Raw genomic sequence first — 72089 nt, 5'->3', positions numbered from 1 at the left:
CCAAATTCAGCCCCCCATCTATTTTAATTGATAATTTTTTGTTGGAACACAGCCACGCCCAATTCTCTACACATGGTCTCTGGTCACTTTTGTGCTATGGTGACAAAGCTGCATAGGTGTGACTGAGACGCTGTGGCCCACAAAACCTAAATTATTTGCTATGTGGCCTTTTACAGGAAAAGTTTGCCAACTTCTGCTCTAGATGGTGGGGAGTTTCTTTACTTTGATGAATCTTACTTAGTCCCATTTAAAGCCAAGCCTGTGTATGTTCAATAAATGTTTGTGGGTCATGATGATACACTGCTACTGATGATAATAATATTGAAATGTAAACTCTATCATTCTTTGGACATGTAAAATTAATATGAAGAATTAGTATAGAATTTCAAAACTGGTCTGAAATGCTGTCTCATCTGTTCCAATGGACAGAGGAAATGAGACACAGCAGAGCAAATTCTGATAGTTATTACTGTAACACAAACCACTCCAAAACATAGTGGCTTAAAACAGCAACTGCTCATGATTTCTTGAGTCTATGGGTTGACTTAGCAGATCTGCTCTCTGGCTGGGCTCTGATGACATCAGCTAGCGTTGCTCAGGCATTTACAAGGAGCTGGTGACTTGGCTAGCAGCTGGCTGGTCTGGGATGGCCTCAGTTCCGTGACTTAGCTCTCTTCTAAACGCCCCTCCTATTCCTACAGCAGCATGGCCTGGGCCTACTTCCTCGGTGGTGGGAGCTCAGATGGTCTGTGAGATGCATTGGAAATGTTCTTTCGCAAGCCTTTGTTTTTATCAACGTGCTAACGTTCACTGATCAGAGTAAGTCCTGTGCCCGAGGCCAGAGTCTGTGTGGAGAAACAGAAGGAGTGTGGATACTGGGAATTATGAAAAAGTGGGGTCTTTGTATGATCAGTTACACTGATGACTTGTACTACACCAGAGTATTTTAGCAGCTGTCCTCCCTCTCCTAAGCTCTTTCAGTCCCACCAAATAATTATTACTAATGTTCTCTATTATATAAGTTGAGTGAAAACAATCTGTTTTAGATAAAGAATAGTAAACAGAGTTTAAGTTTGCTGATCATAATCACACACACGATGCTTCCAACAGATACATAAGATAATGTGGTAGAAAAAAAAATAATGTGGTAGACAAGAGCATGAGTATGGCAGTGGTCAGCTCAGGGTGGACCTGTTTTTTTCTTCAAGTCTCTCCCTACCTCCCCCTTACCATCACTGTACTAGTTCAAAAAATATCAAAATGTAACATATTTTAAAAGTGAACTCATTCTTTTAAGCTTTGAATAAGGTGTTTTAATTGGCACTGAAAAGAGAAAATAGTTGTTTATGTATGTATACACTGGTGTTTTTTTCCATAAAGAATTGGTATGATGCTGGGGGGGGGGCTGGTGCTTAGTAGGTTAAGTGTCTGCCTTCCACTCAGGTCATGTGATCTTGGGGTCCTGTGATGGATCCCCGTGTCGGGCTCCCTGCCTGGGGTGGAGGCATGCTTCTCCCACTGACCATACCCCCTGCTCATGCTCTGAGAGTAAGAGGCGCTCTCTCTCTCTCTCTCTCTCTCTCTCTCAAATAAATAAAATCTAAAACAAAAACAGGAATTAGTATGATGCTTTTAGAAGAAAGAAATGTAAACACTACTGATCAATGAAGAAGTCTGTCTTTTCCATGAAGGCTCAAATCTGATATAATGCTGAGGTTATTTTTGTGTTATACATATTCAAGACTTAATGAGATAAATGATAAAGACTAAATAACTTTAATATTCATATATTCGCTGACCTGGGTTGGAGAAGTGATTTACAGAAAGTGAAACAACAGAGAGCCGTGCGCAGTACATGCTTTTATTTATTCCAGTGCATCTTAACTGAGCAGTTGCTCAGTATCCAGACACACACATACATACAAGATGTCCTTGATCTTTCTCTTGGGTACTCACTATTTAATTGTTCTTTCCCTGTTTTTATTAGTGTTAGCAAAGAGCTCAATGGGAAAGCACAAAACTAAAAATTGCCATGGGACACAGCGCAGTAGGATTCCATTCACAGCAGAACCAAAACTTTGTTCTAGGAGAGGGAGAGGTGGGTGGTCAGGGTCTCAGTGCTAGCAGCGTGGGAACTAGTGCGATGCGTTGTTATACCTTGGAATTCACTGGCCCATTTTGGAATTCTAACTGACACCTCCTAAGTGTGTGACCTTGGACAAGTACCGGGACCTCATCAAGCTGCGGTGTCAGGAGCCTAGTGGCCTAGTGTGCTCTGTAAGTGACCAGTAAGCATTAGTTTCTAAAATGCACAGCACTAGGATTTATTGAGTACCTTCTACGTATCAGATACTGCTCCAGGTGTGAGGACACAAATGACAATGACTATAGCTGACAGATTTTGTTTGTTTGCTCTCAATTTTGCCAGTAAGCGAAATTCCTAATCTGAAACTTCTAGAGGCAGATATGGCTCAGAGTTCAAAATGCTTAAGATATGAAAACAGCAATGTAATGCCTATAGAGTACCTAACATCCCCAGAGGGTCCGGGCACCATCCCTAATCTAGCACATTAACTTTTCTGTCCTGCAATGTGTGCACAGGTACACTAAATGATATCGAGTCTATAAATACTTTCACGTCAGCTCAGGCCACATTGGCTCAGGCCACCCAATGGGTTTCTTTTGAATTTCATATTTGTGAATCGGGGCTTGCGTCCCACTTTAGCCTATGAAGTTGGTACTATTATTGCTTATTGCCACTTGTGGTTCATGAGGTGTGATGAGGTGAAATAACATATCCAGTTTCACCCAGCTGGAATGAGACAGACCAAGGTCATATGGCTCCAGAATCACCCTGTGAACCAAATGATTTCAGTGGCAAATAAGAGAGACCAGGAGAAAAAATTAAATTAAATTAAATTAAATTAAAAAAAAAAAAAGAAAGAGAGAGAGAGAGAGAGACCAGGAGAAGCTCAAGAAACTCTGAGTCTGCTGGAAGGGACGCACATGCAGTTGACAGAGCAGGTGGCGGGGTGGGGGGTGGGGGGCGCCCAGGGTCCTGGCACCACAGGAAGGTGCACATGGCCTACAGGGGTGCTGGGGCAGGGCTACCTCTCTTAAGTAACCAAGAGTCTAAAATTTAACTTAGAATCTGCATCCGGTTTCTTGTGGTATTAAGTTTGCAGGCTTAGGACCTTGACTTCTAAAAGCCACTCGACTTGTCCTCAACAAAACCTGGAATTCCACTACTGAGGAAAGCTGGCCAGAAAACCCAAGGCATCTGAGGGCAGCCAAGTTAAATATTGTATCTCTTTTTAAGAAGTTAATCCCCCTGGGTCTTTGACCTTTGTTCTTTGCTCCCAAAGGCAGCGACATGCGATGTTTATCTTGCCAAAAATAGTTAAAAGTCATCTAGGAGCTCTCTGGTGAGTGGGCCAACCGGCTTTGACCTTTCTGACTAGACCAACTCCTGTTACGTTAACCTCTGACTCCAGTCCTCTTAATGGCAATATTCGCCAGCACTGTAATTTCCCTCCCACTGTGTTCTCTCAGGCAAATATTTACTACTGAGGTTTCACAATTTATTTTTCAAACAAAGTGGCAGGGACCACCCCATGCCACCACATCCTCATTTCATATTAGAACCCATCATTGCCGAGATATAATTTTACCAGAACAAATGTGCTTTAGGGACTTTTGACATGAGATGAAGGCTTGACTTCCTATCAAAACCAAACCGGGCCCTTGTCAGCTTCGAGATGGATATAAACAAGAAATGCAAGCCTGTAATTGGTGATGGAAATCAGATAAGACCTCTTTAAATACAACCATTGATAGAAAAATGTGAACTCGAATTACCTTTGATTAAGTCACTTAAGAAAATAAAGCTGGGGCGGGTTTAAAAGAGTTTCGGAACACGCCTGTGAACGGGATCTTATGGTTTCCAGCCTCTCAAAGGCAAGCTGAAGAAAATTAAAGTCAGAGCCCAAAGCTTATGAAATGAAACAGAACTCGGAGTAGACCTCCCCGCAACCTTTAACATCTTGGAGATCTCAGCCAGGACAGAGGGCCAGGAGTGATTCCTTCTGGAGCCGCAGTGGCTCTTTTCTGTGCCATGGAAATCCAAGTGTCCATGTCCATTGTCCATGGAATCAGTGTTCTTGTCCACGTTCTCCACGAGCCATGAGAAACGTAGCCCCGTCGGTGACAAACACATGAACCAACAACCTCCCACCTTGCTGTGTGGTGGGAATGATTCGATCCATAATCTTAATAAAAATTATTCAATCATCATCTTTATCCCTGATGGGTGGAAGGCCAACGCTTGACCTACTGAGCACCCAGGCCCCCCAGCATCACATCAATTCTCGATGGAAGAAACACCAGTGTATACATACATAAACGCAGCCTTTCTGAAACTTGGGCCTTTTATACGCCTCTCTAGAAGAAACAAAATTCAAAAGGATGGAGCTTCTTCTGGGCCTGTTTTCTTTTGTTTTGTTTTGTTTTATGTTTTGCTTGCACTTTCACAACTTGGTTCAATTCACTACGCAGAAGTCCTTAAAATTCCATTTGTCATTTATCGAGGTGGAAGAAATAACAACTTCATATTGTGTATTTCATTCGGTTGAAAATATCCTAAGTTATTTTCTGATGCCAAAGAGAAGTTTGTGGCATTTCTTTAATAATTATCTCAAATGCTTAAGAAAGGAGGCGGATATAGATGTAAATACAACCGTATTTTAAATCATTAGAGTTTATCAGTTAACAAACATGTAGGCAAATACAGGAAGAAAATAAATATACCATATGAAAACATGTTTTAAGTCCTTTGGATTTTTTAGCATGTGAGTATTGCTTTTCTATCATTATGCTATAAAAGCCAAATCCTATTATCTCATTTGGGCTCTATCTTAGAAAAAATGGGAACGTTCTACAATACATATGTAACCTTTCAAAGTCTGCTTCAGGCTTCATAGACAATACCACATAAAATCTTACATATTTAAAAAAGAGAGAAGGAAAGAAAATGACAGTATCTTTTAACAGATGGCAATCTAACAAGTTGAAATTTTGATGCTCAGTATTATATTTAGAGTGTTTCTTTAAAAATAGTAAAAGCTCCATTACCTACCCTCACTATTTTTAGCCTCGACTTGTAGCCTAAATCATTCCATAGTTATTATTAAAAAAATAATAATATGGTATGCTTCAGTCTACCCACATATCATATTTACAGAGTAATTTTCTATCAGGATAAAATCACATTTCCACAAAGTAGTGATGTGAGGACAATTTTTGTGGGGGAGTGCACAGCATACCGCATTTGAATGTCCTCTGAAATACATAGAAAAGCATTATGTGGGCTCATTGTTTTCATACCTAAGTGTGAGCATTGGTGTAAGGAAACACATTTGCAAATAAAATTAGATTCTCTAAATAATAAAGTAGACTTGTTTAGACATATCAATATTTATCAGGAAGAGATAAATATTCTATTTCTCCCTCCTGTTTCCTCCTTCCTTCCTTCTCTCTCTTTCTTTCTTCTTTCTTTTTAATCAGAGGCATTATTAAGCCATTACATCACAACCTTCCACTTTTCTTGTGGCTGCTGTTAATACCCCTAAATAAGTACCAGGAGAAGGGATGGGAGGAGATAGCATCTAATTTGGCATTTATTTCTTTATTTAGCTTCTTAATGGAGCTAAAATGTAACTCTGCTATACTATGACCCATATTCCCACCTGTGTATCACCCCCGTGCTATAGGGACCAGTAAAGCGAACATAAAACCATTGTTGGGCTATCACTTTGCCACATTTTCCCTGCAAAGTAGGGTGAGTAATGAAGATGAGAAGGGCATTTCTTCTCCCTACGGAGTTAAAATAAGACATGGGAAAAAAATAAATGTGTTATATTAAAAATCAAAGAACTTGTGCATCTCTCATTAAAATAGATGTGTTTCTTTATTCAAATGGTGAATGAGTAAGCCCTTAGATTTTAAAATTAAACCTCTATTAACTTTTTTTTACATTTAATTCTTTTAAGATTTATTTATTTATTTATTCATGAGAGACACAGGCAGAAGGAGAAGCAGGCTCCATGCAGGGAGCCCAATGTGGGACTCAATCCCGGGATTCTGGGATCACACCTCCAGCCAAAGGCAGCCGCTCAACCACTGAACCACCCAGGCATCCCTACATTTTTTTTTTTAATTTAAATTCAATTTGCCAACTTATAGTATAACACCCAATGCTCATCCCATCAAGTGCCCTCCTCATTGCCTGTCACCCAGTTACCCCATCCCCCCCACCCACCTCCCTTTCTGCAACCCTTTGTTTGTTTCCCAGAGTTAGGAGTCTCTCATGGTTTGTCTCCTTCTCTAATTTTTCCCACTCTATTAACTTTTTAAGGGAAGTTTTTTTTTAATGGAAATAAGCTTTTTTTTTTTTTTTCCTTTTAAACAAGAACCCTGGCTGTGTTCCCAATGACCACAATATAATGACAGTTATCTGGAATATAAGCAGTGTCATGTGCTACTTTATCACACTTACATCTCTGCAAATCTATTCCGCATAAAAAAATAAAAATCTCTAGGAACTGTAATATTTCCAAACCATACAGTCAAAACAAGTTTTCTCTTGGTTGTTTTTTTTTTTATAAGAACTATTTACAATAGGAAGATATCTTTAGAATACTCTATTGAAATACAACTGTATGCACAACTGAACGCCAATTGGTCCCTTTGTGCAGATAAAACTAAGATTCCTTTTTTCCTCTCTCTTTCTCCAAATTGTTATTGTATTTGTGCTGAAGGACTGATTGTGGGAAAATTGCATTCTCTACCATAAAAAATAAAAAGAAAATATAATAAAACAGTAATTGGTCAATGACAATTGAAGCAACAATTTTACAGTGCAAGTCAGTCACGCATCGTGGCTGATCTTTGTACTCTTCTCAAGGTACAGTGCTTTCCATAAAACAAGTCCTACTTGATAAAGTTCTTATTTTATACCAGGTCCCTTTATCTTTGCGTATGCAATACTATAAATTATGCAGGCTATTAAAGTTACTTTTTGTCCTCTAATACTGCCACCAATAAAAGTCCAGTGACAATATATGTGACAGTAGATTATTTTAGAAACAGAAGAGTAAGATGTTCATTCCACAGGTTTCAATATTGAGAATATCAAGGCATGTGTGTGACCAATGTGTGTGACTGGGTCACAGTAGAAGGGAAGGCAGGAAGGACTTGCTGACAACTGCATGCCTAAACTTAGCCAATTCAGGCAGAGCGAGCGAATTTGAGCCGACATCCAGAGATTCTTGCCATTGAATTCAATATCTCTAATTATTCTTCCTACAAGTCTTTCAGACGTCATATGGAAATGGATTAGATCTCTTTTTATTTGCAAGACATCTCTATGAATTTTACCCTGGTATCTTCTTTACTGGCTTTTTTCCTTGAGAAAGAACAGAACACACTCGTGTTAAAATACGGGGTAGAAAACATGAACATATTAAAGGGGTTTGGGGAAATGTTCACCTCAAAAACTTCTCCTTTTTAGGCTGCCAGCATTAAAACAGACAAGTAATCAGAAAATATGTAATTAGTTGGCTTATTTACTTTGAGAAATTACCACAGAAGCAATTTATCTGATGGTTCAATTTTCCATGTGTTTTAGAATGAGAAACCTCGAAAGTAAGTTTATTTCATGAAGAAGAGCTCTGGGAATTCATTGTCATTTCCTCTTTCATCATTGTTTTGCACATGATAAGTATGTAATCAATTCTTATTTAATATATTCCTAAATAATAGCATTTTCATCCCCATCACTTTGTTTTATATATTTTTTAAGAAATACAATTACTTTCATTTTGTGCCTTTAAGCATTTACTCAGCAAATGTGTATTGATAGGAACTGTGTGAATACTGTGGTATTTAAAAAGGCAGGTTCTGTAGTGGCCTGGGTTCAAATCCTAGCTCTTTTGCTTACCAGCTGAGGGTCCTTGACAATTTATTTAACCTCTTTATGCTTCATTTTAATAGGAAAAGTATTTATTCCATGGAAATTAAATGAGATAATATATTCAAAGTACATAACACAGTAAAGACACAGAGTAAATACTCAGTACATTTATCATCAGGATTCAGGTTGACAACAATGTTGATGAGGTGATCATCTGCAGGGCATTGCAACAGGTTCATTGGAAGCTATAAGGAAAAGTTAGAGTCTTTAATTTCAAACATGTAAGTTCTGTTGCAATTATAGACCAACTGACAAAACAGTTTCTAAAGAATGAAAAACTAGAGAGTACATAGGAAGGTATGTTTTGAGGACCTGTGTGCATGACAAACTCTAAGCAAAGGTGAGCGGTAAAAGGCTTTTAAAAAATTGTTTTTATTTAAGGATTTTATTTATTTATTTATTCATGAGAGACACACAGAGAGAGGCAGAGACATAGGCAGAGGGAGAAACAGGCTCCCTGCAGGGAGCCTGATGCAGGACTTGATCCCAGGCCCCTAGGATCATGACCTGAGCCAAAGGCAGATGCTCAACCACTGAGCCACCCAGGTACCTGCAATAAAAGGCTTTAAAGCATACTTCATTTATGTTTTAGAATTATAATTCAAGTGGCTGTGTAGAAAATGTACTCAATGGGAAAGAAAGAAGAGGCTAGTTGTACGTTAGAAACATATTAGAACAATCAGAGAGAGTGAGGATCCAGTATACATGGAAGACATTAAAAGATAAGACAGAAGGGAAGTGAACCGGGGAGTCTGAGGAGTAATTTAGAGACAATTCTTAGATTTTTTTTGGTTATATAATATCACTCTTTACTGAAATAGAAGCAGCACAGATATTAGGACAAAATATGAATTTCAGTTTGTACTTAGGGGTAGATGTTCAATGTCTGTGAAAGAGACAGAAGACAGGCATGAGGGAGAAAAAGCCAGACCCAAAGAATTAGATGATAATTCTTTACATGAACTATCTCACTTAACCCCTCAATAATCCCCTAAGTCTCCCATTTTCAGATGATAAGATCCAAGGTGTCTATGACTCTAAGCTGTGGCCTTAACCATTTGGTGATAAACTTGAGGCACTTAGAAAACTAAGTCTGAAGTTCAAGAAAAAAGTTGGAGCTAGTAATATCAGTGCCTGGCTAAATGTGTAAAATGACTCAAAAGTTTGTGGTAAGAAGAGGGAAAGAACTAGGAGCAGAAGCTTGAGGAATAGTAGTATTCAGCAAGTGGGGGAAAGCCTTAGCTCCTGATGGAATGAGACAGAAGGAATGATCAGGAGAAGAGCCAGGAACTGGTGTTGGGAAGACAGAGGCAAGAAGGAAGGAGAGAGGTGGATCATGGAAGCATATGAGAAGGGAGAGAAAACAAGCAAGTTTGAGCAAGTAGTTTATCTGTAGAGCAAAGGGTCATGAAGCCCAGGTACAATAGATGAGGACAAGGAAAAGCCGAGGAAATGAAGTCTACGAGTGTAGACAGCTTTGACATGAGGTTTGGCAGAAGGAGAGGAATTGTGACAGTGGTTTGAGGGAGTCCCTGAGTATAGCACAGGAAAAATTAATTAATAATTAATTATACATGCCAAGAACCCTCCTACTGATTGAGACCTTTTATATCACTTAATCCCCATGGCAACCCATAAAATGAGTATTACCATCTCCACTCTACAAACGAGTAAACTGAAATTCAGTGATTGCATTAAATAATTTAACCAAGATCATTGGATGGGAAAAGTTGGGAATGAGGGAAGCCTATGGAGGAAGTGACTTTGCTTTTGTTTCTCAAAAATTAGGATTCTCAGCAAGTGCAGATGAGGGGAGAGGATGCTTCACAGGGAAACAAGAATGTGAGGAAAGTCAGAGGTGGTGGAGGAAGGGGGTTCATCCTGGCACCCCTGGTGCGGGGGGCATACTGAGACAGGTGGCACACCAGGTTGAGAAGCAAAATGGTGGCAATGAATGTCACCATAGGAACACCAGGGAAAATTTGTTTTGAGTATAAAGAGAACAATGGGGTTATGCTTTAGAAAATAATTTCAAATCTTCTATATTTGAAAAATGAGTAAAAAAATCAAGCCAGTACAAATTTTAAATCTTTGATCTAAAATAATCTTTGAAACAAGAAAGGATGTAAATTGCAATGATAGAATATTGAAACAATAATTATGGCAGTAACATTGTATTAGGTCAAACCATATAAAATGATGGTTTTATTATATGTTCTCATTCATTTGGGGAATATAAATAATAGTGAAAGGGAATAGAGGGGAAGGGAGAAGAAATGGGTAGGAAATATCAGAAAGGGAGACAGAACATGGAAGACTCCTAACTCTGGGAAACGAACTAGGGGTGGTGGAAGGGGAGGAGGATGGGGGGTGGGGGTGACTGGGTGGCGGGCACTGAGGGGGACACTTGACGGGGTGAGCACTGGGTGTTATTCTGTATGTTGGCAAATTGTACACCAATAAAAAATAAATTTATTATTAAAAAAATGATGGTTTCGTTATATCAAAATTGTCAGCTACTGATGTCAGTTTCAGATGGTTCAACCTAAGATTTCTTACTAGTTATAATCAGAGAAAATTTCATAGTTTTTAATGCTTTTATCATTAAACAAGGAAGAATGAAAATGCCTACCATTAAATTCAGGAAACTAAAAAGTTGGCAAAGATAAACCTAAGTATGACAAGAAAAAACAAAAGTAGCGAATGTTTAAAAAAAAAGAAAAGGGAGAATTTGTTAATAAAGCCAAGAATCAATTCTCTGTCTATAAAATAGACCTCTGGCACGACCAATATAAGAAAGAAGAAAAGAAATACAAACACGGATACACATAGGTTTGAGAGTTGGGATAACCCTCCCAACTCTCTCCCAACAACCACCAAACCAGATGGGTGGTTTCTGATGTCAGACAACCAGGATGCAACTGCATGCTGCATGCTCCACTTGATTTTGAGCAAAACTATCTCAATGTGAGGGGATCTGCTGAGGAGAAAAATGTAGCCATCATAATATATGCCTTAATCTTCTCATCCAAAAATGGGAAAATGACAGCATCGACATCCCAGGACTGTTATCCTTATAGATTAGAGAGCATAAGGTGTATAGTGTTTAGGATGGCACCTAGCAAATGGTATTATAAATGTGACAGTTGCTAATATGTTTATTATTATGGGGAAGATAGAAGAGGATACAACCAGAGATAGGAAAACTCAAATATTATAACTACCTGCTCTAAATTGCTCAGTGAAGTGGATATGTCCAATAAAATCAAAATTGCCAAAACTTAACTATATTAGTTATTATAGAAGAAATGTCTAAATTGGTCGATGATTGTCAAAATATTTGTCAAGCCAAAATGAGCTCATCGGCAATTTTTAAAAAATCTTCAAGAGAGAAACATTCACGGAACAATGAAATCCTGTTCTAGTTGAGCTGTTTCAGAATGCAAATAAAGAATAAAAGGCTTCCCAGGTCATTTTTTGAATTTAACATATTTCTAATCTCAAATCGGAGAATGATATCATAATAATGAAAACAACAAACCAGTTTCATTTATAATAGATGTAGAATTCCTAAGTTAAGGTACAATATAAGAATTCTAAAAGGAGTCGTTCTAGGATTTAAAGAATGTGTTAATATAAATCACAGATAACAAAGAGGAAAAAAACCCACCTTCGTAGCCAGGTTAGCAAAGGCATATCAGATTCGTTAGTATTTCCCTTTCCTGCTTTTCCATGGTTTTTAAAGTATTTGCTTTTGGCTCCACGGGAGCATTTGTGCTCTTGCCCCACTGTACTCTGATGCCATCTCCTTTCTCATCCTTTTGGCTTTCTTTATTCTGGGGCTCGCTCTTTACCAGTGTCACACATCTGAAAAACTTTCAGCCCAGGTCAGATTAAGAGCAGAAGCTCTTTCAAGCAGGACAGTCGTTCCCTGCAAAGTCTATGGGGCCCCGAAGCAGAATGTTCCTGGCTCAGCATTTTCTGTCCTTAATGTTCCTGCAGTAATTGATATGCAGAAGCAAGCGCAACACTGGAGGCAATGAAGGAGGTCCCTGGGAGGACAGGTGTGGTGGTCAGGGTCCGGGGCATACAAATGACACATTCACACTGGGTAACCTGAGGACACTTCAAGAACAGTGTGCATGTGATGTAAACAAGTTACATGAAACAGTTCACAGACTTGATCAAGGACTAGACTAGTACTCCTGGTAGTAATGAGACCCAGTCCTTGAAGGTTAAGGAGAGGGCGTGGATGCTGTATTGGGCTGAATAGTGTCTCCTCAGAATTCATTGTCCACCTGACACACCCTTTAAATCCTGACGTTATTGGAAATAGGGTCTTTGCAGATACAATCCAGTTAAGATGAGGCCCTCCTGCATTACAATGGGCCCTACTTCGAATATGAATATCCGGTGTCCTCAGAAGAAGAGGGAGATTTAGACACAGACACTGTGAAGGGAACATGAGGACAAAGGCAGAGATTGGAGGATGCAGCTACAAACCAAGGAGCGCTGGCGGCCAGCAGAAGCTGGAAGAGACAAGGGAGGAATCTACCGAGAGTCGCAGAGAGTGGCCCTCCCAACACCATGCCTTTTTACTTCTAGACCCCAGCACCATAAAAGAATAAGGTTCTGTTATTTTAAGCCACCCAGAGTGTGGTACTTTGACAACCTGAGCAAATGGAGATAGAAACCAAAGAGAGGCTAGAGGACCAACAGAATCTGCCCAGACGGCAGAGGGGAGGTGACAATGAGAACTGCACAGTGTTGGTTGGAGTCTTCTTCAGTGTTCCTGGAGCCATCTGGCTCTCTTCTACTGACTGACTCTTAGAAATGCTGACCACTGACCGCAGGGCAGCTCGGGACCTCCGCCTCCCCCAGGTTGCTGCCCTCTGACCACTCGCTGCTCGGGGCCATGGCCGGAGCAGGGGACAGTAGGCCAGTCTGGGGGGTGCTCATTCTTCTTCAAGGAAAGAGAAGAAGTGCCCCAGGATGCAGATGGTATGCTAGTGCTGGTAAAACAAACAAACAAAATCAACAAAACATGCTGTTCTCTAAGTGAAGGGAGAACACACCGAAGTGATGCTGCCTGACGGAAGCATTGTGTTTGAGATACTACGAGAAAACTCAGCCTGAAACAGAGATGGTGCCTGATAAACGTGTGCTTGGCGCCTTCCCTTCCTGGATGGCTGAGTGAGTGAATGAATGAATGAATGAACGAACGAATGAACAAACGGCTCACCTAGACTCTGCTCTTTGCCAGCCTTGAACACCAATTCTGTGTCAGAGTTCCATGTAAAAAGAATCCACCTGTTTCTATTTCCCTAATAAGACAGAGACTCGTGATTAGGCTTGGATAAGAATTTTATCCTAGTCTAGAGCTAAAAGGAACCAGAAATTTTATTCTAGTCCGGAGCTAAAATGTCACAGAATAAATTCTTTTATTCATTCAGCCAATTTAACCTGTCAAACTATTTTAGTTGTTGAAATTATTTTCCTTTAAAAATTTTACTTGAAAAAGCACCTTCAGTTCTTCGGGGAAATGAATACTTTCCAAAAATTAACTACGATGAAGAGAGCTCATCACTTCCACTTGTTTGACCTACCAGTTTCCAACAAAATCCTTTAAGACCCCAGAATGGACACGTGCTCCCAGTCTGACCTGTTCTTTGAGACCAATCAATGGGTTTCCCTTGGGAAATACGTTGCTTTGAAGAGCAATTGGGCGGCAGGCCCTTTTTGTCTGCAAACCCCTGCACGTGCCCTGGCCCACAGTGAGTGCCTGGTAAATACGCACTGAGTTAGAATCAGACTAATTTAATGCGTGTATCTTCAGAGGAAGCTGCTTTCCTTTTACCACTGTCTCTGCTTTCAGCCTTTCAACTCAAAACTTAAAGGGCAAAACATATAAATATATGCAAAGCTACTTGTGTTTTCATTTTGCTAAAGGTATTTATATCATAAGGCATTTAGAGTCATCTGCAATGCTTTGTGAGACATTTAACTGGTACTGCCTTGGTTTCTCACTAATTAAAAATCAAGTTATTAGAATATAAATCTACTGGCAGCAGATTTAGGCAAGCACAGCACAGACGCAGAATAAAATATAGGGAGGGGTCGGTGTTAAGTTTTATGACTTCGACGTGCTGAAAATGACTTCCTCGTTAAGAAAACATCTTGCCTCAAAGCGCAGTGGCTAGTCTTGGGGTCTTGGGCCCATAAAGTAATTATTCCGATGGTATCTTTTTATTTTTTTGCAGGGGGGGGTTGCAAAATATCTTCCATGTTTCTAAATGTCCATGGCTAAACTAGAGGCCCCCCCCCAAAAAAAAGCTTTACCAACACAACTGTGTAAGTAAGAGTAGAGGGTGGTGGGCCGTGGAATGTCTGCAATGTATGTAAAAACCAGAAGAGCAATTAGCAGAGACTCCCACCCTGCCCATGGGAAAGAGGAGAAGCCCTGTGAGTCCTGGGGTGAGGCATGGGCTCTGTGGGTCCCTAGAGTGTGCCGAGCCACGTGGCTCACCAACAGGTGCTGTTGTCACCGGCGACTCCTAAGGACCATGGGCGGGCTCCTAGTGCTGTTTGAGACACTAACACGAACTCTGCTGAAATCCAGATACATATCTATATTGGAATTTCCTTTCCAGTTCTCTCTGTGCCCCTGCCCCTAAGGAACCAAAATAAGCTGGAAATAAATCAGATCCAGAACAGCCACAGAGCAATTGCCAAAGGGTTTACAACTCTCCGAAGGTGACTTTGGAGTGAGGTTCGCCTCAACCTAGGTCCTGGGACTATGGGGTGGATGACGGATTGCAGACTTTGGGCTCTAAATGCCCCCTGTGTGGCTCTTCGTCTGTCCATGTAGACAGAAGAATTGCACAGACTGATAATTTTAGAATGTAGTGTGTTACATGCGTCTCGAGTTTTTATGTCCTTCAGGTACGGTTATTCAGCCCTGGTCATGTGTTTCCTGGATTCTAGGGATTCAAGGTGGAGTGCGACTCCCTACTGATGACAAAACTCAAAGTCAGAACCTATCCAGGCAAGGGGATGTGATTGGCCAGGTCCCTGAGGCTGTTCAGGAGAGCATGAGAGTGCTGGGGCGAGCCTCCGTCAACTTGGAGAAAAGGTAACGCTCAGGCTGTCTTTGAAAGGTAAGTGGGGCATTGCAACATAGAGGATGAAGGTCCAAGAAATCTTAGGCAGAAGAGAGGGTGAGTGCTGAGCCGTGGAGAAGGGAGCAAGCACAGTGTGCAGAGAAGAAGTGGGCAGCTCGTTCTGGCCGTGGCTGCAGGTGCCTTGCGGAGAAGCGGTGGCAGCGGAGGCTGGATGGGAGGAATGAGAACAGGCGCTGTCATGCATATGGTAGGAAGCTTAGATCCTCTCCTGGCAAGGAGATGACTGAAATATATTAAGTGAGCAAAAACATAACCAGACACAAATTTTAGAAAAAAACAGCTCTTCCTATTTGTGGAGAATGCAGAGAATCTCCTTGTCCGTTCTTGTCCATCTTAATAAATGGTTAAATTGGCCATTCCCATGTTCAAACCCCAATCCTAAGTGTCCTTCTTTAGTGCTCACTTGGGCTCGCTCCCCATATCCAAAATGCCTCCTAAGTCTTCATTTTCCATCACCATCTTCCCTTACCTGGATTGTTGTAACAGTCTCCTAATTCGCCTTTCTGATTCAGGCGCTGCTCGTACGCAATCCAATCTCCCAGGCCAGCAAGAGTGAACTAATCAAAAATGAGATGATGTTTAATAGGATTCTTCTCTGCTTAAAACTCTCCAGTACCATCATCTCAAGGCTCCCAGCGTGAAATCCAGGCTCCTTCCAATAGCCGATGGAGCCACATGATCTGTTACCAGCCCACCTCCCCATCTCAGCTTCTGTGACACTTTCACCTTTTCTATTCTCCGTTCATTCTGGCTTACTCTCCATTCCAGTTTTGTGCCTCTGTCTATTTCTGGGAGACTCTACCCAGTTTCAGCTGGCTGGCTCCTTTTCATCTTTCAAAACTCAGCTAAATGCTACAAACTCAAAAATGCCTCTCCTAAAAAAAGTATCCTCCCTTAATACCCTCCACTCAGTAATAAAATAATTTCCTTTGTAGTACTTCAAACCATCTGAAATTATCCTGTCTGGTTTCTTGGTCGCCGCTTATCTCTGAGCATTAGAGTGAAAGCCCCCTGACGCCAGAGATTTGCTCCTTATCGTCGGTGCCTGGGAAGCACTGGTTCATCGTGGGTACTCAAGAAATATGTGTTGATTAAATTACAAAGTAAATGTGGCAAAATCAACCCAGAGGATCGGTGAAACAGTCCATGTGGAAGACACGAGGGTCTGAATTAGGGCAGCGGACCTTGGGGTAGGGGGGAAGGTGGGGATGGGAGAGAGAATTGGTGGCTGAAACTGATAAAGCTGGGTGACCAGTAGGATGTGGCGAGGGGAGAAGAGTGAGGAGATGGAGAGGTACCCACTCAGCACAAGAAGGAAGCAGACGTAAAATGCCCTCTGGGCTCTCCCAGTTTAAAGATTTGGAGGGTTTCTGTTTCTAAATAAAAGGATAAACAGCATGTGCTATTGAATGAATGAAAGGATCCTTCTAACAAAAGAGTTACTGAATTATTCATGTTACCTAGGAGAACTTACAAAATATGTATTAAAATTGCACTGAATGCAAGCTCTGTGTTGGGTATTACAGGGGATACGGAAGAAGTAAAAGATGCTGCCCTTGCCCCTTTTCCTTGAGAATATAAAAATGAAGAATCGTAAAACCATTAGAGAGCAATCCAAGGGTAGGATAGATCATCAGCCTTGGAGATGTGCGATTCATCAGGGCTTCAGGGATCACAGACCAGACATAACATCTCAAATGGCCTTTCAGGGCAGAAAATATCATTCTGATTTCACCTCAGATCCTTTCTCTGGCCAAGAATGTTCCTAGATTAAGCAAGCTGGCTTTTGGAGCTCCAAAAAATATTGGCATTTTGAGACTTGATTTAGTAACATTCAAAGGAGAAAGAGTAGGATTCTTTTTTTTTTTTTTTTTTTTTGGACAGTGAGCCAGATTTAATATTTACGTAAAAGTGCCAGAGTGGCACGGATTGCTCCAATGTTGACAGCGTAGGCCCAGTTTGGAACAGGACAGGTCAAGATGGGAGGAATAGATTGCAGTTGCTTTAGGAGGCATTGCCTCATAGGCCATTTTGTCTCCTCTGTAATATCTTACTTAGTGCCTTCCTATGACATTGGCACGATAAGCATGGTGGCACCCCCATCTCTTCAAAGACAGTCCATATAGCTCAGCACAGATCTCTGCTTAACCAGGATTTGCTAGTTGGTAGACGAGAGAAATAGGTCATCAGCCCTGAGTAAAGCGTGTGGAGGGTTTTTGTTTGTTATCTTCATTTGTTAACAGTGGAGGTAGATTGAGGTAGGCGACAGGATTTCTGAAGGATCCCTCTGAAGTTGATGGTTCTGAGTGCAAAACAGTCGACTCGGTATCCTCACATACATAGCCTGTGTTAATGCAGCTGCTAACTTGAAAACTCTCTGGACTCTTTAATAATGCAGTGGACTTGGAAGAAGGCCATCCCAGTGGTACAGTCCTGCATCAGAACCTCCCTATCATTCTTGCATGTGCTACTTCCTTTTGTTTCCCCTAGCAAGCCTGTAGCAAGGTTGACCTCTCCCACTGATAGTCTCATTTTATAGATGAAACGTCTGAGGACCTTGTAGGGCTCACAGAGAGTCATCAGGAAGCTTGGGTTAGATCCTGACCCCTGGCCTCCTGTTTCCTCGCTCATTCCACGCGAAATATCATGGGAGCTGTTATATGTACAATAGTGATTTGTGGGCAGCAGCAGCTTACATTTGAAGGATCCACAGCCAGTCCTAAGCCTTCCTTGCTGCTCTTCTAGTACTTGGAATCGTAAAAGTACACCACAGCCTTACACTGACAGTCAGGATTATGAACACTTACTGTACTGATAAAAATTTATATTTACTCTGTGCACTTGGCAACCTCAGCCATGAACACTTCTGTTACAGAGCGGTGCCAAAACACATAAAGTTTAAGGCTTGACCAAGCACTAAAGCAGAAGCTTTCACCCTTGAGAGTACTGAATAGGAGAATTAACTAAACACTTTCATGCTGTATCAAAAGCATCTCTCACCCTGCTAATTAAGATCAAATTGAAATAATAAACACTTGCACTAGTGGATCTTCCACAACTGGTAGGTATATTTCAAATCCGAACTTGGTTAATTTCACAGTTCTTAATGACAAAATCCTGCAAATAACGGGTGTCATTAAAAACTTAATATACAGTTGATATTCAAGAGAATCACATACGTAATTTAAAAGCAGAGACTAAAGAGTTCCACATGTCTGCAGTGTATGCCGTGCTAAATCCTTTACATGTCGGACCTCCTTTAATCCTGAAAACGTCCCAGTAAAGTTGATAGCCTTATCAGCATTTTCTAGAGGAGATAATTAAATTTTAGGGGTGTAAAGTGATTTCTGGTGAGCTGAACAAATATTCCTCTAATCCTGGTTTCTTAACCCCTACGTAAATGAGTTTTACTGTTGCCAGAGAAAACCTATACAGCAAGAGTTTGCTGTAAAATATTGAAAGACTTACCGGTGATGACAAGGAAGGGCCTTAAGCTTCAAGTCAAAGATGAGGGCCCTCACAGCAATGGGAAATCCAGAATTTGGTGGAATAAAGGTAGCAATAGTAAGTAACCGAAGACAGTATAGTCACTATTCAACAGAAGTAGAAGGGTCCGTGAGCAACCAATGAGGCTGAAGAAATCAACACTGAAAAGCAGCAAAGTATATACTCAGTTGGAAAATTACACCCGAGTGTATGCAAACATTGAAACTCATGCTGTGTGTGAGGGTTCTCAGACCCTCTGATTTCAATGTTCCCCCTTTACAAGAAATATTTTGTAAAATTCCCCCATACAACTAAAAAATGGAATTCAGAGATAATATGAGAACTTTAAAAAAATCAGTATAATGCTCTAGCTCTAATAAAAAGAAGAAATAAAGAACAATGGAAAATTCAAGAGTTTATTTCAATATGTAAATACCCAGGGACGCTCACTCTAAAAGACAAATCCCTGCATTTCCAAACTGCCCCTATGGGAAAGCCCTCTTCCAGTTTAGATGGATCCAAGCGCATTAGCATAGACTTTCCTTAGATCTTGGTCTGAGCTAAAATGGGAAGGGGCAGTATTCGGGCTTTCAGCCCTGTCCCTTTATTTCCAAGGAAGTTACTGATGCAGACATAAGTTCAGGTGGAAATCAGTGGGAATTGTTTCCAAGGTGGATTTCTCCAATGGGAAAAGGCACACCGTTCAGAAGTTAGAGGGAAAGTGGCTAACTGACTTAGAGTTGCCCCACTCCTCATCTTCAGGGAAACCTGATTTTTCTCAGAAGGCTGGAGGAAGAGATCTCCATGGGGTCTCCTGGCTTCCTCTTCGGCTAAAAGCAACATATCTGGATTCAGTGAGAAACTGGCATCCACATGGTACAAAGGGGCATCTGCACATGAATCCCTCTCTGAACCTCGCCATGGATCCCACTCTGAACTGCACTGTTTTCCTTCACTATGAAAAGCACTTGTGATTAATCCACCTTAAGCTGAGCAGAGAGTAAAGTGAAGTACCTCTCCAACCATTGCACACTTTTGATAATACACTAAAGCATAGGATTTTGTAACTCTTAAATCACCTTCCCTTTGGCAGCTTGGATATATATCTAATTGAGGCCTGTCAAATTCCTTCTCAAAGCTGGCACCATGTCAATGACCTCCTGGCAATGGTCTCAGAGGGGTGAAGTGTTCAATGGAAGGAAGTATTTCCTTTTATTGGTTCTAAATTTACTAGCCTTTAGCTTCATTGAATTAAGTTATGGCACAGGGCAAACATTATAGTTCTAACTGACATTTATAAACTGCATTCCATCCATTAATCCTGAAAGGCTATGCAAACTGATTAACAAAATTAAATGTACAGATGTGTGTTCCTTCGGGCTTCCTGACGACTCTCTGGATACTTACAGGTCTTCTGCAGTTTGAGTAGCGCACGGGTTGCCTCTCTTGCCTCTATTTCCAGCTCCAACCTTCTGGTCAGAACAGGTCTTCAGATGCCCAGTGTCCTGTGAGCTTCTAACTCTTCCCCTGACTTGGGCAGAGGGAAGCATTTGGCACTGAACGTGTGGTTGACCAGAGATACGGTGGGTTTCAGGAATTTTCTTCTTCACCCACACATCTCTTCTCTTCTCCTCTCCTCTCCTCTCCTCTCCCCGTTTCTCCTTTTCTTCTTTCTTCCTTCCCTCTCTCCCTCCATCCCCCTCTTCCTTCCTTCCTTTGCTCCTTCCTACCTTCTTTCCTTCTTTCCTTCCTCCCTCCCTCCTTCCATTTTTTTCCCCTCTCTGAGAGGCAGTATAGTATACAGGAAAGGCCAAAGGAGCCACTGGAATGACTAGTGTTTGTACCTAGGCTCTGACACCTACACCCTGTGTCAGCTCAGATGAATCACCTAAACACCCTGAGCTTTAGTTTTTCTCAGCTGTAAAATTAAAGATTTGAGTAGCATGGCTTCTAAATCTCCTCCTGTGAATTTTCAAGGCTCTATATGTCCTCACCTTTTCTCAGATTGGGTGGCCTTTATTCAGTATGCCTCTCACATGTTAACCCTGGCTTGGCTTTACTGAAAATAATATCCTAAACTTAACAACATATATGTCCCACAACCATGGAAGAATTGAAAGCCTTTCCACTGATCCATCAATATGTGCATAAGTAGCCAAGCTGCAAACTTCCCCTTGGGCTGTATAAATAACTGCTGAGAATGTGGACCAGGTTAGAGAATCTATAGAGGGATGTCAACCTCCCCACAATATTAAGTTTAAAAATTGTGGTATAAAAAATTGTGGTAGTAAAGGTGGTTTTTTTTCCCACCTTTATTGAGATATAATTGACATAATAACATTGTGTAAATTTAAGGGATACATGGGATTATTTGATACCCTTAGATATTGCAAAATATGATTTGATACAGTTATGTATTACCCTAGCTGAGACTTGCATCAGGCCTTCTAATTACCATATCTTTTTTTTTGTGGTAAGAATATTTAAGACCTACCGTACCCTTAGCAACTTTCAATTATATGATACAATATTCTTGATTATAGTCACCATGCTGTACCTTAGCTCCCCAAACTTACTCATCTTACAATTAAAAGTTTGTACTCTGACCAACAGCTCGCCTGCCCTCCCCCCAACCCCAGCACCCAATAAGCACCATTTCAGACTTTGTTTTTATGACTATGGCTTTTTTAGATTCCACATGTGATACCATGCAGTATTTGTCTTTTCTCTGCCTGGCTTATTCTACCCAGCATAATGTACTCAAGGTTTATACATGTTGTTGCAAATAAAAGGATCTCTTTTCTTATGGCTGAATAATATTCCCCTTTTCTAGCTATCTGTATCTCTGTACATCTTCTTTATGCATTCATCTATTGACGGATACTTAGGTTGTTTCCATATCTTGGCTATCGTGAATAGTGCTACAGTGAACATGGGGGTGCAGATACCTCACTGAGATCCTGTTTTCATTTCTTTTGGATATATACCCAGAAGTAGGATTGGTGGATTGTACGGTAGTTCTATTTTTATTTTTTTGAAGAACTTCCATACTGTTTTCCGTAGCGACTGCACCGATGTACACTCCCATCAACAGTGCACAAGGGTTCCTTCCTTTTCCTCTACATCCTTGCCAGTGCTTATTATCTTTTTAATGATAGACATCTAACAGGTGTGAGGTGATACTTCATCATGGCTTTCATTTCCATTTCCCTGATGATTAGTGATGTAGATCAGCCTTTCATGTACCTGTTGGTCATTTGTATATCTTCTTTGGAAAAATATCTATTTAGTTCCTCTTTTCATTTTTAAATTGGATTGTTTGGGTCTTTGGCTATTGAGCTGTACGAGTTTTTTGTACATTTTAGATATTAACCCTTTGTCAGAAGAATGATTTTTTAGATCTGATTCAAGGCAGTCAATGAGGTAGTAAGTTATTTGAGGACTGTCTTGGCAGGTAGTCTATGAAAAATAGCCTTTAGGTACACATAAGGGAGGAGGTGTTTTGTTTACCAGCCACAGAATACTGCTGGGCCCTGCCACAGCCAATGAGCTAAATAATGAGTTATGCCACACATCAGACTTCAGGCCCAAATGCCAGCAAGGCAAACACTAGTGGACAAGAGGCATTGCCCTGCTGACCAGTGAAGGTGCAGGATATCATGAGTGAAGCTTTCATCTCTGTTGTTATAAAGTCATATAAGCTACACATAGACTCAGACTTTAGGAAGGAAACAGAAGACAGAGACTACCTGAGAGATTGCACATGTTTACATGAAAGACTGATTTCTAAATTGACTATTTAAATAATTGGATATGATCAGACTTTAAACCATATTTGACTGTTTTTTTTTTCCTGCTAACCAATGTGTGGGAGTTTGGGATGGGGGTGGTGGTACTTGGCAGAGGACAACTAGATTAAATTTAGACAGAATTAAAAGTACTCTCCTTTTCTCTAACAATCCAAATTGTGGAGTGGGTTAAATTTTGTGACTCCATTAAAAAAATAAATGGGGAAAGGAAAGATAATCCTAGTATACAGATCTCATGAAACATTCTCAGATGTCAGGAAAAAAAAAGAGAAGGAAGACAGAACTTTGGTGGGTGGAAATGTGCAAATACACCATTAATTTTAGTGTAGGCTGAGTCCTAAAATCTAGAATAACAGCAATTATTATTTAAATTAATTCATTCATTTAGTTAATGTAGTTTTTAATGGCTACCATGTGTCAGGCACTATGTTAGGCCCTGGGGATGCAATAATGAGCAAAAAGGCATGGTTCCTGCCTTCATGGAAATTAGAGTTTTGTGGGAGAAGCAGATTAGCCCAACAGTCACACAAATGAATGTAAGATTACCACCGTGATAAAGTGCTTCGAAGGACAATAGTGAGCTCGGCAATAACAAGCTATGAAAATGTACAGTGGAGTGACTGGAGTGACTGGAAAGGGAGTAAACTGTGGAGAGATGACAGGGTTAAACTTGACAGGAGAGCCTTAAAGGCAAGGCTGGGGGGTGGTGAGTCTAGGGGGTTGGTCTAGGCCAAAGCAGAAGGGGCTTGTGCTCAAGGGGTTTGCAGGTGAGGAGAGCAGCCACAGAAAGGAGGGGGGGAGGAGGGAGAGAGGGGGGGAGAGCAGCCACAGAAAGGAGGGGGGGAGGAGGGAGAGAGGGGGGGAGGGAGGGAGATAGGGGGAGGTGCGGCTGGAGTGGTCCCACCACAAGGAACTAGTCTTTATCCTAAGTGGAATACTCAGTCCTGAGATGCCTTAAAGGAGTATATGTGTGTGTGTTGGGAAGACATACGTATTCTTTCTACTTTTAAAGCTAACTCCATCCACACACATTTTGCTTTTAGGTTTAGGCAACATTTTTGCAGAGAAATTATGTCTGACTGAAGTTTTATGTTCATTATTATTACTCAAAAACTGCCATCCAGGGATCCCTGGGTGGCGCAGCGGTTTGGCGCCTGCCTTTGGCCCAGGGCGCGATCCTGGAGACCCGGGATCGAGTCCCACGTCGGGCTCCCGGTGCATGGAGCCTGCTTCTCCCTCTGCCTGTGTCTCTGCCTCTCTCTCTGTGACTATCAGAAATAAATAAATAAAATTAAAAAAAAAAAAAAAACTGCCATCCAGCATCCCTTCCTTCAAAAGGAAAGCCTTTACGAATTCTCTGAGAATGTGTTTGTATATCGAATGGTGTGCACCTCACATCACTTCTCTTGAAGTTATAATGGTCATACTGGTTTTATTTTAACCAACACCTTCTCAAGTAATGGGCTTGAATGAGAGACTGATCCGCAGTCTAGAAGATTTTGTAGGTTTCCTGAATATATCATCCTTATTTAATTGAGTATATAGTAAACACTACTCTGTGTGTGTGTGTGTGTGTTGGGGGTGTTAGGTTAAGAAAGAGACAAAGATCATTGAGCCATAATATAATCTCTTTTCCATCAATCTGAACCCCATAGAAAAGCCTCACTTGCATTTTGAAGAGTTCCATTGGCACTAAGCAATATACATACATTCTATTACAAAAATATTACTAAACCTCTTTTAATCATGACGATTTGGGGGTGGGCAGGAAATTAACCCTTTTTTTGGGGGGGGGGGAAATTAACCCTTAAAGGCAACTTCAGTTCTACCACATTGTGTGGGGCAAGGGTGTAATGTCTTTATTGCTTTATCTAATTATAAAAGGGATGCATATTTATTAAGTATTTACACATGATATAAATGAATAAGTAAAACAAACCCCGAAAGAATGTCCCCCTTAATGATGGGGACATGGCGCTCAGGCTAGGGATGCTTGCTGTTCATAGTAATTGATACTAAACAATGGTACTTTACGTTATAAAGGTAACTTTTTGACACAGATGCTTTAAAGTGAGGACATCAAAAGAGTCAAATCTAAGTTACTTTTTCACCTTTGAGATAGTGTGATAAATATATTCAATGGTAAATCCTTTTCCTACTTTCTTTAAAAAAAAAGACTTTTTTCCTTTCTCTTAGATTTCCTTTTTTTTTTTTTTTTGATGTTTTCTTTGTCATTTTATACTGTTCTGTCTTTCTCAAAATAGAAGACTCATAAACCTAAAGCTGTTCTGTCCCTGGACCAATAATCTGAATGCTGGTTAGTGTATTACAGGGGATGAAGTTTTCTGATTTCTCCACTACCCAATTCAAGAAGTTTGGAGGGTTTGCGATCCCAAAATTGGTTTTTTAAGGCAAGCTCTACTTGTGGTAGCAGAGGAGACTCTATTCTCTGTGATGTACATAGACATCTCTCTACCACCTATTTTATGTGGGCACCATAACCATCACACACACACTACTAATTTTCTCCAACCATGGAAAAAAATTATGAACCATTATATATAGTGAACCAAATTTATCTGCTGTTGGTGGTGCCTGCGTCCATATCAGTTATATTTCTTTCTTTCTTGGGCAACTCAAGTGTCTTGCTTTGAGTAGGAGGAAAAAGATCTAAAAAAAAATTAACAAAAACTAAGCAGGTGTTTTTGTTGTTTTATTTTGGTGTGATTTTAAATCTAGCAGACTACGTATGTGGCTATATTGTGAGATTAATTATAACTCTTTTAAAATACTTATTTGCAAATACCAGCCTAAAGTTCTCTGATACTTTTGATAGCAAATTAAAAGTGAAACAAAGTACTGTGATATATAGTATTATTAAGGTTTCCATTGTCCAAGTTAGGTAGGTACTCATGGAAGGCAATAATCTTAATCTCTTTCAAACAAATAAATGTAATTCTCTAATAATTGTTTAAAACACTTGTGAAGGAAAAATAAGGGACTTTAAGATAATTTTTTTTTGAATCCTGATTTGTGTCTTCAAGACTTTTTTGAAGGTCACATATTCTTCCTCTCTAGTCTTTACCTTCCAGGGAAATTTCCTGACACATAGTAGTGTCTATGGCAACATGAATAACAAGGTAGCAGTATTATCCAGGGCCAACCCCGGAAAAAACAGGTACCCCATTTCATCTCCCGTTCAGACAATTCTAATGCTCCTGCCACATTCAGATGCCAGCCGCTAACATAGACTTTACTCTCTGCTCAGGTCATTATTCACTCTTGTCTTCTATCAGGTTGTGGTGGGAGAAATTACCCGACTGTGCTTGGAGTGGCTGTATCTTTTCTACCCCTCACCCTTCTGCTGGTAACAGATAGTGCTCCCTGGCCCTGGAGACTGAGGCACATGACTCAGGCAGGCCACACTGTCTGCTTCCGTTCTCTACGCCTACATATCAAACCACTCTATAACTTAGTGACTTAAAACACAACTTCCAGTTCTGCAGTTTGGTCTGGGGACAACCAGTCTCTGCTACAAGTGGTATAGATGGAGTTGGTTGGGTCACCCATGCAGCAGCATGGTGAGCTGGGAGCTTAGGGGAGGATGAAATATCGCAAAATGGCTTTAGTCACATACCTGGTGCCTCAGCTGGGATGGGCTGGAGAGGCCAGTGTGCCTTGGTTTTCCTCTAAATACTAGATTTATCATCATTCGCTACTCTCCCAAGCTTCTTTACATGGTAATAGGCTTCCAGAAAGGAGAAAGCAGAAAGTGCCAAGCCCCTTCAGACCTACACAAGCAGCTGGCACAGCATCATTTTTGCAAGACACACTGTCAGTGTAGATTCAAGTGTATGGCAAATACGTATCTCTCCAGGTGAGGGGAATGCCACGCATGCAGAGATGGAAGAGTGAGTTGGCAGGCATGCTGTGACCAATCTACCACAGTATCCTAACCCTAGAGAGTTGGCTACCCTGGTCGTCCTACCTAGGGGGTACACCTGACATGAATTAGGCCACACAGCTCCTCAGACTTCCAAACTGAAACTGAGATTGAGGAAAAAGAGCAGGAAGGGAAAAAGAAAAACAAGAACAAGTTTTTTCCTCTCCGGTTATTGATCTGGAAGGATGTAAGCCCAGTACTCTAAGTGGCCATCTTCTCTGGTGCGGGAAAGAGAAGGGAAGGAAAGCCCCTCTGTGATAGGAAAGGACACAGCCAACCCTGGAGACAGAGGTAGAGGAAAGAAGGAGAGAGAAGGAGAGGGAAAAAGGGAGGGAGGGAGAGAGGGAGGAAGGGAGGGAATGAATGAATGAGTGAATGGGAATTGAATTCCTGGATCTAGTGTCCCAGACCAGCTTATTTTGCTTAAATTAAAGTGAAATAGGTTTCTTTTATTTTCAGTCCAGAGGTTAAAAAAAATCTTCAAGACCTAAAGACATCATCTTAAAAAATTGGGCACAAGGAAAAATAGGTGTTTTTAGAGAGGTAGGGGAAGACCAGCAGGAATTAGAGAAAGTCTGAGAAGTATTAGTTCAAGTCAACCCCTATAGGAAACTCATCCTGTGGCTTTTTCATACCAATTTGACTTTTGTAAGGCAAAGTCCACCACTTTGAATTATATGTGCTTCTTTGCTCTTTAAAACGAATGTGAAAAGACAGAAACGTTTAATGGTGCTCTCACAGGCTAGCTTAGGGTTTAGAACTTTTAACCACATATACTTTGTTTTCAGATGAAGTTATTCCAGAAAGTATGCCCTCAAATGGAGTAAGAAAGAAAATCAGTATACCAACACAGTACCTTTGTCTGGCATCCTAAAATTAAAAGTGTTTTTAGCATTGTTTAGAATTATTTTACTTAATAATGTTCTAGGTACTTTTTTGTAAGGTATCTTTTATAAGGGAAGTGATGGAGGTGAGATAATAGAGAAAATATATATTGGTCTCTGTCCTGGTTCCTGGCACAGAGCTCCTAAAACCCTTGGAATGTCCTAAGTGGTAAGAGTACTAGGAGCATCTTTTGTTAAAGCATTTGGTCTTTGACCTGGGTTCCTGACACAGAGTTCCTATATCCTTTGGCATTTCTTGAGTAATGGGAGCACCTTTGTTCAAGGTGACTCTGGGTGGGTTCTTGGATGGGGGGCTGGTCACCAGAAAGAATAAACCATGATTAAAAGATTGGACTTTTCAGCCACACCCCCATTCTCTGGAGAGTAAAGAGGGGCTGGAATTGGCATTCAAGATGGATTATACCTACATGATGAGGCCTCCAGAGAAATCCTACAGGGAGTTTTGAGTTGGTGAACACCTGGAGGTGCTCAGAGAGGTTGTGTTCTAGGAGAGCGTAGGGAAGCTTGAGTCCCCTTCTTATATACCTTACCTTTGCATCTCTGCATCATTTGTATCCTTTATCACATCCTTTTTTTTTAAGGTTTTATATTTTAAAGATTTAATTTACTTATTTGAGAGAGAAAGAGAGAGAGAGTACACAAGCAGGGGGAGTGCAAAGGGAGAGGGAAAAGCAGACTCTCCACTGAGCAGGGAGCTCTATGCAGGGCTCGATCCCAGGACCCTGGGACATGGACCCAGGACCTGAGCCGAAGGTAAACGCTTAACCCACTGAGCCACCCAGACACCCCTCTCATATCCTTTTATATAAAGTGATAAACAGCAGATAAACTTCTCCTCACTTCTGTGAGACACTCTGGCAAGTTAATCAAACTCGAGGAGGAGGTTATGGCAACCTCTGATTTATAACTGGTGGGTCAGAAGTGTAGGTACTAACCTTGGACTTGTGATCGGCATCTGAGGGCAGTCTGTAGGACTGACCCCTTCATCTGTGGGATCTGATGCTTTCTTCATTGTCAGAGTCAAACTCTAGGACATCCAGCTGGTGTCCCAGAATTGCTTGGTGCGTGAAAACCTCGACACATCTGGTGACCAGAAGTATCAGAAGTGAAATGTTCTCTGTGGGTAGTAGAGGAGAGACACACAGCAGGAGAAATGAGGTTTGCTTTACAATGGATTGAATTTTATATACTATTAATGGATTTCAAGTTGTATAACTAATACTGTGTAAAAGATGTGATAACAACAGCCATAATTTATTCAGTATTTATTGTGGGCTAGGCACAAGGAGACTTGCTGTATATATATGTAACAGACATACGTGAGACTTTTCCTCTCATACCAGAACTGTTATTTAGGACAAATAGGGCTAAATACATTCACATCCATGAATATTCCTTGAGGAGAGGGACTTTTCTTGCTATCAGATCACTCCTAAGTGAATCTATGCACATGGCAAAAAAGAATACCCCATCATAGTGACTTAACTAGACCTGGGCTTATGTTTAAATAAGACAAAAAGGCCAATAGTAATAAGTCAAGATTGGTGAAGCTACTCCAGAATGTCATGAAGGACCCAGGTCATCCATCATATGTGGTATTTATCTCCAGGTTTGCCAGGTGGCTCTTCTCTTCTAGTACTGGGTTTGCACTCCATAGAAGAAGAAAGGGAAAGAGGGAAGATGTCTAAAGTCGTTATAATAATGGCCCTCACTGAGTCACACTGTGCTTTTCCCATGCCCTCTCGGGGGTGACATCACTCTTCTGTCTCTACTCCCTTGAGCCTGGGCTGGACTTGTGATTTGCTTTCACCAAGAGAATGTGGAAGAAGTAACATTATATGAGTTCTAGAGCATAGGGCTTGAGAGACCTTTCAGCCTCTTGGTCTAATCCTTGAGACCTTTAGAAAATCATGCTGTAAAAAAATCCAATAAAACCTATTTAAAGATAAGTGGCCTCATGGCGCTCTCAGGGCCTCGGCCAACAGCCAGCGCCAACTGCCAGATGTGTGAGTGAAGCCAGCTTGGACCCTCTGGCCTTGAGGCCAGCCTTGGTCACAGATGGCTTCAGCTGCATGGTGAGCTCAGGAAAGACCAGGAGAACTGCCCAGATTGTCAAGGGACAGAACTACGAAAAATAATTATTGTTGCCAATGAGTTTTGGGGTGGCCTATTATGAAGCAACAGATAAATGATATACTGGATTATGGAACCGTTCATTCCTAAGTAAGAAAACCAAACCAAACCAACCAACAAACAAACCCCAAAAGCCCCTGGGACTTAATTAAGGTACATCCCCTGCTTCCGGAGTAGTGGAAACTGCTAACATGTGCCTGGCTGAATTTGGGAATAGCTATGGACCATTGACTGGATGAGACATCGGAAGTCTGAGGAGTGGATGAATATGTCTGCAGAGGAAGGACACACATCACCAAGGCCACAGGATGACTTTGGTAGGTTCTTATAAATGGGCACAAATGATTCAATCCCCCTGAATCCATGGGTAGCCCTTCGCCCTCATCATTGCACCTGGGCTGCTTAGACCAAAGAATGTGGCAGACGTGCCAGTTCTGGATCCAGAGCTCAGGAGGCTCACAGTGGCCACTTTTGCTGAAACACCAGGTAAGGAAGCCCAGACTCATCCGAGTGAGGATGAGAGGCCTCCTGGAGAAGGAAGCCCTGGAGAATGACCAAACTCAAGGACTGAAAGAGAAGCTCAGCCAGGTGCCTTCCACCCGGCCATTCCAGCTGAGGACCAATGTGAGAATGACCTCTGTGACCCTCTCGCTCTAGGCCCAGCCACTCGTTGGCCTCAAACAAGCGAGCACAGCCAGCGCCACCTGAGACAGCACAGTTATGACTAAAGTGCTTATTTTTGTGTTAAGTCATTCATTTTTAAGGAGGCGTATTTATACACCAAGGCAAAGCTAATGAAACTCTACGCAGTAAGTAATCTTACATCTTTTTAGCCAAAAGGAAGCTACTTAGGCACCCATAGGTGCCAGCCTGGAGTCAGCAAATATTTTAATTTCTCATTCTCAGAGGCAGCATACAAAGGACAGAGGCTAGGGATATTTTCTTGGTAGTCAGCCCCAACTATCTGCCACGCTGCTCTATCACCTATGACGAGGAACATGAGTGCCTGCCACCTAATAGGTTTGTGACAAATATGAATAAGGTCAAGTGTAAGGAGCTTCCAGCAGGGGGCTTGCCTCATAGGAATTTTTAAGCATCTGGTGAGAACACCATCTCCACCCACGTCTCATGTGGTGGAGTCTGAAAGATTTGTTGACCTTGTGGGGAATGTACTCTTCATATCACCTTTCCATGGGAAGAAGTGGTACATGTTCCTCCCACCCAGAGCTAAATGAAAGGGGCCACTGGTAAGGACTGGGGACAGCTTCAGGAAGGAGAGCCTGGCACCACATTCCCTGGTGAAATGCTTTCTGAAAGTCAGAGCTCTGGGGCCACTCCAGAGCCAAACATACGGAGGGTAGGAGACACTTGTCGGCCTAGGCACCCATGGCATGGAGAAGAGGAAAAGGATGTTTGATACACATTTCCTGTGTTTTAAAATATAGTGCATTGATAGAAAATTTGAAGTATAGTAAGATCAGTAGATCAGGAGACAACTGACATTGACATGACAGCTTGTCACTCACAGTTCCCAGGGGGCGTGGGGGGGATATGCTCCATCTCGAAGGACACATGGAGAAGCACCAGGGTCAGTCTCAGGGCCAAGGGAGAGGGGAGGAATGTGGGAAAGGGCCTGTGGCGGTTTCCCCAGGAAGGAGCAGGAGAGATGGGGCAGTTAGGGCTGCGTAGGCCACTTTGAATAATTCTACAGGCTCTGGTACGTGGGGGCTGTTCCTAATTGGCACCAGGCTCAGGGGTAGTGAGGACAGGTGTATAGTTGTCCAGAGGATGGGAGCCCAATAAAGGAGGGAACTGGGGAATATGGACTCTGGATCAGTTGGTTTGGACTTGAACAGCATGCCTCTGGGAGGACAGGAGCTGATGGCAGGGTGGGAGCAAGGGAGGCAGGGGGCCAAGGCGAGGGGACTCAGGCCTATTACCCGGTTATCCGGAATGACACATGTCTAGCATGTAGTTTATAGAAGCTAGAAACAGGCTAACAATATCCTTCCTGAGGAGTGGAGGTGTCTACTCCTGGTTGAGAGATTTCTGAAGGTGAGACTCTGGAAGGAATGGCCAAAGCCAAAGGGGCTTCAAGAGACCAAGATGCAGAGTACCCCACAGAAGGCGGGTGATGGGCCCTCTCAGCCCCCTCCTCTCTCAGGCAGCCCCGGGGGGCTGCAGGGCCTAGGCTGCCAGCAGCAGCAGCCTGGCTGCCTCGTGGAGCGGGGAAGAGAAGTTCTCTGGAAGGGAGTGGCTCTGGAGCCTGTGCTGAGGGAAAGCGGGAGAAGGAGAAATAGGATACAAAATGTGCAAAGGCACAGCGTGCCCTGTTCCTGCCGACACACCGTCCACCTCAGGCCCAGGTCTGTATTGAATAAGAGCTTATGGGATTGAAGTTTTGAAATCACCAGGAGTGTGTTTTATAGGCTGATAGGTATGCTATTCTGATACACCAGAATCTTTTTTTCTTTTTACCAGAATGGTTTTATATGCACAACCTTGGTTGGTGTTTTATTTTTTTTTTTTTATGATTTTATTTATTTATTCATGACAGACACAGAGAGAGGCAGAGACACAGGCAGAGGGAGAAGCAGGCTCCATGCAGGGAGCCCGGCGTGGGACTCGATCCCAGGTCTCCAGGATCACGCCTGGGGCCAAAGGTGGCATTAAACCGCTGAGCCACCGGGGCTGCCCCACGGTTTCTATTTATTACGGGGAAATGATAAATGTCAAAATCAGCCAATAATAGAATATGTAAGGCAAAATCTAGAAGAACTCCAAACACAAAGCTTTCAATGCCCTCTCCCATAGAGTTAGGATGTTTTTACTGTTCCAGCGATGGTGGTTTTCAACAATATTCATGTAGTACTACCAAGCAAGGAAGTTCACCTAAGATTCTAGGTCCAGAGTTTTTTGTTTTTTTTTTTTTTAAGTATTTTATTTATTTATTCATGAGAGACACAGAGAGAGGCAGAGACACAGGCAGAGGGAAGCCTGATGTGGGACTCGATCCCAGGACCCTGGGATTACTCCCTGAGCCAAAGGCTGACTCTCAACCGTTGAGCCACCCAGACATCCCTACTCGCCTTTTTTCTGTCTAAAAATTTCATTTCACTTTCCACGTAGTTACAGAAAGCCTTAGGAGACGTCTCATTTCTCTGACATGGCAGTTGAAAGGGCAGGAGCCAACCTAGACCACGGTTGGCTGCCAAGGTCAGATTTGAATTCAGGGTGTCAGACTCTTGAGACTAGTCTTTGTTCTAGTTTTGTCATATTGCCTTTTAAAAATTTTAGTTACCCTTCTTACCTGGTAATTCCAACCAATCTTCTTTGCAAATAGGAGACAGGTTTGTGAGCACCAACCTTTGTACTCACATGATTCCTATAGTTCCCTTCAGTTTTAACTTTTCAAACTGATATGACAAAGTCCAATCTTCTTCCTGCAAGACTATTAAGTAAATTTTTCTCCAATACCTATTCCACATAAAAATAGTCCTGAGGAAGACTAGAAGGTCAGCTCACCAAGTCCCTGACTCCTCTCTGAACCATTTGAGAAATTAAAAAATAAATAAATAAATAAATGAAAAATAAACAAACCTGAAGGTCGGGAAGGAGAAATGGCTTTATAGTTGCCTTCAGAAATGTATTTCTGAAATATTCTCATGTAGAACTAGAGTGTAGCTCTTGATGTACTTTCCCTGTATCCTGTCATCGCTGAAACTGGTAAGCGAAAGAAGCACAGGAACAGGTAGAAAGTACACAAACTGCTAACATTTAATTTTGTTTCAAAGAACATTTCATTGAAATGATTAAATCACTTTTCCACAAAAATGACAGGATGCATCATCTGTCGAGAAGGAAGTGTGTTTTGGTTGCCACTTCAGAACTTCTGTTAAGATTGTCCAAGGCATGTGTTACGAGAGGAAGATTCACTTCCTAGGTCACTGAGCATTTGCCGCTGAACATATGCTACCTCACAATGGCACACATCCACAGCTTCTTATTGCACAGTGATCTGAATATTTTATGGATATTCTGAATGGTAAGATAATTGATGATAGAACGCTGGAAGGAAGAACCAATAGCTTTTTTGTTGGTAGCATTTATCAGATTGTCAATTAAATGCTTGTCATGTGGTAAAGGGAAAATATTTATTGCTGCAGCAGGACATCAAGCGGGAGTCCACGGGAACAGAGAGATCCACACCTTCTAGAATGACTCGTTGCTCTTTTTTTTTTTTTTTTTTTTGTCACCTGAAAGTACTATAGCTTTACATTTAGTAACAAGGGGGGGTGGGTGGCTTATCTTGTTTAAAGTTTATTGGTAAAAGAAAGTATTGGCGTTTGTTTTATAAATACGTAAGGCTAATTGGCTAACTGAAATATTAGCTATCTCAAATCATTTTGGGGAGGAGGCGTGTAAAAATTTTACAGCTTTGAAGTATTTATGTGCAATGTACAGAACTATTTGCTAATCCCATGAAAGGGGTTTTAAAGGGCTTCTCATTTAAAGTATTATCTACTTGTTGGAAATGGGTTCATTTCCCTTTTCCGTGCTCCCATAGTGCTCTGTGCTCAACTTGTGCTGGATTCCCGGCTCACCTCTCCTTCGAGTCTGCACATCCTCCTCCAGAGACTATAAACTCCATGGCAGCAGGAACCAGGCCTGTCTTGTTATGTCTCTAACTGCCAAAGCCATGCATTGAGCTTGACAGAGCAGGAGTCCATAAATATTTGATGATTCACTGATAGTGGCCTAAAAGAGAGTTTTCCAAGATAAACAGGCAGCTAGTTGATATTTACCACGTGCCTTTGGTAAAATCTGCCTCAGCATCTTCTAACAGTCAAGAGCAGCTAAATTATCTTTTAGTGCAGCAGTAGTAATACTCAAGCAAAGGCCTGTTTGGTGCATGAAAAAAATCGCACCATTTCTTTGTAGAGGTGAATGCTCTGGGAACTCTAAATGTTTCTGTAATGATGAGCTGAGTGTTAAAAATAATGGGTAGGAAAAAAATAATAATAAAAAAATTAAAAATAAATAACGGGTAGGTAAATGAAATTTCAGTCAGAAGACCATGAGCCATGACACTGAACAATGGACCTTTTCTATTTTTTTTAAAATCATCTGGCCAGTTGTTTCGAGAATATTCATATATTATGACGTGTTCACGTGTCTGACCTGTAACTGATTTAATTATAAAGCCTATACGTATTCAGTTCTCTAAATTTCAGGATCTCTCTAATGTCTGTATGTGTTTGTACATTAATGGTTGCTTTCTGTTGATACTTTTGTAAATGTTGTGCTCTCTCTAGAAAGTTTGATGGTGACTCAAGTTTATGCTGCTTTTCAATGCCAGGCACATAAATAGGCTTAAAATTACAGTTTGCTTAAATAACCTTTTAAAATAATCTATAGATAGAAGTAATCCAGTAATGATATCCTGAGACGCAGCCGCTTGGCCATTCCTTTTGGCAGCCTTTAGATCACGTTCTGTGGGGCAAGGCTCTCATGAATGCCTAATATGGTCCTGAAAGCTGGGGCTGTGGTGGGTTTAATAAGTCCCAGCCTTTTCACAGAAACCAAATTCAAAGACATTGTCACGATTTCTGGAGCAGCAACTGAGAGTCACTTAATATTAGAGAGAACTGGTTCCAGGGGACCAACTTCATTCCCTGAAATCAACTAACAATTTTTAGTTTGCTTATTCTTTCCCAGCCCACTCACCCGAAATTACAGAGCTTTCATTTCTTTGGCAACCGCTAAAAAAATGACATCAAACCAGGCGGCGGTCATTCAGCTCATACCTTCAATGTGTTCCTACAAACTGTGTTGAAAAGAAGGCTCTGCACCCTCAAGTCTAGGGCTAAATCCTGAATACCTTGAGTGTGACACTTCACATGATTTTCACTATCAAAGAAACTCTCAAATATCCAAGATCATTTTCCAGATTATTTTCTCAGATTTTTTTTTTTGACATACCAGACATTGATTGTCTTGGCCTCACACCACGTGACCAGTCATTTCACCAGATTAAGAGATGAGGAAGAGGGATTTAGGTTATTTATTATTTTCAAACCATGAGGAAGAGGGATATACATTATTTATTATTTTCAAACCATTACAAAAGTGATGCCAAACAAACGGCCCACTGGACTTTTAAATCATGATGGCATTATAATTGTTCTACCGCTGATCAGTGTGGAACGCATAGTCTTACGTGCCAGCACGGTGCTCACTTACCATTTGCAGTAACTTCATGAGCTAGCACCACTCTAGTCTTCACCTTACAGATATGGAAGCCGAGGCTGAGAGCGTAGCACACTTAAATTCCTACAACTGTGAAGTGATAGATCCGCATTCAACCACGGCCAGTCTGATGTCGGGAATTAACCAACTCTGCTACCAAATGCAGATTATGTAGACATCAGGGGAGAAGAGTCTGTTTTGAACAGTGTGAGATACAACTACCCATCCCAGCTACAGAATAAGCCATTGAGATCTCAGGAAGGGAGAGGAAGGGGTTATAAAACTGGGAAGGCGCAAGGTGGAAAACTGAGGACAGAGTGTTGTTAAATATTCATAGGCAATGTTTCATGGCTGCCATCAGAAACACAAGTTCGAGCCCAACCTTTGCCTGGTTTAACCCACAGACACAAAAACTAAGACATATGAATGTCTGTGATTTCAGATTTGGAGCCATTAATGTTACAGGAACAGAGTAAGTAGCGTCTCACGTTTGGTGTGTGCTGGCAGGAAGGGGGCAGACATGTCACTGTTTATGGCCAGGGATGTGAACCAAGAAGACGCTGAACATTCAAGCAAAGGCAGGTGTCAGGGTGAGTGCTGGCGCCTGTCACAAGCCAGGTTTTGGAGACGCAGGAGCTACCCGGGTGCTCTAGATGCCTTGAAAGGGAAGCAAATGAGAGGCTGGGAGGTTTATCTTTAGTCCAGATTAATCACATCCAAGGCCTCTATGTTTCACTTACCCCTCAATGCCCACACCATGCTGTCTGGGCTTTCTTGTGGCTTTTGGTCAAATCACTTGTTGCACCTTAACTCTGAGAGCTTTCCATTGACAGCCTTATTTTAGAGCAAGTGTCGTCTCCTTTCCCTCTCTCTGTGGCCTGTAGCATAGGCATAAGTTGAGGTTATTAACCATTATCTCCTCTTCCAAAATCTCTTCTGATGTATTGTTCTGACTCTTTCCTTTTTTTTATTTTTTAAAATTTTGTATTGGAGTTCAATTTGCCAACATATAGCATAACACCCAGTGCTCATCCCGCTAAGTGTCTCCCTCAGTGACCATCACCCAGTCACCCCAACCCCTCGCCCACCTCCCCTTCCACTACCCCCTGTTCATTTCCCAGAGTTAGGAGTCTCTCATGTTTTGTCACCCTCACTGATATTTTCACTCATTTTCTCTCCTTTCCCTTTATTCCCTTTCACTAATTTTTATATTCCCCAGATGAATGCTGACTCCTTTGACTAATTTGTTACTCGCCTTTCTGATCATCCATTAATTTATTTAGCAAACACTCTTAAAGGCCCATGTGGTGCAATTAGCTAAGAAATGCACATACAGAAAGCCAAGTCTGTAAGTTGGAGACAAAAAGTGAAGTAATTATAAAATAGTTTGATAAATGCATCATAGAATCATGGAAAGGGGGCAGCCCTGGTGGCTCAGCGGTTTAGCGCCGCCTTCAGCCCGGGGTGTGATCCTGGAGACCCCGGATCGAGTCCACGTCAGGCTCCCTGCATGGAGCCTGTTTCTCCCTCTGCCTGTGTCTCTGCCCCTCTCTCTATCTCTCTGTTTCTCATGAATAAATAAATAAAATGTTTAAAAAAAAAAAAAAGAATCATGGAAAGGTTCCTGCAAAGAGAATGAAAAGAGGGGATCTCTGTCCACCTAGAAGAGTAAGGGAAGGCTTCTAAGAGGTGGAGATGCTGGGTCTGCATCTGGGTCTGCTGGTCAGGCTTTACCCAGGCAGTAGAGAAAGTAATTACGAGGTTGTGCAGCAGTGGGAGAAGGTAGCAAGTCTCTCAGTGAGGCTCCCCTAGAGGCTGCCTGGCTGACAGTCACAGGAGCTGGAACTGGCTGGATATATGATGACAACAAAAAGAGCAGCCTATCGACTTTGGAAATCATCCTGAAGCTATAAAGAGTTTTGGCCAGTGGAGGTGACATGATCAATTGGTGGTTTAGAAATATTATTCTGGCATCAGTGCGATAAATAAATTGGAGGAGGGCAAGACTTCCTTTATTTAGCTTCCTCCCTCTTCCCTGTTAAGGCAAATCCTCAAGGCCTCTGCTGTTATTTCACTTCTTTTCCTGGGAGAATGTGTCTGCTCCTGTGTCATCAATGATCAGAATAACCAGATGACTATTAAATATTATTTTCTGCCTCTTACCTACTTCTTGCTAAGGTCCATTCTACTTCTGTGTGCTTGAAGTCATTTCCTCTCCAATGCTGCTGTCTTCCAGCAGCCACCGGGCATCACAGTGTGGACACATCTTGGAAGGCCTCCCTTCTCTCATTGCACTGACCTGAAGCCAACAGGTTTGAATATATATTCCATTGTCTTCTGCATTTTTTTCTTTCCTCTCCATTGCCCACTCTTACTAATATAGCCCAGATCTATGTGATTTATCTAGATGATTGATCAAGACTCTTCTTCTTCCTCGGTTGTTCATTTTGGGGACAAATACATGAATACTGTACCATGAAAAATGCAAGCACACAAAACAGCGTACAAAACATTTTATAGTGTAGAAACCATAAAATGGGCATTCATATTTCTACCACCAAGACTAGGACTTAGAACATTGTTAATAAATTACAAACCTTTTGTATACCCCTCTTCAACCTCATCTCCTCCCTCCACCACTCAGAAATAAACATCACCCTGAATTTTACATTTACCAGCCCCTTCCATTTCTTTATATTTTTAACCATCAACGTTCAATACATTGTTCATTTTATTTTTCTTTAAACATTTTATTTATTTATTCATGAAAGATAGAGAGAGAGAGAGAGAGGCAGAGACATAGGCAGAAGGAGAAGCAGTTTCCCTGCGGAGAGCCTAATGTGGGACTTGATCCCAGGACCCCGGGATCACGACCTGAGCCAAAGGCTGACTCTCAACCGCTGAGCCACCCGGGTGCCCCTATTTGTTCATTTTAAAAAACTTTTTATAGAATGAATCATACTATATCTATTCATTGGGGACTTATTTCTTTCACTTAATACTATATTTTTAAATTGATGCATGTGTGTTGTAATAGCTTATTTATCTCCACTGCTAGTAATATTCCATCATTCTATCTCTATTCTACTACTTGTTCATTATTGTGTGTATATGTATTATATTTTATAATGTATATTATATTTTTATGTTTTATATGTATTATAACTACTTGTTCATTTTATTATATTATACATTTATATCCCCATACAAGTTTAATGGTAGGTGTGCCGGCATTTCTTTAGGAAATAGAAAATGCTAGATTGTGAGACTTGTGCATATTCAACTTCAGCAATTAATGCCAATCAGCTTTTAAATTTGAGTATATCAATTTATACCCTCATCAAAGTTTTTCTTGTTCTATATTCTTGACAATTATATTTTCCAATTAAAAACAACTTTGCTGGAAATGCCTGGGTGGCTCAAAGGTTGAGCATCTGCTTTGGCTCAGGGCATAATCCCGGCGTCTGGGATGGAGTCCCACATTGGGCTCCTTTTGGGGAGCCTGCTTCTCCCTCTGCCTATGTCTCTGCCTCTCTCTGTATGTCTCTCATAAATAAATAAATAAAATCTTAAAAAAAATTTACCAATCTGATAAATGTGAAACTGTCACGATTATTCTAATTTGCATTTGTCTGATTATTAGATTAAGCATCTTTTCATATGTTTGTAGGGCACTTGAGCTGCTTTTCCTATGAAATTCCTGCTTAATGTTCCAGTCTTTTTATTGGTTCTTTGTCTTTTATTGATTCCTAGAAGTTCTTTATATATTGTGGATTACAACACTTTGTGTTATATGTATAATTATATTCTATTTTGCTGATTTTTATTATGGATTTTTTCCATAAAGAACATGCGCTACCTGTAAACTTAAAAAAAGTTTCAAAGATGGTACAGGTTGGAAATTTTTATATATGAGCACATTAGTTGCACAGTTGAGTTATCAGCACTGACATACCCAGGATATGAAAAGGGGCTAACAATCTGAGTGTGTTGCCCAGATACCAGTAAATGAATATTTATCAAGTTATATATTTTTAAGGCTAAATCTAGAGATTATTTCTCTTTTTCTCTTTTGAAAACTTGCAATTAAGTAAAGACATTTTAGTAATCAATTTTAAAAAGTGCTCTACCAAATATTAATCCCATTTATGATATCTCTAAATGGCAAGATCTTGTAACCAGCCCTAGGGACCACACATTTTATTACTAGATATTGCACACCTTTTCATATACCTTAAAAATAATTAGTTATTTTTACATTGTTGCATGCATATTTTTATTTCTTTTACTTTTTTAAGGATTTTATTTATTTTGATAGAGTGAGAGAGCAGGAGTGAGGGGAAGGGCAGAAGGAGAAGCCGACTCCCCACTGAGAAGGGAGCCCAATGCAGGACTTGATCCTAGGACTTGAGCTGAAGGCAGATGCTTAACTGACTGAGCCACCCAGGTGCCTGCATGCGTATTTTTAATATAATCCTATTTTTAATTTTTTTTTATCCACACCCAAAGAGGTGTGCCAAGCTGGTCTTCTCCTGCTTGCAAGAGCCAATTGTGCATATCATTTTCCAATTCCATATTCAGTAATGTCACCTTGGCAACTTGAAATTGGCAATGGTGGGAGTGTTTACACCATGGAAATTGGAAAATGCTTCAATTCTGAGCTTTTTTTGCTCAGATGGTCAGTTTTTTAAAACTTACACCACTGCCCATCTTCCATTCCTAAGAAATCACCCTTGGTACCAATGATCATAAAGCTGCCAAGTCCAACAGGCACTACTTGTTTTGACCTCAGTCATATCTGATACAGCCCATCACTTCATTCTTCTTGAAATGATTTCTTGAGTTGGATTCCAAGACTTTTTTCTCCCTAGGTCCTCTAGCTACTTTACTGACCACTCTTTCTTATTCCCTGGAACTATTTTCTTTTTATCTAAACACCAGATACTTGAAGGCTCAATTCTCAGAACTCTTCTCTTTTCCATCTGTACTCATTCCCTAGGTGTGCTCACCCATGGCCATGTCTTTAAATACCCTCCATAGACTGATGACTCTCAAATGAGCATTTCCAGGCTTAACACCCTCCAACTAACAGATTCATACATCAGCTTTCAGCTTGGCATCATCTCATGAAGGTCTGACAGGTAATTCAAATTTAACATGTATGAAACCCAACTTTTGATTGCTCTTTCTAATTTAGTTCTCCAGTAGTCCCCATCTCAGTGTAACACAATTGTATTCCATCAGTTACTCATGCCAAAAACCTTCAAGTAATTCTTGACTCCCCTTTTCTCTCATTCCTCACCTTGGTCCAAGCCACAATCCTATGCCTCTAGATTCTTATCTCCTAGCTTCCACACTTGTCCCCTTGTGGTCTCTGCTCCATTAAGTACAGAATACAATACATACAGTAGCCAAAACAATCTTTCGAAATCACAAGTCAGATCATTGTATATTTTTGCTGAATACTACTTTCTATCTGCCCTGGTACAATCTTAAATCCTTTATCATGGCCTTCAAATCCTTCTATAATCTGACCATCCGTTACCTCTTTTTTTTTAAGATTTTATTTATTTATTCATGAGAGACACACAAAGAGAGGCAGAGACATAGACAGAGGGAGAAGCAGGCTCCTCTTAGGGAGCCTGATGCAGGACTTGACCCCGGACCCAAGGATCACACCCTGAGCTGAAGGCAGACACTCAACCGCTGAGCCACCCAAGCATCCTCATCCATTACTTCTTCAACCAAATCTTCTACCTTTCTCTCTGGCACCTTGCCCCACTCTGGCCATCTATGCAATTTTTCAAACAATCCAGGTCCACTTGTGTCACAGGACCTTTGCAGGTAGCTATTCTCTCTGTCTGAAGTACTCACTCTGTATTCCTAGAGCCTCAAGGTTCACTCTCTTGAGTGATATTTTGTCAAAGAGGCTATGTGATTATTATCTCATCATTCTCCACTGTCTCCTCCCCAGTGTACTCTGTATTATCTTTCTTCAGGGCACTTATCACAACTTAGATTGTTATTTGTGTGCTTTTTTTTCTATTATATATCTCCCCAGTAGCACCTAAGCTAGGTAAGAACAGAAGCCCTGTTCTCTGACTGCTGTATCCCAATAACCTAGAAAAAGGCTTGCTCTGTAGCAGGTACTTTTTTATTTTTTAGAATAGAGTATATGTGTAGTAGGTTCTTTTATTTTTAAATACAAACTGTTTAAAACAGCATTTTATTTTATATTAGTTTTCACATGTAAAGATAATTACAAGAAAAAGATGTTTAATGGCATGCTCTCATTAGGTCTCTTCTGTCCATTTTATAAAGAGGATATCGAGTATAAGAAGGAGGTTTTGTGTAGTAAGAAGTGATCTGCCCACTTGCTAAGGTAGCCAACACAGAAAATCAGGTGCAAAAAATAAAGTAATAAAATGTACATGGATACCACAGGTATTTTACCCACTTAATTGTATAGCAGATGATCCTGGATAACTGCCATTTCTCTAGGTGGAAAAAAAGTGGTTTGATGGGGCATGAATATATTGGCTTTAATCTTGCTATTCACACTGATTACAAAAGTTTGCTCTTCACCAGAGAGAGTACCATATAGACATCCCATCAGTTCTGTGAAGAATTTCTAAAATCCTCTACTTGATATCTTCCTGCCAAATTCCTGCTGACTGCAAATGAGCACAAAATGTCAGCTTTTGTTATTTGAAGCACTAATGATGGATTTGAAATATTATTCTAACTTTGATTTCAGGATTCACTATTAAGATTTAACTGATGCAATATCTCAAGTTCCGTTAACAGAAAAATCAGATTTTAATAGGGAGCATGCTCACACCTAAATAGATCAAATTGGGGGAAATTATTTTGAGAGGTTTTTTCGGATTCTAATCAAATTTTAAAAGTCATGTCTGTCTCAAACATGTTAATATCTTGAGGAACAAGGCGTGCAATCCCATTGCTAAGGGATTGCTATTTTCTTTTTTATCTTTCGTGAGTTAAATTTTATTCAACTGATGTGATCACAATCAATCAAATATTTAATGATAGACCATTTAAATAAAACTTTAAAATTGTAAGACTAAATCATTATTTGAGACGATTCTTACTTTTCAACAAGTAAAAACTATCTTTATGAGCATGTGGTAATTATAAAGAAAGTAAAAAAAAATAATTATAATGTCCTATCTTTCTTCAGTTCCATTTGTTTGCCTGAAGTCTAGTTTTAACTCATCTGTGTGTTCATTGTGCCTTGTTAAATTATATGTCTTACTCATTTCTAGAACAAAGAAAAACTGAACTGAGAGGTGAAGTGCTATCTGTGATCTCAAAACAAAAGCCTATTCTCCAAAACCCCAGCCCAGTTTTGAAAATACCATAGTGATTCTTTGAAACCTTGCAAAATCTGATATTGTTCCCCCAAAAAACAATTAAAAAGGCTGGTGCATTTGTATGTCTTTATGCAAGATAATCTAAAAATTATAAAATAATATCTCTAGTCTTATATAAATTACTCATTAGGTTGGTTGTAATGCATTTCCATTTGTCATGTTTGTAACTTTCTTTTTATTAAGACTTCAATTTTTTTTTTTTTAGGGCAGTTTCAGGTTCATAGCAAAATTGAGAGGAAGGTACAAAGGTTTCAACACCCTCCACCCAATTGGTACATTTCTTACAATTGATGTACCCACATTGACATATCATTATCACTCAAAGTCTGTAGATTACTTTAGAGTTCATTCTTGTTGTACATTCTATGGGTTTCAACAAATGTATAATGATAAATATATAATCAATCATTATGGTATCTTACGGAGTATTTTCTCCATAGAGAAGACACCATGTCCTAAAAGTCTCCTACGTTCCATCTATTCATCCCTCCTCCCACCAATCCCTGATCTTTTTACCGTCCCCACAGTCTTGCCTTTTCCAGAATGTCATATTGTTGGAATCATACAGTATTTAGCCTCTAAGATTGGCTTCTTTCACTTAATACTACACATTCAAGGTTCCTCCATGTCTTTTCATTGCTTTATAACTCATTTCTTTTTAGTGCCGATTAGTATTCCACTGCATGATATACAACAATTTTTTATAAATTTATTTTTTATAGGTGTTCAATTTGCCAACATATAGAATAACACCCAGTGCTCATCCCATCAAGTGCCCCCCTCAGTGCCCGTCACCCAGTCACCCCCACCCCCCTCCCACCTCCCCTTCTACCACCCCTTGTTTGTTTCCCGGAGTTAGGAGTCTCTCATTTCTGTCTCCCTTTCTGATATTTCCCACTCATTTTTGCTCCTTTTCCCTTTATTCCCTTTCACTACTTTTTTATATTCCTCAAATGAATGAGACCATATGATGTTTGTCCTTCTCTGATTGACTTATTTCACTCAGCATAATACCCTCCAGTTCCATCCACGTCGAAGCAAATGGTGGGTATTTGTCATTTCTAATGGCTGAGTAATAACCCATTGCGTATACATAGACCACAGCTTCTTTATCCATTCATCTTCTGATGGACACCGAGGCTCCTTCCACAGTTTGGCTATTGTGGACATTGCTGCTATAAACATCGGGGTGCAGGTGTCCCAGTGTTTCACTGCATCTGTATCTTTGGGGTAAATCCCCAGCAGTGCAATTGCTGGGTTGTAGGGCAGGTCTATTTTTAACTCTTTGAGGAACCTCCACACAGTTTTCCAGAGTGGCTGCACCAGTTCACATTCCCACCAACAGTGCAAGAGGGTTCCCCTTTCTCCACATCCTCTCCAACATTTGTTGCTTCCTGTCTTGTTTCCCCATTCTCACTGGTGTGAGGTGGTATCTCATTGTGGTTTTGATTTGTATTTCCCTGATGGCCAGGGATGCGGAGCATTTTCTCATGTGCTTGTTGGCCATGTCTAGGTCTTTCTCTGTGAGATTTCTGTTCATGTCTTTTGCCCATTTCATGATTGGATTGTTTGTTTCTTTGCTGTTGAGTTTAATAAGTTCTTTATAGATCTTGGACACTAGCCCTTTATCTGATACGTCATTTGAAATATCTTCTCCCATTCTGTAGCTTGTCTTTTAGTTGTGTTGACTGTTTCTTTTGCTGTGCAAAAGCTTCTTATCTTGATGAAGTCCCAATAGATTATTTTTGCATTTGTTTCCCTTGCCTTCATGGATGTATCTTGCAAGAAGTTGCTGGGGCCAAGGTCAAAAAGAGTGTTGCCTGTGTTCTCCTCTAGGATTTTGATGGAATCTTGTCTCACATTTAGATCTTTCATCCATTTTGAGTTTATCTTTGTGTATGGTGCAAGAGAGTGGTCTAGTTTCATTCTTCTGCATGTGGATGTCCAATTTTCCCAGCACCATTTGTTGAAGAGACTATCTTTTTTTCAGTGGATAGTCTTTCCTCCTTTGTCGAGTATTAGTTGACCATAAAGTTGAGGGTCCACTTCTGGATTCTCTATTCTGTTCCACTGATCTATGTGTCTGTTTTTGTGCCAGTACCACACTGTCTTGATGACCACAGCTTTGTAGTACAACCTGAAATCTGGCATTGTGATGCCCTCAGCTATGGTTTTCTTTTTTAATATTTCCCTGGCTATTTGGGGTCTTTTCTGATTCCACACAAATCTTAAAATAATTTGTTCCAACTCTCTGAAGAAAGTCCATGGTATTTTGATAGGGATTGCATTAAACGTGTAAATTGCCCTGGGTAACATTGACATTTTCACAATATTAATTCTTCCAATCCATGAGCATGGAATATTTTTCCATCTCTTTGTGTCTTCCTCCATTTCTTTCAGAAGTGTTCTGTAGTTTTTAGGCTATAGATCCTTTACCTCTTTGGTAAGGTTTATTCCTAGGTATCTTATGCTTTTGGGTGCAATTGTAAATGCGATTGACTCCTTAATTTCTCTTTCTTCAGTCTCATTGTTAGTGTATAGAAATGCCACTGACGTCTGGGCATTGATTTTGTATCCTGCCACGCTGCCAAATTGCTGTATGAGTTCTAGCAATCTTGGGGTGGAGTCTTTTGGGTTTTCTATGTAGAGTATCATGTCATCGGCGAAGAGGGAGAGTTTGACTTCTTCTTTGCCAATTTGAATGCCTTTTATTTCTTTTTGTTGTCTGATTGCTGAGGCTAGGACTTCTAGTACTATGTTGAATAGCAGTGGTGACAGTGGACAGTTGCAGTGGACAGTGTTCCTGATCTTAGGTGAAAGGCTCCCAGTGCTTCCCCATTGAGAATGGTATTTGCTGTGGGCTTTTTGTAGACGGCTTTTAAGATGTTGAGGAATGTTCCCTCTATCCCTACACTCTGAACAGTTTTGATCAGGAATGGATGCTGTATTTTGTCAAATGCTTTCTCTGCATCTATTGAGAGGATCATACGGTTCTTGGTTTTTTTCTTGCTGATATGATGAATCACATTGATTGTTTTACAAGTGTTGAACCAGCCTTGCACCCCGGGGATAAATCCTACTTGGTCATGGTGAATAATTTTCTTAATGTACTTTTGTATCCTATTGGCTAGTATCTTGTTGAGAATTTTTGCATCCATGTTCATCAGGGATATTGGTCTATAATTCTCCTTTTTGGTGGGGTCTTTGTCTGATTTTGGAATTAAGGTGATGCTGGCCTCATAGAACGAGTTTGGAAGTACTCCATCTCTTTCTATCTTTCCAAACAGCTTTAGTAGAATAGGTATGGTTTCTTCTTTAAATGTTTGATAGAATTCCCCAGGGAAGCCATCTGGCCCTGGACTTTTGTGTCTTGGGAGGTTTTTGATGACTGCTTCATTTTCCCTCCTGGTTATTGGCCTGTTCAGGTTTTCTATTTCTTCCTGTTCCAGTTTTGGTAGTTTGTGGTTTTCCAGAAATGCATCCATTTCTTCTAGATTGCCTAATTTATTGGCGTATAGCTTCTCATAATATGTTTTTAAAATCGTTTGTATTTCCCTGGTATTGGTAGTGATCTCTCCTTTCTCATTCATGATTTTATTAATTTGAGTCTTTTCTCTCTTCTTTTTAATAAGGCTGGCTAATGGTTTATCAATCTTATTAATTCTTTCAAAGAACCAAGTCCTGGTGTTGTTGATCTGTTCCACAGTTCTCCTGGTCTCAATTTCATTGAGTTCTGCTCGAATCTTTATTAACTCTCTTCTTCTGCTGGGTGTAGGATATATTTGCTGTTTTTTCTCCAGCTCCTTTAGGTGTACAACATCTTTTATTCATTCAACTGCTGAAGGATATCTTGGTTCTTTCAGGTTTGGGTGATTATGAATAAAGTGCTATAAATACCTATGTGCATGTTTTTATGTGGACCTAAGTCTTCAGCTCCTTTGAGTAAATACCAAGGAATTCAACTGCTGGATCATATCTTAAGAGTCTGGTTAGATTTGTAAGAAGCTGCCAAGCTGTAATCTAACAAGGCTGCACCATTTTGCATTCCCACCAGTAGTGAATGAGTTTCCATTGCTCCACATCCTCCTTAGCATTTGATGTTGTCAGTGTTCCAGATTTTGGCCAATCCAATGGTGTCTGATGGTGTCCCATTGTTTTAATTGCATTTCCCTGATGACATCTGACATAGAGCATTTTCTTCATATGTTGATTGTCCATTTGTATATATTCTTTGATGAAGTGTCTGTTAAGGTCTTTGGCCCATTTTAAAAATTGGGTTGTTTTCCTATTGTTGAATTTTAAGAATTTGTCATATATTTTGGATAAGAGTCCTTTATCAGATGTTCCTTTTGCAAATATTTTCTCCCAGTCTGTGGTTTGTCTTCTCATTCTCTTGGCATTGTCTATGACAGAGCAGAAGTTTTTAATTTAAATGAGTCCAGCTTATCAATTATTTCCTTCATGGATCATGCCTTTGGTATTGTATCTAAAAAGAGATCACCATACCCAAGGGCATTTGGGTTTTTTCCTATCATATTCTAGGAATTTTATAGTTTTGCATTTTACACGTTGATCTGTGATCTATTCTGAGTTAATTTTTGTGAAGGCTGTAAGGGCTCTGTCAAGATTCAATTTTTTACCCATAGGTATCCAGTTGTTCAAGGGCCATTTGTTGAAAAGGGTATCTTTGCTCCATTATATTTGTCTTTGCTCCCTTGTCAAAAACCAATTGCCTATATGTGCATTTATTTCTAGGCTCTTCATTCTGTTCCATTGGTCTATTTGTCTTTTTTTTTTTTTTTTTTTTCACCAGCACCATGGCCTTGATTACCCGTCATTTTAAAATAAGTCTTGAGGTCAGTTAGTATCAGTCCTCCAAGTTTCTTCTTCTCTTTCAATATTTTGTTGGCTGTTCTGGTCTTTTGTCTCTCACTTATGACTTTATTATTCTAATATTGGCTAATTGTTTGGAAAATAGCTTTTGTGGGTTTTTTTAAGACAACTACATGAAATGTTAAAAGAGAAGAGCCCCCAAGTCAGTAGCATGCATGCGTGGTAGAAAAAGAGTAAGACATACAAGTGATTTTTCCCATTACAGAGTAAGGATCCAGGCAGAGCCAAATTAATATTTTTTAAACACTAATCATATTGGAAGAACAAAAGGGAAAAATACAGAATTTGTTTTAAGAGAGGTATCTTTCAATTCTTAAAATAAATGTTTTGATTTGGGAGATAAAACAGAGACTAATAACTACAAAAATCTGAATCCTGACACTAAGTGCTAATAAATAATTCTTATAAAGTAGATAACTTATCAGAAAACAACATTTTCACATTCTAAATTCCCTTCTCTGATATAATAATTATTACACATTATATATTAATATATTTACATAAATATTAATATACAGTATACTACTAAATATGCAACTTCTTTATTTGTATATGCATGTAATAATACCTACTACATGCCAAACACTCTACCTGATTGATGGTGGTGATCTGAAATGAAAACCAAACGGTACCCGTTCTTAAGGGTTCATAATCTAGTAAGAGGGAGGATAAGCACAGAGTTATTTCCCAGGCCCATTTGGATATTTTCATATGCTCTAAAACAACAACAACAACAACAACAACAACAAAAACATCCAGAAGTGGCTGATCTTCGTTCTAGTTACCAGCTACATTGCTTTAACTGTGACCTCCTTGAGGCCCTTTACCTCAAAAGTTCCAAATAAGGGACTGGAGACTTAGAGCTGTGAGTCTCTTTCCTACATGAATATTCCCATGATTCCCAGATAAAATACACAATGTCCAGTTAATTGAGCATTTCGGGATGAATGGATACTTTTTTTTAGTATAAGTAATGTAACTTACACTTTAAAATTAATGTTTATCTGAAATTCAAAATCCATTTTTATTTGATAAATCTGGCAATCTACTGTATAGATCATTGTGATAAAAGACCCCGACCAACCCCTCCCAATGTATGAAACTGGCTGATTGTGTGTATGTGTGTGTGTATATGAATAAAACCTAGTATCTCCTACCCCATCCCACCCCACTGCTGTGTACCCTCCATTTTTTCAAAATATCCAGTGATATAACTTTTATTTAACTCACCCTCTATTACAGCTTTGCTTTTCCCAGGATTTCCTCATTAATTTAAAAAACTGGTCAGATGACAATCCAATTTTCCACCAATCCACCAATAGGATTCTATCCTATCCAGAGCCACAGGGCAACCAACAGCTTCTTTCTCATTTCCAATACAGTTCATCACCAATGGCAAGTTTGTCCCACCTAATGATGTTTCCTCTCAAATTTCTTTCTCCTTGAGAGTGCTCAGGAATTGAGGAGTGATACTTGCCCATCAATTTTTGCTATTTCCTAGATCAGAAGCTACAATTATGGTATAACAGAATGGTGACATGTAATGGAAGTATATGTGTGCATAAAAATACTTGATTGGTCTGTTGGTAGGGTTGGTATTAGTGAACTGACATTATAGGACAAATAAGAGAGGAAAGAATTTTCTCAGCCAAGAAATCATCTGTAAAGATACAACAGCATGTGAGAACACAGAATAGTGTAGAATGGCAAGTTGCAGAATGAAGCTAGTTTAGGAAGAATGTGGGACAGCCAGTGGGACATTAAGCATAGGTTGGATCCTAAAGCATCTTCCTTGATGATTTTGCTAAAGTCTTTGGGCTTGTCCTGGAGGGAGAAAGGAACCATTAAGAATTTTAAGATGCAAGCTGCAAAGTCAGAGTCTTAGACTAGGTTCCTTTGAAAGTAGAACCCAGGATAAGGACTTGTGTGTCAGTAGTTTATTTGGGAAGTGATCCAAGTAAGTAGGGGTGAGGGAGCAGAGAGAGCTAGGTAGGGAAGAAGGAAACATCAGTCAAAGAGCAGATTTGGTACATGACACTGTAGAAACAAGGGCTTGATTCCATCAGTATCACTGAGAAGAGTGCAAAATGTATGGGGAAGGATGGAAGCCAGGGGATGTATTCTCCACTGCTTGAGAGTTGTCTGAGGGTGGCTGTTGATAACTCCTGTAGACCTTTAGATCTAGCAGATGAACAGGTCAGGTAGGTTCCAATGGCTTTCCTGACTCAGCAGGGAGAAAGAAGAGATGATGCACTTGTTTTAGGTGGGACACTGTGCAGAAATCTAATATTATGGCTAAAATTAGAAGTAGCCCAGGAGATAAGATGCCAGGCACCAAGAGTGTCTGGTACAATCAGAGATCTATCTACAATTTACATCGTAAATATAATTTGCTAAATTATAATCTAATCATAGCAATTAAGAGAGGATCATTCACAAGTAACCCAAGAGTAGAAGAAAATAGTAATTGATGCATGAATGTTATGATTTAATATTTAAATTAGTCTTTCTATCCTCTAGGAACCTGTTACCTAAAAGCCATGGTACTACTAATGCCTTCCAAAAATATGAAACTAGCCAGAAGACGTAGGGAGGAAATGAAAAAATTTTAAATCTCTATGAAAAACAAGTTTGTTTGTTTTTTTAAAATAGGAAGAATAAAATGTTTCTTAGTGTGATTATATGTAGTTTTCAAAATTGCAAATAACTATTCATTCACATATAAATTGTCTTAAAACAAATTTGCTGAATTGGTGAAAGAGAGAAGGGGTGAGGCATGGGAAGTATTATTTATTGAGTGTCCAGTATATAAGGCTTTTCATTTTTCTCAATTCTATGTAGGTCACAACCCCCGTAGGAAGCAGATATTATTGTCCTCCTATTAATGTAAGGAATCTGAGAATCAGGGAGGTTAAAGAGCTTGTTCAAAATGATGTAGCTAGTAAATGGTAAGACCTAGACTCAAATCCATATCTTCCTCTCTTTTCTTAAAAGCTCATTGTTTTGCAAGGTAAAACATTGAAATACTTACAATCGTAAAGAAAGAAAAATATGGTTATATGATCACAAGTACTATAACATATATTATAGCATTGTATGTTTGTATAATATTTGCTTTGATTTTTTATAACTACAATAATATCTATTATAGAATATATTCAGACCACATGAAAGAAGGCTCTCTGAATATGTTGAAATATGAAAAATGTTCTTTTGGCCATGGGCAAAAGTTTAGAAATAATACAAGTGTACCAGGGTGTTTAGTAAAGAGAGGGGAAAAAAATGTTTTCTGTGGTCATGTTTTCCAACTTTAAGTATATTTGGCTATCATTTTATTATAAACAGGGTATATTTATATAACCTAAAGAAATAGGAACCAGACTCCTTGTTTTCAAGATGCCAAAAAATATGTATCTTCTAGGATGATAAGCAATAACAAAGAAGAGTGAATCAAAAATATCAAGCTTCTATCAGATTCCTGACCAAGATTTTAATTTTACTGCACAAATGTGCCATGACAACAGATATATACGGTAGTACCACCCACCCAAACCTGATGCAGGGAAGGGCCTGCCAGCATTCCCATTATAATCCTTCAAAGGAATTCTGATATTTTAATACACATGAAATTGGCATCTAGGTTCTCAGCAAGATGTGTTTTGTTAAATAAAAAAAAAAAAAAATTTTTTTTTTAAAGTTTTAAAAAAGAGACCTGAATAGTGTCAGCTGGCTTTGTTTAGAAGGCATGTAGCATGCAAATTCTGGTAAACCATTACATTTTATGATGTCAGTGGAAAGCCTTTACTCGTCCTGGTGACCCTGAAGCAGATCCAGAGAATAATGCCAAAGGAGAGATTTTTATTTACAGGGTAGTGAAAAAGATGCAGTATCCAAATTCTTCAGATGATTACAGAAACTACATTACGTCATAAATAATCACCACATCTTATTTTAAATCCCTCTGATTTTCATTTTAAGAAGTGAAGAACTGCCCTCAACAAGAGAGAGAGTTGCAAAATGGGAGGAGTGGAGACTAGAGCCAGATTGCCTGGTTTTGAATCCCAAGTCTATTTAATTCTTAGCCATGTAACCATGGGCAAGTTACTTAACCTTTTACTGCCTCCATTTCCCTCTCTATAAAATAAGACTAGTAACAGTGCTTATCTTTTCGTTGGGGGGATTGATGACTTAATACCTTGGAGATATGTCAGGTTCAGTTCCAGACCACCACAGTAAAGAAAATACCTCAATAAAGCAAGTCAAATGATCTTTTTTTTTTTTTTTTTTTTGCTTTTCAGTGCATGTAAAAGTTATGTTTATACTATAGTGTCGTCTATTAAGTGTGTTAAAGCATTATATCAAAAAAAAAAGTTTATACTTCACTTTAAAAATGTTGCTAGACATTGCTATCATCTGAGCTTTCAATAAATAACAATGTTTTTGCTGGTGGTGGATCTTGCCCCCATGTTGATTCCTGCTGACTGATCAGGGTGGTGGTTGCTGAAGGCTGGGATGGCTCTGGCAATTTCTTAGAATAGGACAATAAAGTTATTGCCACGAGGATTGATTCTTCCTTTCATGAACAATTTCGCTGTAGGATATGATGCTGTTTGATAGCATTTTACCCCCAGTAGAACTTCTTTAAAAATTGGAGTCAATCCTCTCAAACCCTGCAGCTGCTTTATCAACTAGGTTTATGAAATATTCAAAATTCTGTGTTGTCATTTCAACAATCTTCATGGCTTCTTCATCAGGAATAGATTATGTTACCAACCCAGACCATTGGGGGAGGTTCCCCTAATCAATAAAAAATTGACAAGAGGCCAAAGGGGAGTTTCAGGCAGGATTTATTAGGGCTTATGCTTGAGCACAAGGGAGATAGCACAAAGCCTGACTCCCTGGAGAGGTCAGAGTGAGTTTTTAAAAGGCTTGAGTGGTGGTGTTGGGGCTGGGGGGTGCGTAGAATGACAATGAAGCATGTAGAGGTGGGCTACTTTTTGGCGCTTGCATACTTAGAATCATGCTTTGTCATACGTTTCATGTCCCACTAGCATGTTAAATCTCCACTGCTGGGTGTGATTTTTAGCATCTTAATGAGGCAAATGTAACTCCAGTGTACTCCCCCTAGTCACAGCACGTATCCTCATACCAGCATTGGGAATCTCCTGGTGCAGACTGGTTTGGTCCAGATTTCACTAGTTCTTCTGGGCGGCTGACTCCCTCCTTTAAGCTGACATGTGTTTTCTGCATTCCTGTAACATGTATTGCTCAAGAGACACAGACTTTTGAGTTTTCTTTTAGGGCATTTTCTTTTTACAGTATAGTGGCATCACATTAGGTTTTTGGGAGGGTCCCTGAGTCCTGTCCCTATTCTCTCTCAATGACATCTCAAGAAACTGCTTTCTTTGCTCATCTATAAGAAGCAACTCATTATCTGTTCACACTTCATCATGAGGTTGCAGCAATCCAATCACATCTCCAGGCTCTACTTCTAATACTAGTTCTTTTGCTATTTCTACTACATCGGGAAGTACTTCCTCCACTAAAGACTTGAACCCCTCAGAGTCATCCATGAGGGCTGCAACCAACTTCCTCCAAACTCCTGTTAATGCTGATATTTTGACTCCTTCCCATGGCTCATGAATGTTCTTCATGGCATCTAGAATGGTGAATTCTTTCCAAAAAGTTTTCAATTCACTTTGCCCAGATCCATCAGATGAATCACTGTCTATGGCAACTAAAGCCTTCTGAAACATATTTCTTAAATAATAAGACTCATAAATTGAAATGGCTTCTTGATCTATGGGCTGCAGAATGGATGTTGTGTTAGCCAGCATGAAAATAGCATTAGTCTCGTGGCTCATTCCATCAGAGCTCTTGGGACACCAATTGTCAATATTTTGAAAGGAACCTTTTCTCCTGAGCAGTAGGTCTCAACAGTGGACTTAAAATATTCAGAAAACCATTGTAAAAAGATGTGCTGTCATCTAGGCTTTGTGGTTCTATTTATAGAGTAGAGGCAGAGTAGATTTAACAAAATTCTTAAGGGCCTTAGGATTCTCAGAATGGTCAAGAAACATTGGCTTCCACTTAAAATTCACTTAAAGTTAGGAGCATTAGCACCAAACAAAAGAGTCAGCCTGTGCTTTGAAATTTCAAAATCAAGCATTGACTTCTGTCTAACGTGAAAGTCCTAGATGGCACCTTTTCCCAATAGAAGACTATTTCATCTACATTAAAAATCGGTTGTTTAGTGTAGTCACCCTCATTAATTATCTTTGCTGGCTCTTCTGGAGAACTTGCTGCAGCTTCTACATCGTACTTGTGGCTCACCTTGCACTTTTACATACTAGAGATGGCTTCTTTCCTCAAACCTCATGAACCAACCTCTGCTAGCTTCAAATGTCTTATTCAGCTTCTTCCTTGCTCTCAGCCTTCATAGAACTGAAGAGAGTTCGGGCCTTGCTCTGGATTAGGGTTTGATTTAATGTTGTGACTCGTTTGATCTTCCATCGGACCAACTACAACTTTCTCCGTATCAGCAATAAGGCTGTTTTGCTTTCTTCTCATTCACATGTTCACTGGAGTTGCACTTTTAATTTCCTTCAAGAAACTTTCCTTTGGGGATCCCTGGGTGGCGCAGCGGTTTGGCGCCTGCCTTTGGCCCGGGGCGTGATCCTGGAGACCCGGGATCGAATCCCACGTCGGGCTCCCGGTGCATGGAGCCTGCTTCTCCCTCTGCCTGTGTCTCTGCCCCTCTCTCTCTCTCTCTCTCTGTGACTATCATGAATAAATAAATAAAATCTTTTAAAAAAAAAAAGAAACTTTCCTTTGCATTCACAACTTGGTTGTTTGGGACAAGAGGCCTGGCTTTTGGACCTTCTGGCTTTTGATATGTCTTCTTTACTAAGCTTAATTATGTCTGCTTTTGATTTAAAGTGAGAGACGTGTGACTCTTCCTTTCACTTGAACACTTAGAGGCCATTGTAGGGTTATTCATTGGTCTAGTTTCAATATTGTTGGGAGAGACAATAGGGAGGCCTGAGGACAGGGAAAGATGAGAGACCTGCTGGTCAATGGACCAATCAGGACCCACATATTTATTTACATGAGCCAGCTTCATGGTGCCCCTAAATAATTACAATAGGAACATCAAAGAGTACAGATCACATATCACCATTAATAAATATAATCATGATGAGAAAGTTTGAAATATTGTGAGAATTGCTGAAATGTGACACAGAGACACAAAGTGAGCAAATGCTATTGGGAAAATGGCCCAGATAGACTTGCTAAATGCAGGGTGGCTACAGAGCTTCCATTTCTAAAAAACACAGTATCTGCAAAGTACAATGGAGTGAAGTGCAATAAAATGATGTATGCTTGTGCAAGTAAGTGTTTATAACAAACAGCAGACACTCCTTAAATGCTGAAAATGAAGTAAACTAATTAAAAATCAGAAGGGGATCACCACATTTGTATCTTTGGGGTAAATCCCTAGTGGTGCAATGACTGGGTCATAGGGTAGCTCTATTTTCAACTTTTTGAGGAACCTCCATACTGTTTTCCCGAATGGCTACACCAGCTTGGGTTCCCGCCAACAGCATAAGAGGGTTCCCCTCACCAACATCTGTCATTTCCTAAGTGATTAATTTTAGCCATTCTGACTGGTGTGAGGTGATACCTCATTTTGGTTTTGATCTGTATTTTTCTGATGCCGAGGGATGTTGAACATCTTTCTGTATGTCTGTTGGCCATCTGTATGTCTTACTTGGAGAAATGTCTGTTCATGCCTTCTGCCCATTTGTTGACTGGATTCTTTGTTATTGGGTGTTGACTTTGATGAGTTCTTTATAAATTTCAGCCCTTTATCTGTTAAGACTTTTACAAATATCTTCTCCCATTCTGTTGGTTGTCTCTTGTTTTGTCAACTATTTCCTTTGCTATGCAAAAGCTTTTGAATTTGATGAAGTCCCAATAGTTCATTTTTGTTTTTTCCCCCTTGCCTTTGGATATGTGTCTAGCAAGAAGTTATTGCAGCTGAAATCACAGAGATTGTTACCTGTGTTCTCCTCTAGGATTTTGATAGATTCCTATCTCACATTTAGGCCTTTCATCCATTTTGAATCTATTTTTGTGTATGGTGTGAGGAAATGGTCCAGTTTCATTCTTCTGCACGTGGTTGTCCTATTTTCCCAACACCATTTGTTGAAGTCACTGCCTTTTTTCCATTGGATATTCTTTCCTGCCTTGTCAAAGATTAGTTGACCATAGAGTTGAGGCTCCATTTCTAAGTTCTCTCTTCTGTTCCATTGATCCATGTGTCTGTTTTTGTGCCAGTACCACACTGTCTTGATGATTACAACTTTATAATACAGCCTGAAGTCAGGCATTGTGATGCCACCAGCTTTGATTTTCTTTTTCAACATTCCTTTGGCTATTTGGGGTCTTTTTTAGTTCTACATAAATGTTAGGATTATTTGTTCCACCTCTGTGAAATAAGCTGATGGTATTTTGATAGAGATTGTATTGAATGTATAGATTGCTCTAGGCAGCAGATACATTTTAACAATATTTGTTCTTGGGGATCCCTGGATGGCTCAGCAGTTTGGTGCCTGCCTTCGGCCCAGGGCATGGCCCTGGAGTCTCAGGATCAAGTCCCACGTCAGGCTCCCTGCATGGAGCCTGCTTCTCCCTCTGCCTGTGTCTCTGCCTCTCTCTGTCTCTTTCTCTCTCTCTCTCTCTGAATGAATAAATAAATTAAATATTTAAAAAAACAATATTTGTTCTTCAAATCCATGAGCATGGAATGTTTTCCCATTTCTTTGTGTCTTCCTCGATTTCTTATATGAGTGTCGTATAGTTTTCTGAGTACAGATCCTTTGCCTCTTTGGTTAGGTTTATTCCTAGGTATCTTATGGTTTATGTACTATTGTAAATGGGATCAACTCCTTCATTTCTCTTTCTTCTGTCTCGTCAGTATATAGAAATGCAACTGATTTCTATGCATTGATTTTAAATCCTGCTGAATTCCTGTATGAGTTCTAGCAATTTTGGGGTGGTGTCTCTTGGGTTCTCCACATAGACTATCATGTCATCTGCAAAGAATGAGAGTTTGACTTCTCTGCTGATTCAGATGCCTATTATTTCTTTTGTTGTCTGATTGCTGAGGCGAGGGCTTCTAGCACTATGTTGAACAGCAGTGGTGAGAATGGACATCCCTGCTGTGTTCCTGACCTTAGGGGAAAAGCTTCCCCATTGAGAATGATATTCACTGTGGCTTTTTGTATGTGGCTTTTATGATACCGAGGTATGTTCCCTCTGTCCCTAAATTGTGAATAGTTTTAATCAAGAAAGGATGATGTACTTGTCAAATGCTTTTTTTGCATCTATTGAGAGGATCATATGGTCTTGTCTTTTCTTTTATTAATGTGGTGTATCACATTGATTGATTTGAAGATGTTAAACCAGCCTTGCAGCCTAGGAGTAATTCCCACTTGGCCATGGTAAATAATCCCTTTAATGTACTGCTGGATCCTATTGTCTTGTTGAGGATTTTTGCATCCATCTCCATCAGGGATATAGGTCTATAATTCTCCTTTTTGGTGGGGTCTTTGTCTCGTTTGGGGGTCAAGATAATATTGGTCTCATAAGAAGAGTTTGGAAGTTCTCTTTCCATTTCTATTTTTTTTAAACAGCTTTAGTAGAATAGGTATTAATTCTTTTTTAAATGTTTGGTAGAATTTCCCTGGGAAGCCATCTGACCCTAGACTCCTGTTTGTTGGGAGCTTTTTGATTACTGCTTCAATTTCCTTGCTGGTTATAGGTCTGTTCAGGTTTTCTATTTCTTCCTGTTTCTGTTTTGGTAATTTATACTCTCTAAGAATGCATCCATTTCTTCCAGATTGCCTAACTTGTTGGCATTTAGTTGTTCCTAATATGCTCTTATTATTATTTGCATTTCTTTGGTGTTGGTTGTGATCTAGCCTCTTTTATTCATGATTTTATTTATTTGGATTCTTTCTCTCCTCTTTCTGATAAGTCTGGCCAGGGGTTTATCAGTCTTATTAATTCTTTCAAAGAACTAGCTCCTAGTTTCATTGATCTGTTCTACTGTTCTTTTAGTTTCTATTTCATTGATTTCTGCTCTAATCTTTATTAATTCTTTTCTCCAGATGGGTTTAGGCTTTATTTGCTGTTCTTTCTCCAGATCCTTTAGGTGTAAGGTTAGGTTGTATATTTGATATTTTTCTTATTTCTTGAGAAAGACTTGTGTTGCTATATACTTCCCTCTTAAGACTACCTTATATAACCCAGATATTTTGAACAGTTGTGTTTTCATTTTCATTTGTTCCTATGAATTTTTAAAATTTTTATTTCCTTTCCTGGTTGACCCATCCATTCTTTAGCAGGATGCTCATTAGCCTCCATGCTATTTCCAAATATCCTCTTGTGATTGAGTTCCAGTTTCAAATCATTGTCCCCTGAACATATAGAAGAGAATGATCCCAATCTTTTGGTACCACTTAATACTTGATTTTTGACCCAGTATGTGATCTATTCTGGAGAACGTTCCATGTGCACTCAAGAAGAATGAGTATTTTGTTGCTTTAGGATGGAATGCTCTGAATATATCTGTGAAGCCCATCTGGTCCAGTGTGTCATTCAAAGCCCTTGTTTCCTTGCTGATCTTCTGCTTAAATGATGTTTCCATTGCAGTGAGTGGGGTGTTAAATTTCCCTACTGTTATTGTATTATTATCAACGTGTTTCTTAATTTTGTCATTAATTGGCTTATAAAACTGACTGCTCCCATGTTAGGGCCATAAATATTTACAATTGTTAGATTGTCTTGTTGGATAGACCCTTTAATTATGATATAATGCCCTTCCTCATCTTTCATTACAGTCTGGTTTAAAATATAATTTGTCTGATAATAGGATTGCCATCCCAGCCTTCTTCTGATGTCCACTAGCATGATCAATGATTTTCCACCCCCTCTCTTTCAATCTGGAGGTGTCTTGGGGTCTAAAATGAGTTTTGTGCTGATAGCATATTGATGGGTCTTGCTTTTTTATCCAATCTGATACCCTGTGTCTTTTGATGGGGGCATTTAGCCCAATTACATTCAGAGTAACTACTGAAAGATATGAATTGAGTGCCATTGTATTACCTGTAAAGTCACTGTTTCTGTATATTGCCTCTGTTCCATTCTGGTCTATGTTCCTTTTGGGCTCTCTCTTCACTTAAAGGATCTCCTTTAATATTTCTTGCAGGGCTGGTTTAGTGATCACAAATTCTTTTAGTTTCTGTTTGTCCTGGAAGCTTTTTATCTCTCTTTCTATTTTGAATGACATCCTTTCTGGATAAAGTATTCTTGGCTGCATATTTTTCTCATTTAGCACCCTGAATATATCATGCCAGTCCTTTCTGGCCTGCCAGGTGTCTGTGGATAGGTCTGCTGCGAGTCCAATGTTTCTACTCTTTGATGGTTATGGACATTGTCTCATGCTGCTTTCAGGGTTTTCTCTTTGTCTTTGAGATTTTCAAGTTTCACTATTATATTTCAAAATATTGACCTATTTTTATTGACGTTGAGAGAGGTTCTCTGTGCCTCCTAGACTTGTATGCCTATTGCCTTCTCCAGATTAGGGAAGTTCTCTGCTATAATTTGCTTCAATATTCCTTCTGCCCTTTTCTTTCTTTCCTCTTCTGGGATCCCAATTATTCTAATATTGTTTTGCTTTTTGGTACCACTTATCTATTGAATTCTCCCCTTGTGATCCAGTAGTTGTTTTATCTCTCTTTTTCTCAGTTTCTTTATTCTCCATCATTTTGTCTTCTGTCACTAATTCTCTCTTTTGCCTCATTTATCCTAGCAGCTAGAGCCCCCATTTCTTATGGCATCTCATTAATAGCCTTTTTTTATTTTGACTGGACTACATTTTAGTTCTTTTATTTCTCCAGAAAGGGACTCTGTAGTGTCTTCTATGCTTTTTTCAAGCCCAACTAGTATCTTCAATCATTATTCTGAACTCTAGTTCTTACATCTTACTTATGTCCATACCAGTTAGGTCCCTGGCGGTCAGTACTGCCTCTTGTTCTCTTTTCTGAGGTGAGTTTTTCCATCTTGTCATTCTGACAGAAAGTGGTCGCTTTTTTATTTGTAAAGTTGCAGCTATTCTTTTCTTATATCTCCAGTTGAGTTCTCAGATGTTCAGAATGATTTCATAGCTGTCTAGCTGAATTCCTGGGACCAGACAAAACTAAGAACTCCTACTCCTCTGCAATCTTGGACTATCCTGTTTCTTAGAGTTTTTAATATTGGTAGTGAAAGAAATCTACTACATGCCAAAATGTATGCAAATTCTCAGGGTGAAGGTGAGGTCAGATGTACCAGCAAACATTCATGTACTGGGTCAGGACCATTGTAACCATTAGACATTAAGATCCATGAATAGAACAGTGGTATCCTATAGAAATATAAGGCAAGCCACATATGGAATATAAAATTTTCTAGTAGGCACACCTAAAAAGTTAAAAAAAAGATGAAATTAATTTTAATAATATATATTATGACAATATGTTGAAGATATTTCACTAGGTAATAAGTACAAAAACTAATGAGAAATTTTATATCTTTTTTTGTATTAAGTTATTGAAATCCAGTATATATTGCATACTTGCAGCTACCTTAATTCATACTAGCCGTATTTCAGGTGCTCAATAGGCATATGGGGCTACTGGCTACCATATTAGAAAGTATGTGTCTAGAACTATGTACTTTTCAAAGCTCTAAAACCTTAAAAAAATTGGTTCCACAACATTAAAGTAATTTGGAATAAATTTGTAAGCTCATGTCTTACGATTCAGGTCATAAGAATCCTGAGTGTATGCAGGATGATTTTAGAGAAATCATAGCCTACTATAAATTAAACATGACTCAGAGCTTAAATAATCCCCCAAACAAAAATGTCTTTCAAAAGTTTGCTAAGTGTTCTTTTTATCATAGAATTAGAAGCATTTTTTACATGTTTGATATGGTATAGAATGGGAACTTGAAAAGGTCTGAATATCTTCAAAATGGCCTCAGCATAATAAAATAGTCTTATTACTGACCATCACAGTCATGATCATATCAAGCTAAGAACCCCAGGATAAGACAAAACATTTGTCCCCTTCTTTGATCCTGTGACTTGGACTGCCCAGCACTATCTTACTCGAGTCCCACTTGCTCCCCCAACAAAACTGTATGGCTCTGTCCAATCTGTTCCTGCAGTTGTACTCCCCACAACTTTTTTCTTTTCTGACCTCTTTTTTCTTTCTCTGATTCCGTTTCCAGACAGAGAGCCTGGAAGAGCTATCTCTGAAAGTTGACAGAACTAGAATCCTGTTTTAACCCTGTCATTTAAGAGCTATATGACCTTTGGAAATTCATATACTTTCCTGAGCCTCAGACTTCTCATTTGCAAAGGAGGATAATAATAGCTCTCCCCACAGTTGCTATCATGACTAAATGAGAGCCTGTATGTAAAGCTCCTGGCCCCCTGGTCTGGTGCTTCAACCATAGATGCTCAGTTAGTTATTTCTAAGATTCTATATTCAACTTCTAATAAAACAAATATTTATTGGGCACTATCTACATGCCAACATTCCCCTGCTACAGATGTTAATGTTTTTTTTTTTTATCTCATTTTAACATTTTCATGACAACTCTGTGAGTTAGGAATTATTCACTCTACTTTACTGATGAATTTTCTGAGGCTTATGGAGATTTAGTGACCTATTCAAGGTCACACCATATCATTGAGTGCAACAAGATAGATCTTAAGGGTTTTATAATGGTTTCATCTAACAGATTGAGAAATACAGGGATGAAGAAGGACATGCTTGGAAATATAGTCAACTCTTATTTTTTCAGTGACTGAATATCCAGTTCATATTATTTTCTTAAAGTTTATGCCACGAGCTCATAGTGGCCTTAATTAATTTGCAGATGGAAAGTGAGTATTAATACATATATTTGGGGCACCTGGGTGGCTCAATTGTTGAGCATCTGCCTTTGGCTCAGGTCATGATCCCAGGGTCCTGGAATCGAGTCCCATATCGGGCTTGCTACAGGGAGTCTGCTTCTCCCTCTGCCTATGTTTCTGACTCTCTCTTTGTCTTTCATGAATAAATAAAAAATACATATATTCATATAGATATTATTATGGAAAAATACCACAGATTCCTATTGTAAAACTGGAATAACAAATTTATTAATAATTATTTTATATGAAGGGAAGATGAGGGTTTATCTCCAAGGCTGTCTGACCACCACAATGCAGTTCCTTAACACATCAACTTTCAGGCTTCCTTTTAAACACATTTATATTTATTAATACCCCTCCAATTCAAGTGACAGCTGGAGACAGGAGATCATGGGGCCTCAAGTTAACAAACTGTAACAAGGAACTTTTAAGGGACAGTTTGGTGGAGGCAACAGGGGGATAACCTACATACGAAGGCATGCACAGTGTTCATTCAGTAAAATATTAGGTTCTTTCCTTTTGCTAAGACTTTAGCATTTTTTCTAACTGGATTTTTCACAGCATGAGGTTCTGTCTGTTGTGGCAGCAAGCTCTGGGGACTGAGAGAGGGGGACATGGATGATGAGGGGTTTGAGGCAGGGCACTGGTCCTGCATTTCCATGTAGTTCTCCTAGGCTTCTCTGTGGCCTTCTCTGTGTCTCCTGTGATGCCAAGTTTTGTTTTGTTTTGTTCTTTATCCTTTAGGCTAAAACTCGGAGAGGAAAGTAACAACAACAACAACAAAAGAGTTCTTTCCTGTGCTTTTTACTTTTATCTTACAAATTCTACTAATTCTAATATGTCAATAATTTCCTTTAAGGAAATTTTAATCAATAGTTAGTTGGTCCCATGTACAAACTTAATTTATCATATAAAGTAGAATATTTAAAGTTGCACTTATTAACCTGATTTCCTTTCTAAGCACTTCAATTAAATTTTTTTAAGTAATTCACATAAGAACTTCCTTATAAGTAATTATTATAACTTTAATAAGTTAAATTTGTAAATACGGCAGAACTTAATTTCTTTTAAAAGCTTTAATACTGAACATAAAATTAATAGGATTCTAATTTAAAATTATAAGTCTAAGTCAATTATTCAACTACTTATTTCACATTAGATTTACCCTAAGATGATAACTCATTTTAGTTTATAATTATACAAAATAGAAAATACACACAGATTACTTCTTAATTAAAAATGTATTAAAAAAATAAAAATAAAAATAAAAATGTATTAATGTTAGAGCTTTGAGGTTTTTAAATTTTTTATGTTAAATTCAAATCCTCCAATTGTCGGGAGCTGTTTGACCCAAAAAAAAAAAGACTTACCATTGCAGGTAACTGAGGTAATTACCTGATGTTTGGACTAAGATGTTGAGATCTTTATTCATGACCCTTATAAGTGTCCTTGAACTCTCTAACTGTTATATCAGTGGTTCTATAACTCACATAAGAAGTGAAAGTTTTGCTCACTTCCCTGGGCTCTGGTTAAACACACTGCCTCATTCTGTTTGCTCACAGAACCGTAAAGTGCCTGCCCTGTACGATCCTTTGATTCAGTATAGCATTTTGATTCCTAACTCATACAAATGAATTTTCCTTTTACCTGTAAATAACTTTTAAATTATTTAAACTTAGAAGTTAGTGGATTTTCTCATTTTTTATACTCTTAGGACAAAATAACTCATATGGATATTTGAAATGATATTTGATTAAATTTTAATTTAATGGCTTTGCCTTGCTTGTTGTCACAACTTGTGGGGTCATTCTAATGACATGTCCCCTTTAGTCAGAAATGCCTCCTTACAGACTTGTGATTTTACATTCATTAATTTCCATATTATTCATTGATACACTAAATGAATTAAAAATAACAACATGATCCAGTGACAAGATTTAATAAGAGTATGTTTCATTCTCTTTCTTTAGAGCATTTCAGATTAACTTTTTCTTTTTGTGTAACATTATAGAGTGTGGCTTTTCATAAATTTCGTGTTTTTCAGGCAACCATAATAAATATTCTCCTGGATGCTCACATTGTAGCAATTTTGGCCTTGGAGCCCTCGAGGTTAGCACTTGTGTCCTCTTGATGTGGCCCCATGAATCTGAAAATGTTTTGCTTTCTTGCTCTAGTTCTAGGCTCACAGTGACCCTGCTCCAGATTTAAAAGCCTAGGGTTCAGTAGGAAAAGGAACAGCATCAGAGATAATAATCTAATGATCTAGGCACTAGGATAAATAATGGTAAAAAGTTGCTTCTGGGAAGTCCCGGTAGATCAGCGGTTTAGTGCTGCCCTCAGTCCAGGGCGTGATCCTGGAGACCCGGGATCGAGTCCCACGTCAGGCTCCCTGCATGGAGGCTGCTTCTCCCTCTGCCTGTGTCTCTGCCTCTCTCTCTCTCTCTCTCTCTCTCTCTCTCACTGTCTCTCATGAATAAATAAATAAAATCTTAAAAAAAAATTGCTTCTGGATCTTATCACTGGGCCAAGCTCAGGAAACATATGCATATTGATGTTTACTACTAGTTCTAACAACAGTGTTTCTATACTTTTTTTAATTCTAAAATTATATCTCCATTCCTTTTTATATCAAAATCTTAGTTCTGTGAGAAAATAAACAAAAGTACTCATCTGATGATCTTTAAATTTTTTTTCAAAATAACAATGCCAGTAACAACACTCAAATCAAGCTCAAGTTTTTCTGTGTAGTCTTCTCTGTTCTTAAAATGCACCCCACTAGAGAGTGGTGTACCAAGTAGAGGACAGAGCCATCTGCCCCATGGGAGAAACATCCTATTGTTTACATGGTTAGAACTGCTCTTACACAGTTACAATAAAAAGCAGACCAACTGGGGCACCTGGGTGGCTCAGCCGGTTAAGCGTCTACTTTCAGCTCAGGTCATGATCCCAGGGATCGAGCCCCAGATGGAGCCCAGCATCTGTCTCCCTGCTCAGTGGAGAGCCTGCTCTTCTTTCTCTCTCTGCCCCTCCCCTGCTTGTGCTCTCTCTCTCTTTCTCTGTCAAATAAATAAAATCTTTAAAAAACAAAAAAAGCAGACCAACTTTTAGTCGCTCATATTATTGTTTCTAAATGTTTTCAGTCAAAGCACCCTTCTTGCCCGAACCTAAGTTATCCCACTTCTAAAATCTCCATCCTTAGAGCCCCATATTTCACTACTACCAGGTACACACAGTCCTATTTCTCTATTCTTGACTCATTCACAAATTCTCACTCAGTTTTGCCATGAAAGAGCTTTCATGGATAGTTCTTTCAACAATTCAGTTCATTTTCAATTGAAACACATTTGTATTTGCATTTGCAAAGCTGATGGTTTAGAGTTCTCAGAAGGTGAGTGTGTTAAGCCTCTACTCTTTTCTTGGTGGCAGAGCTTACCTCAGGGAAGAGGGTCAAGTCCACACTCCCATTCTACCTTGAGAAGATAGGAAAACTTGAGCAGCTCAGTATCCAAAATTTTGTACTTGAGTTTCATTTCACCACCATCTGGTTCATCTACAATGAGATAATGTATATTTATAAGTGCAAGATTTATATATTTCAGTGCTGGCTGGCACACAGAAAAAGAAAATCTGCTTCCTACTATTTAATTTCTAGTGATATTAGAACCATCATATTTTCATATATTCAAATACATAGCAACTTTTCTAAATCCGGTTCTGATATTAAAGATTTTAAATTTATCTTGCTCCTTTTTCGAACTGACAAACTCTTCTTTTTTACACCATGCAACATTCCTTATCAACACAATATTCGTGCTATGTATTGTAATAACGAAGTTTGTGGAATAAAGAGCCAAATGATTTCATAGTCAAAGTTGGATTACCAAAGAACTAAGTGTAAATACAGGCTCTTGAGTTTTTATCCAAAATCCTCTTTTGACTCTTATTATGAGAGGATATAATTTTAATTTCTATAACTTACAATATATAAAAAATACATAAATATCTGTGTATATGTACATATGTATATACATGAATCTTTATTTTAATTAAAGATAGCCCTACTGAAGAACTCAAATTTTTCAGCAGACTTACTATAATTCATACTTCTAAAATCTAATTTAAAAAAAGAAAACCTAGAGTCTATTGAGGTAGAATGTAAATATATAGATAGCTAGCTAGCTATTAGGGGGATGTATCAGTAAAATTTAATAGGGGTTATATACTTAGAGATTTTTGCCAAAGCTAATTCATAAAAAAAAAACACTTTTTCTACTCGTAATATACTTTATTGTAATAGATTTCAGTTATGTCTATATTTTTAAACCATTAATAGAAAACTTTAGTTACTTAAGGTAGAAATCCAATTTATTCATGAGTCAAAATATATCATGCCTAACATTCTTACATCTGCTTTTTGTAGTAATTCTATTAAACTCTACAGAGAAAAAAAAAACAAACAAATAATGGCATTTAAATTTAAGACAAAGCATTAATTTTTGCAGTTTTTGTGTACAATATATTTTAATCAACATGGGATATTTAAAAGGCACAGATAATTTCATCAAACAAAAAGGGAGGAATAGTTGATTCTACTCTTACTTTTCTAGAATCAGGGCTTTTGCTAATGGAAATATGTAAACCTGACATTTTTTTCCTGTCTGCTTCAATCTTCTGTATGTTCTTTAGCCCAGGGATTGGGTTTTTTTTTTTCCACCCCAAAGTGAAATTTCTCTTTTTGACTTCAAATTTAGTAGGGCCAGGTGAAAGAATTACTAATTTAAATACACATACTTTTCTCAACTCACAATGGGGTTTTGTCCTGATGAATTCCCCATAAGTAGAAAATATCATGTCAAGGATGCATTTAGGCAGCTACTCCACCAAACATCCTACCTTCAACATGCGCAGAACACTTACATTAGCCTGCAGTTCAGCAAAATCATCTAACACAAAGCCTATTTTATAATAAAGTGCTGAATATTTTTGTGTAATTTGTTGAATACAGTCCTGGAAGTGAGAAACAAAATGATTGTCAGTGTATCGGGTGTTGACCCTTGTAACTGCTGAGGGACAGGAGCTGTGGCTGCCGCTGCCCAGCATCCCAGCAACCTGGTAAACCACATATGGCTAGCCCAGAAAAAGACCAAAACTCCAAACGTGAAGTACAGTTTCTACTGAATCCGTATTGCTTTCGCACCATGGTAAAGTCGAAAAATTGTAAGTCAAGCCGTCGTAAGTCTGGAACCGTCTGTAGTTTTTAGCCTTATACAGATATTTGCAATGTCATCCTGTTTTCCTGGCTAGAAACACATTAATACTTGCTAGCAAAAATAGTCAAACACAAGCTCTTTACATTTCGTAATGTTACCAATCGACGTCCATGGTTTCAGCTGAGTATTTTTTTAACAGTTTCATTCTCGAGACCCTGAAATCTAAAGATATCCTTTTTAATTCAATAAATGTATGTTTGTATCAAATTCAGCACTCCAAGCGATTTTCAGAGATAGTTGCTTCCCATAAGAAGTATTTCAATTTCAATATATATATTCAAGCTTTCTTCTGGAATAGGATTCTGTTCAGTGTAAGCCATTCTTCTGCCTTTGTCCTTTTGTAATCTAGACTTAGTCTGAAGAGTTATTCTAAGTTATTCCTAATTATTCAGAATTAAAGGTTTAGCTGGTGGAGTTATAAATTCAATAAAAATAGGCTTCTTCTAGGGCAGTCCTGTAGATTTTCTAAGTATATCGTTTGTAGGGTATGGCCCCTCAAGGATCAAACACCTGGTTGTTATCCTTGAGGAGAAGATTCTCTGTGGGAAGATTTCTGATCTTATGTCAGCTTTTTACAGGGATGGAGGATGGCTGCTCCTTGATTTTCCTTTCCTCTCCCTTGCCTCGGCTTGCCTCGCCTTCTTTCTCCTTCCCTTCCTCCCCCTCCCTTCCTCTGATCCTTTCTTCCTCTTCTTTTCCCCCTGAGTCCTTAACGCAGCTTTTCAACCTCTGCTGATCTCTGATGGAGGAAATTGAGAACGTGTCTTTTGTAAGCCTCAACCTCCAGCAGACACGAGCCACTACAGGATTGAAATTTTTCTTCCTGGATGTTCGATAACAGCGAGGGTCATGGGACCTAATTATGAGCATCCTTGGTGTCCTGGTTCCACATTTTAGAGAGCCAGGACCACAAAAGTCCAGGACGATTTAAGCATGTACTGGGTTCTTCTTTCTATCCTTGAATGGAGGAGAGCCCATGACAAGTTGATCTAGGCTAGGGACAAAAATAGGCTACTTGATTCTTTACGGGAGAAGAGAAAAATTTTCATTGTAGGGCTGGGACATACAGAGGGCAAATGAGAGACAAGTCATCTCCACGTATGTCCCTGCCTAATGTGGTGAGGTGTTTCCGAACTAGAATGAGTGAGTTCAGGATGAAGCCTACCCAGAGATGAAAGAATATAAGCTAAATTGTATCCTTATATCCTTCCACAGCTAGAGGGAAATAAGGAAGCAGGGTGTGGGGTGGGGTGGGGGGTGTAAGATAGCAGTGGATCTGGCTTGTGCATTTTACACAAGATGAAGCTTTGTCTGAGGGACTGATGTGCACGCACTCACACAGCGACCTCTGAGCAAAGAATAAAATTGAGAAGATGAACTAAAGTAAACTCCTCAGGACACCACCGCAGTCCAGCCCCCTGTGATACTTGATTGCCCATTTCCAGAGACTAGGAGAGAAAAGAGGCGTTGAGTCCAGAGACCTTGCACTCCGTGGTCCAAGGTTACTTAAACAGATGTGATGTATGTCAAAGGCCCAGAGTGAAGCCCGGTGGCAGAGAAGTCCCAGGAGCATCTGAAAGGAAAATGATAATGACTGTGGCAAATAGGAGGATGCCCTCTGATGATGTAGACCCCCAACCAGAGCCAAGGACTTTGTCATTCTGGGCCACTAGGGAAAAGGCCCACTTGGACGATAGAGGACAGGAACTCCAGAACTAGTAAACGTGGGTCCCCGGGCAGCTCCCCTGTAGAGCCTCTGACCGAACATTACCCGTGCAAGGAGTACCTTCCTTTGTACTTCAGAATCCACCCAGATTTGGCAAATGGCAGAAGCTCACACCAAAGACAAGTGTAGGAAGAAGCAAAGTTAGCAGCCTGCCCAGGCCTTTGGCAAGAGAGCAACATAACACAATTTCTGCTGTTAGGAAAAGTGACTCGGGCAGTTGCTATTTCTGACTGGCCTTCAGAGACTTGGCACGACTACCAACCACGCCTGGTCTCCAGCAACCCACTGCCAGTGGCCCCAGCACAGGGGAGGCAGTGCCTGCTCATGAAGAACTGCAGATCCTCGGCTCTGGGAGGGGAGGATCTGCCATCTGGGAACCCACCACTTCAGACCTGACCTTCAGGGATGTCCAGGGGTGGCAGCCAGGGAGCTGCGTGGACAAATACGAGAAAACTTGCAAGACTGCATCATACATCAAGAGGGAACCAAGGAAAGTGACTGGGTTGCTAGTTTGCCACGGGGGAGTCTGAAGTTGTACAACTCTGACCATTTGCTGGCTGTGCCAGTTGGTAAAGTCGATACTGTGGTACCACATACAAACTTTTTGCTGAATGAATTATAACTTAATGTAAATATTTACCATTCTTTACAAGTATTTTATGAAATGATTTTTGGCTGCAGCATAGTGTCTTATCATATGGACATACAACATAATCCGTTTAACTAATCTTCCAGATTTGGAAATTTAAGATTGTTTCTATTTTCTTTCAAATTTAAATGGTGCCACCACAAATATATTTATAGATATATCTTTGTAGATATACCTTTGGGGAAATCTCCAATAATTTACCAGTTGGGATTTTTATAGCTTTTGTTTTTTCATCTTAGCAAGTTTCTGTAGTTCACAAACCATGATCTTAATGTCAGTTCTTCTTTTTTTTATTTGCTATATTTAAAAAAGTCACCACTTCCTCAGTGAGAGGAATATTCTCAAAAGCATACATAGTGAAAAGGAGAAAAGAGTTATACTGATTTCGTGTTCAGTTGCATTCATATCTTACCTACGATACTAAAATTTATTTTCACATCAGCACTTGACACTGATAATTAAACCAATTTTAACAAACGAGAAAAGTTTTCTTTTCCTCTAAAAGACCCTCTCATTTTTCCTTCTCAAAAGATGTCACCCCTTCCAGATAGCATCAAACTCAAATCACAATATTGACATCGCATTAATAAAGAGAATTTCAAGTGATCTCTTTGTCACAGTGACAATGTCCAAATATTTCAATACACTTACATTCCTATCCACTTCTACAGAGACAAACTTATCTGCTATATGAATTGGTAGTCATTCCCACAATGTGAATGTAACTTTTCTACAAAAAGAAGGCTTTTTTTTAAAGGATTTTGGAAGTAAATTAAATATTAAAATTCATGCCCAGATTTTTTTTCATAAAGCTGTCAACTTCTCCTTACCTTAAAAGTAAACTATGTGAGAAAGAAAAAAAAAATAAAAGCTAGACAAAGAAACACCCAGCCAAGAATTCTGAATTGGAAGAACACTGAGCTTTTCTGTACGGCTACAAATTGCTTCGCTGATAGGGAGAGGATTCTGCTGTGTACTGGGCACTTAATATATATTAATTAGTTCTTCTAACAACTTTGTGAAGGATGCCATTATTATTTGTGGACAAATGGAGACTTGGGAATCTTCAGAACTTTGCCCAGTATCACATAACAAGTAAGTTGTGGGTGTCTGTGGGACTCTAGAACACGTGTACGTCCCACCTTGCCTACAGCTTTGCCACACAAAATTGGTGTGGATTCAGAATGCCTGGCTTTCTTGAGGGGACTTGCGTTGATCCCACCCCACCTATGACTCAAACTCTTCTTGGTGAGAGGCCTACGAGCCTGGGAAAGTAAGTGTACTTATTTGTACACAATTCATACAGTCCCAAAACAGTAATGAAGTTCATTAAATTAGAAACAATTGGAAATGCATACGTCTAATATCGTCTCACTTTGCTTCCTGGGTGGAAAACAAAGGTAACATAGAAAGGCACTAGGGCTCTTATCCAGGGAGAGAGGGTGGTCAGGCTGGCACTCCCCACCCCCATTCACACCTATTCCCTCTGTCCCTTTACTGCCCTGCCTCTGTCCCTAGCTTCTGCTCTTTGCCAGACCTGTGGTCACTCTGCCTCGTGTGAGTCCTCCAGGTGAGAAATGCAGGATGAAGGGACTGCCTTGGAGGTCTAGCCTGTGAAAGAATCCATGAAATAAAATCAGATCTTTTGTGATTAATCTTATGCTACCTTATCTCCTGTGCCTTATATCAAGAGACTTTCTCTTTCTCAGCCTTAAATTACATTGCAAAAGGAACTGTTCCCTCTTGCTAATTAAACCAAACCCAGATCAGGGGAGGTGATTGGCAAGTGGGATAGGGAAGAGATCCGGAGGGTTTGAGGAGGTGTGCAAGTTGGGGGCTGCTTTGCACTGTGCTTTCAAGAAGCTCACCCAGCAAGCATTTCCTGGGAAATAACAGGAAGTGACTAGGATGCGATTATTCACTTTTTTCTGAAATAGTTTGGTGAGTGGACAATAGGGTCCCAGTCTCATACTCATTTGCAAATAGGACCTTCCTTTGAGAAGAATTAAAGAGGGTAAGTGCGCCAATCAAAACCATGGGATGGAAGGATACAGACAAATCTGTTTCCCCTTGACAGCTTGCTCTAAATAGGTATACAATAATTTTTAAAATCCTGTTCACATCAAGACATCTTTATAATTTCTATTTCTCTATATAATTTCTATGATTTTAATAACTCACAAAAAAAGGGGGACACCTGTAGATGTCTGATACTGTACCAGGGTGGAAGCTCTAAAGAGAAATAAGACATGACTTATCCCGAGGACCTTACCTTCTGAAAAGGGAGGCAGAACATTGAATAAGAATGTTAGTACTGCTGGAAAACTACTGATTAGTGTCCTTTGATTTTCCACACATTCTGGTAGGTGATGCTCTCCTTGGTCAGTTGG

Source organism: Canis lupus, chromosome 36, assembly GCF_048164855.1.
Source record: "Canis lupus baileyi chromosome 36, mCanLup2.hap1, whole genome shotgun sequence".
In the NCBI taxonomy this organism is placed as follows: domain Eukaryota; kingdom Metazoa; phylum Chordata; class Mammalia; order Carnivora; family Canidae; genus Canis; species Canis lupus.
The sequence above is the reverse complement of the archived record's forward strand: the minus strand, read 5'-3'. Positions refer to the sequence as shown.